The 60,948-nt window shown below is 48.0% G+C and overlaps 4 protein-coding genes across 9 annotated transcripts in view; 1 reads left to right on the top strand and 3 right to left on the bottom strand.

The window, feature by feature from the left end:
• The first annotated feature begins 617 nt into the window (after positions 1 to 617).
• RACGAP1 (Rac GTPase activating protein 1) lies at positions 618 to 29,799 on the top strand. Of its 5 annotated transcripts, XM_067010651.1 has the most exons (19): positions 648 to 777; positions 1,119 to 1,215; positions 1,378 to 1,493; positions 9,379 to 9,467; positions 15,307 to 15,509; positions 16,517 to 16,653; positions 17,607 to 17,676; positions 19,371 to 19,424; positions 20,083 to 20,163; positions 20,906 to 21,023; positions 21,508 to 21,638; positions 23,036 to 23,200; positions 24,416 to 24,511; positions 24,599 to 24,797; positions 26,277 to 26,382; positions 26,558 to 26,690; positions 26,805 to 26,940; positions 28,247 to 28,355; positions 28,662 to 29,799. In XM_067010651.1, the coding sequence occupies exons 4-19, from the start codon at positions 9,383 to 9,385 to the stop codon at positions 28,735 to 28,737; spliced, it is 1,899 nt and encodes a 632-aa protein (XP_066866752.1). In that variant the 5' UTR covers positions 648 to 777; positions 1,119 to 1,215; positions 1,378 to 1,493; positions 9,379 to 9,382; the 3' UTR covers positions 28,738 to 29,799. The 5 variants fall into 5 exon arrangements, with proteins under 5 accessions (XP_066866750.1, XP_066866753.1, XP_066866751.1 ...); XM_067010649.1 differs by lacking the exon at positions 1,119 to 1,215 and having other exon boundaries at positions 618 to 777; XM_067010652.1 differs by lacking the exons at positions 1,119 to 1,215; positions 1,378 to 1,493 and having other exon boundaries at positions 618 to 777.
• Positions 29,800 to 38,030: 8,231 nt separating this feature from the next.
• On the bottom strand, positions 38,031 to 41,746 carry AQP6 (aquaporin 6). The gene is made up of 4 exons (XM_067009258.1): positions 41,354 to 41,746; positions 40,399 to 40,557; positions 40,057 to 40,137; positions 38,031 to 39,393 (listed from the first exon to the last, which is right to left on the bottom strand). The coding sequence occupies exons 1-4, from the start codon at positions 41,744 to 41,746 to the stop codon at positions 39,181 to 39,183; spliced, it is 846 nt and encodes a 281-aa protein (XP_066865359.1). The 3' UTR covers positions 38,031 to 39,180.
• Positions 41,747 to 47,662: 5,916 nt separating this feature from the next.
• AQP5 (aquaporin 5) lies at positions 47,663 to 52,526 on the bottom strand. 2 transcript variants are annotated; one of them, XR_010835806.1, is made up of 5 exons: positions 52,036 to 52,517; positions 50,766 to 50,930; positions 50,317 to 50,400; positions 48,991 to 49,299; positions 47,663 to 48,572 (listed from the first exon to the last, which is right to left on the bottom strand). XR_010835806.1 is itself a non-coding variant. In XM_059082851.2 (4 exons), the coding sequence occupies exons 1-4, from the start codon at positions 52,396 to 52,398 to the stop codon at positions 49,114 to 49,116; spliced, it is 798 nt and encodes a 265-aa protein (XP_058938834.1). In that variant the 5' UTR covers positions 52,399 to 52,526; the 3' UTR covers positions 48,596 to 49,113. The 2 variants fall into 2 exon arrangements, 1 of the variants encoding a protein (XP_058938834.1); XM_059082851.2 differs by lacking the exon at positions 47,663 to 48,572 and having other exon boundaries at positions 48,596 to 49,299; positions 52,036 to 52,526.
• Positions 52,527 to 59,753: 7,227 nt separating this feature from the next.
• The window catches only part of AQP2 (aquaporin 2), a 5,269-nt gene continuing 4,074 nt past the window's right edge, over positions 59,754 to 60,948 (bottom strand). Inside the window, exons 3-4 of the mRNA XM_059082836.2 lie at positions 60,586 to 60,666; positions 59,754 to 59,963 (exon numbers count right to left, since the gene is read on the bottom strand). Of these exons, the coding sequence (XP_058938819.1) occupies positions 59,754 to 59,963; positions 60,586 to 60,666 (291 nt within the window). The remainder of the gene's footprint in view (positions 59,964 to 60,585; positions 60,667 to 60,948) is intronic.

The raw sequence follows: 60,948 nt of genomic DNA, 5'->3' as shown, positions 1-60,948 counted from the left end.
GATTAAAAGAAAGTATGAAAGCCCCGTGTTAGTACAATGCCAAGTTCTAAATGAACGTTTATTAAATGAAATCATGATGCTTTCATTTTATATTTATTTTTGTTTTCCCGATGTGTAGCTACTGGAAAGCAGATATCATGTCATCTTTATTTTTCCAGTTCCTAGGAGAGTCTTTGTTACAAATTTGGTGCACTTAATAAATGTGTGTTAAATGAAAACCTGGAATGCAGGAATGAATGAAGGCAGTGTACAGCTCAGCATATATGGTTGTAAATGACTGCTGTTCTATCACCTTCCGGAATTCTTCCTATTCAATCGAGAGATGAGACACTGTTCAGTTAACAGTTTACAAAAGTCCTATTTCCCAGTCTGAAGAAAACAGTAAGGCCAAGAATAATTTGCACTCAAGAAGTATCACTTGCCCTTAGTCAACATGGTATCGTGAATGGCTTCAGGAAAGGGCTCACGGAGTGGGGGGGGGGGGGGGTGAGGGGGAAACAAGAACAAAAAACAAAAAACGGTTGACCTTAGTCAAGATGGCTGCCTTTGGCTTCGCTCTATCAGAACGCGCATGCCCAGCCATGTCCCCGCCCCTTCCCCGTGGCCCTGACGTGTGCGTCACAACGTAGGGAGACCGCGCGGGAGGAATAAATTTCTCTGTGATTGGTTGGTGCCGGATTTCAAACACGAGCTGGCGGCGAGGGGCTTTTCTGCCGTTGGGTGAGGCGCGGAGGGAAGTGGAAGGCCGCCCAGGTGGGGCCCGGGGGACCCGGCCAGGTGGGTGCTGGGAGTTGCGAGAAAAGGTGGGGCTGGCGCTGGGTTTGTGGTGGGAGGCAGGCGTCGGCGGTTGTGAGCCGTGGCCCCCTCGTGGGTCGTGGTGGAGGCCGGCACCTACAGCCCCTCCTTTGAAGACTCTCCATGGGTTGGGGGCGCGGGCGGCCTGAGGGAGCGGTGGCTGGAAAGTGGGTGGCTTCTTTCTTGGCGCCGTGTTTTGTGGAAAGCCGGGGGCGTCTTTTTGAGATGGTGACTTGAACAGGGCAGGAGCCACCCCAAAGAAGTGGCTCTCACTTAAAGACAGAGTTAGGGAGTGGGTGGGCTAACACCCCCTTTCTCCACAGAGGAACAAGACTTTTTCGAAGGGAAAAGCCCTGGTATTTGAGAGGCCGGCGCGGCTCCGAGTGGAGCCCCTCTCCCTAGTGGGCTGTGTGTGTCTAGGTAGGCAATGACATCTTGCCCTTCCCGTCCTAAATCCCAGCCTTAGTAATAACGAGGCCTTTTCACATACATCCCTCTTCAGGATTTCATTCCTCGGCAGAGGGTGTGCATAGGAACGTGAGGTGGGTGGTTAGATAAGCTTTTTTTTTTTTTTTTTTAAAGAAACGTCATCATACTCTTCAATGTGGAAGGTGAACTTTTCAAGTTATTGAAAGTGTTTAGAGAAGACGCTTTTCCTATAGCTTAATCATTCAGCAGATACTTATTAAGTGCAAAATGTAAGTACAAGACAATCTTGCTTGGCTTTAAAGGAGCTTGCAGTTTATTTGGGTTAATAGAACTTAGAGAAAGGTAACACGTCGTGTTACCTTTATCAGGCCTTTACGCTGTTGAGAATACTGTACATTAGTACAACCCTTTTTAGAAAATATTTTGGCACTGTTTATCAAGAGTCATAAGAGGTTTTTACCCTCTGACTTGGTAATCCCAGTCTTGGAAATCCATTTTAAGGCACACGGCCACCTGAAGAAAAACACTGTCCTCGTTGATGTTCAATTTATTTATTCGATGAATATTTAGTAATCATTTGCCAAGTGTCAGGCACTGTTCTAGGCACCAGGGGCTCAGCGATGAACAAACAAAAATCTCTGCCTTCTTGGAACTTAAACTATTGGGGAGACAGACAATAAACAAAATAAGTAAGTTAATATATAAGTATGTTAGGTGGAGATGAGTGCTTTTGAGCAAAATAAAGCAGAGAAGTGTTGGGGGGAAAGATGCAATTTAAAATAGTGTGGTTAAGAATGAGACAATGACTTTAAAAAATTGAAGTGTAGTTGATTTACAATGTTGTATTAGTTTCTGGTGTACAGCAAAGTGATTCAGTTATATATTTATATATATATATATATATATAGTTTTTCATACTCTTCTCAATTATAGTTTACTGAATCTAGTTCCCTGTGCTATACAGTAGAACCTTGTTGTTTTATCTATTTTATATATAGTAGTTTGATTCTACTAATCCCAAACTCATAATTTATCCCACCCCCTTTCCCCCTTGGTAACCATAAGTTTGTTTTCGGTGTCTAAGTCTGTTTCTGTTTTGTAAATAAGTTCATTTGTGCCATATTTTAGATTCCACATATAAATTATATCATATGGTATTTGTCTTTTCTCTTTCTGACTTACTTCACTTATTATAATCTCTAGGTACATCCATGTTGCTGCAGATGGCATTGTTTCATTCTTTTTTATGGCTGAGTAGTATTCTATTTGTATGTGTGTATATATATACATACCACATCTTTATCCATTCATCTGTCAATGGAAATTTAGGTTGTTTCCATGTCTTGGCTATTGTAAATAGTGCTGCTGTGAACATTGGGATGCATGTATCTTTTTAATTCATAGTTTTCTCCACATATATGCCCAGGAGTGGGATTGCAGGATCATTTGGTAGCTCTATTTTTAGTTTTTTAAGGAACCTCCATACTGTTTTCCATAGTGGCTGCACCAATTTACATTCCCGCCAACAGTGTAGGAGGGGTCCCTTTTCTCCACAGCCTCTCTAGCATTTGTTATTTGCAGACTTTTTAATGATGGCCATTCTGACTTGTGTGAGGTGGTACCTCATTGTAGTTTTGATGTGCATTTCTCTAATAATTAGCGATGTTGAGCATCTTTCCATGTGCCTATTGGCCATCTGTAAGAGGCAATGACATTTGAATAAATACCTGAAGGAAGTGAGGGAGTGACCATGTGAGAGGTTCTAAGTAGATGTAACAGAAAAACGAAATTACCTAAATGTACAAGGAAGAGAACAGTTAAATAAATGTTCATGAACTTTTTGTAACTTAATGGAAACATGTTTTAAAAAAACTAAAACACAAAATTATGTATAAATCTATGATTGCAATTCGATGAAATATGAGTGCATAATGGGCAAAGATTAGGTAAGGAGGTGCATATAGTTGTTTAGGGTGGTGAGGTTTTAGTTTCACCATTAAAAAACTTTTTTTTTTTTTTAATTTTTGGCCGCACCTTGCAGCATGCGGGGATCATAGTTCTCCTGCCAGGGATCGAACCCTCACCCTTTGCAGTAGAAGCCCCGAATCTTAACCACTGGACCACCAGGGATGTCCTTTTTCTATTTATTTATTTTTTTTGAACATAGAAAATTAACAGTATAGTGGGAAGCTACTAAGATCTTTCTAAGATCTCTGTGGGATCTTAGTTCCCCCACCAGGGAGCGAACCGGGCCCCTGACAGTGAAAGTGCAGAGCCCTAACCATTGGACTGCCGGGGAATTCCCTCCCATTCCTTACTTTAATCTTCATTCATGTTGGACTGAGGATGTTCTGTTTACTCTTTCTGCAATTGACTTGCTCATGAGAACATTCAGTTTCAAGATACTGCTTCTGCCTGCCAGTTGAATAGAGGCTTTGATATGGTGAAGCAGAAGCTGGACATTTGGGAAAAAGAATTATTCCGAAATGCTTTCATTTGAAAGAATCTTATAGTATCGAGACAGTCTTAGGGAATGTTTCTTCTTGGCAGCAGAGAACAGAGAACCTGTATTGTTGATTTCTTGGGACTCTCCAGATTTAGTAATGTTTGTGAGAATGTTTTTCATTAAAATTCTTCCCTGAAAAACGTACTGCTTTGTGTGACAGTATTTAACACCCTCGATGCATCTAAAACCTGATGTATAGGTCTCTTAATAATGTTGTTTGTAAGGGGAGGAAGAAGAGGCTAGAGACTTTTCCCAGGATACTCTGCAGTAAGATCTGTAATATAGTCTGTTATTCTGAAGGATGATATCTTGGCTGGGTGATTGAAATTAAATTGGGGACTCAAAGCAATCACATCAAGCTGAGACTCTTTCCTGGTGATGCCAAATTGCTCCCTTAGGGACACTCACAGATTGGGAATCTGTAACACAGTGACTACTCCACCTCTGGGGCTTCTCATCAATAACAGCTGAGATTCTCTAGCACCTTTTTGTTTAAAGCACTCAACAAACTGATTTCCTTGCTACACGCAAGGATCATTTCAGCTTTCCCGAAAGGCAGCCGCCTCTGTAGTGAAAAAGTGACATCTGTTTTACAGCTGCAAAGCTATGTACTGCAATATGACTTTGTTTTTGTTTCCTTTCACATTAGTGTATCTCCTAGCTATGAGCTAAATAATAAAGGGGGGGGGGATAAAGAAGTATTCATGAGGTTAAAAATGTGACCCAGCAGGAAAATTAAGGCCATTTTCAATTGACATTGAATAGGATGAGTAAATTTTAGCTTTTCAAGCTACAATTTGGCTGAGATGTCAGAGTTAGTACGGATACAGAAAGATATTTTTGGCATCTAAAAATAATTCCTGAGAGTCACTTCTGTAGCACGTTAATAAAAATACATGGTCCCTTAGCATATAAAGAGAAGAGGATTATATTTTCTAGTGCTGTTTTTGGATTGCCCAAAGTAAATCTATGTTAGAGGAAAAATTAACTCTTCTCAGATGCTATGAGCCTCATGTAGAAGAGCTTGTTTAAGAGCCTAGACCAGGTCAAGTTTTGCTATCTCCTCCCTTCTTTTTGATCTGGGTTCCAGCTGTGATTTGGTAATCACTGTTCTAGGATGTAAATAACAACAATCAGACCAAAACAAAAGCAAAAAATTTATACCCACTATAATACCCTATATTCTTTTTTTCAATTAATTAATTAATTAATTTTGGCTGTGTTGGCTCTTCGTTGCTGTGCACAGGCTTTCTCTAGTTGTGAGCGGGGGCTACTCTTCATTGTGGTGCACAGGCATCTCATTGCGATGGCTTCTCTTTGTTGCGGAGCACGGGCTCTAGGTGCGCGGGCTTCAGTAGCTGTGGCACGCGGGCTCAGTAGTTGTGGCGTGCGGGTTCTAGAGCGCAGGCTTCAGTAGTTGTGACGCACAGGCTTAGTTGCTCTGCGGCATGTGGGATCTTCCTGGACCAGGGCTCGAACCCATGTCCCCTGCATTGACAGGCAGATTCTTAACCACTGCGCCACCAGGGAAGTCCAATACCCTATATTCTTATAATGAGGTTCAATTTATATGGTATAAAACTTTTACCTACATTAATTTGTAATATTCTGTGAGGTAAATAGGACAAGTATTATCGTTCCCATTTATAGATGTTTCTCAGAAGTTAAGTGACTTATGCAAAGTTATACAACGGGTAAATAGAAGAACTAAAATTTTATCCTAGGGCTTCTGCCCCCTCACCTTTCTTTTAACTGTTCTGTTTTCATCTATATTAAACATTGTTGTTCAGGTACAATGGAAATTCTTTTGACAGTAGAATCATGGGGGGGGGAGGCTTGTGTGTGTGTGTTCTCTGACTTCTATTTATCAAGTATTCTTTAAAAATACTGAGTCTTTGTGCAATACAGCGGTGCCAAATGTAAGGTTTCTCCTCTCAAATCTACAGTTTAGCTGGGACATAGGATAGAAACATGATAAACTTAAATTAGAGTATAAGGTGTCTGAGTGCCAATTGAGCAAAGTAGTTGGGGAAAGACTGGGGCCAGGGAGGCCAGTTGAAATGAGTGTTAATGACCTGCAAGTGATGACGGGCTGGGTATAACACACATGAGAGAAGAATCCACGGAGTTTGGTGATTATACTTGTAGGAAAGGGAATAACTTAAGGTGACTCTGAGGTTTGGAACTGAGTGACTGGGAGAATGATAAAAATAAGGAAATCAAAGTTGGGTGTCGGCAGGAGAGGGAGTAAGGTAGGTCATTGGGTAGAGTAGTTGATGACGTGTGGGGGAAGGATAGAATGATGTCTCAAAATCGAGCTTAACATCCAGGGCATCCAAAACAAATTGAGAGTTACAAGATTGACTTAGGAGAGAGCTGAGGGCTGGAGAGAGAAATGGATGAGTTGTCTGTAGAGGTGTAATGACTAAAGTGGAATAGTTTGATATGTTTACTCAAACAGCTATCTCCTAGGTACTAGGCATCACGATAGGAGAACAATGTAGATTGAGGTAGTTCTATGAGATAATAGTTACTATGGTGAGATGTCCACAGTTAGGTACTCTGTGTCTATAGTCTTTTCAGGAATCAGGTTGTGTTTTCAAGAAAGTACCTCCCCACAGCACTTACTCTAGGGAGTGGTATGCACAAAGAAAATAGGAAAGAAGAATAGAGGAACTTGAGAAAATGAGGGATTTCTCTTAAAGGAGACAAGGAATCAGGTTGTATTGTCATTTAAGACATAAAAACCCTCTTAATTTGTGTGTGTGTGTGTGTGTGTGTGTGTGTGTGTTTAAGGGTAGTGCCATTTATTTATATATATATGTATATATTTTGGCTGTGTTGGGTCTCTGTTGCTGTGTGTAGACCCCCCAGCTTCCGTGAGCCGGGGCCACTTCTGCTGCTGTGCGCGGGCTTCTCATTGCGGTGGCTTCTCCTGTTGCAGAGCACGGGCTCCAGACGCATGCGGGCCTCAGCAGCTGTGGCTTGCGGGCTCCAGAGCGCAGGCTCAGCAGTCGTGGCGCACAGGCTTAGCTGCTCTGCGGCACATGGGATCTTCTTGGACTAGGGCTCGAACCCGTGTCCCCTGCATTGGCAGGCGGGTTCTCAACCACTGCGCCATCAGGGAAGTCCCTTCTTTCTTTTTTTTTAAATAACCAGTTTTCAGTACCCTAGTTGCACTGTCACATTTTCCTTTTCTGCATTCCTGGACAGTTAGAAGTTTTCCTATGTACTGAGCTCTCTGTCTTATAGTCTCAGAATATACAGATGAATGCAGAGATGATAGAAACCAATAATACCCCATATTGAAACTGATCACTGGGGGGACTTGCCTGGTGGCTCAGTGGTTAAGAATCTGCCTGCCACTGCAGGGGGCACGGGTTTGAGCCCTGGTCCGGGAAGATCCCACGTGCCACAGAGCAATTAAGCCCGTGCGCCACAGCTACTGAGCCTGCACTCTAGAGCCTGAGAGCCACAACTACTGAGCCCATGCGCCACAACTACTGAATCCCACGTGCCTAGAGCCCTGCTCCACAACAAGAGAAGCCACCACAATAAGAAGCCTGCGCACCACATGAAGAGTAGCCCCCACTGGCCACAACTAGAGAAAAAGCCCACACGCAGCAGCAAAGACCCAACACAGCCAAAAAAAATAAAAATAAAAAAATTGATTACTGGGAATTCCCTGGTGGTCCAGTGGTTAGGACACCGTGCTTCCACTGCAGGGGGCTCGGGTTCAATCCCTGGTTGGGGAACTAAGATGCTGCATGCAGCGAGGTGAGGCCCCCCAAAAATATGCTGGATGCAATAAATGTTTAAAAAAAAAACAAAAGCAAAACTGATCACTGTCTTTCATTTTTATTGGGAGCCAAAGGAAATCATCATTTGAATAGGCTACTGAATGCTCTGCCCGTTTTCTGTCCTGTAGCACTTAGAAGTATTTGCCTTTTTTGTCATATTGTTAAAACCCATGGGCATCTCCATGACTTCCACATCTCTTCCTACCAGTTTTAATGCTATTCTTTTAGTTTTGTTCTTAGTTTAGAGGAAGAGCTTTGTAATAAATTTGTTGGTCTGGTTGCTTAGCAGCTTGCCTTGATTATGTAGCTTGGAACAGATACATTGCCATTTGAAAATCTTGGTTTCCAGCCCTGATTCATGTATATATTGCATCCAAGCTTGGAATTGAAAGCTTTTTTGCTATTAGAGCAACCATCATACAAGTACAAATGAATAAATCTGTAGCATTTAATAGAAAACATTTATGTTTATATATTCCTTTTTCCTTTGTGTTTTTTCTGCCCTTTCTTGCCCTCATAGCTTATGTTCCAATCTTATAAACATTGTAAAATCACTAAACCTTAGTAAAAGAGTTCTTAAAACTTTATTTAGATGCATGCAAAAATGGCCTGGACTAGAATGTTGAAGGGGTGATTAGGAGAAACATAAGGAGAATCCTTTAATGGTGTTTCTGAGGACATTCAATTTTCAAATGAAATTTGATTTTTAAATTTCATTTCCTTGATAATTTTCATAAAATCCCACTGATTTCTTTCTTTCTTGAAGATCTTAGTTCCTCAAAGTGTTCCCAGTTAATGTGTATTTGGAATAGAACTGCCTGTAAGGACACCATTTTTAATGTAATATCAGCAAGTCTTTGCGGGGGGAAATATGAAGCCTGAAATTCACTATTACAGAACACAGTAGCAAATGATTTTTCCTTTGCCCTTCTAACTGTGAAGGTGGTGTATTGTCTCCTTGATGCCAGAATATGGTACAACATAATCCTTTGCCTATACTTAGTATAAATTTATTAGACATAGTCCCTGCACACAGTCCAGCAGAAAGCCCTGCATTACAGAAATAATTCTTAAGCTGCTGAGCTGGCAATTTCCCCACTTAATCACTTGTGTGACGTCATTTATGCTGTTGGTAGGAAATGTGCTGACCATGTCCTGCGTTTTAAAAGACAGTTGCAACAGGGGTACTAGCTAAAGATGAAATTAAAAATAAACCTTTTAAGTTACATTGAAGGTCTCCAAAGTGCAGCAGGATTAAAGTGGCAAAAATGTTATATTGATAGGCTTGACTGAGTAGTTGGTCACCTAGTAATCAACTGACATACTTGTCCCTAATTGCTTCTCAGCTCCAGAGTGATTGAAGAGTGGAGGAAAAAAAGTAGGCAGGGGCTTCCCTGGTGGCGGAGTGGTTGAGAATCCACCTGCCGATGCAGGGGACACGGGTTCCTGCCCGGGTCTGGGAAGATCCCACATGCCGCGGAGCGGCTGAGCCCGTGAGCCATGGCAGCTGAGCCTGTGCGTCCGGAGCCTGTGCTCCTCAACGGGAGAGGCCACAACAGTGAGAGGCCCGCGTACCACAAAAAAAAAAAAAAGAAGTAGGCAGGAAGGGGTGTTATATTCAGGGGACTGAAATGCGATTGTAATTTTCAAATGAGTCTTAAACATTCCAACTTTGTTTTTATAATCAGGATTACACAAAACATCAGTTGTTAGCTCGAGATTCTCATAGTGGTAGCTACACATGGAAGAGTCCAGATGTTAGTCACTGATCACTGTACTGGATTGCTCCTGAATCTTTTGTCTTGGGGAGATGGCAGGACCCCTAATGTATATTTGATTTCTTGGCAGAAAGATGGATACTATGATGCTGAATATGCGGAATCTGTTTGAGCAGCTTGTACGCCGGATGGAGATTCTCAGTGAAGGAAATGAAGTCCGTAAGTCATTCTGAGCTGGCCTGTGTGAAGAGAAAAAACAGATTTCAGATTTGGGTTTTCTGCAAAGCCAAAGTGTATTCCAATCCTAAAATTGTTTTTCATTTGAGTTATCTAAAAAGAAAATGATGGTCACTTATCTATGGTCAAAGCTTAATGGACACTCATTCTAAATGGTCACTTATTTTTCTGTAGTTGTTTTTAAATGGGTTTTACCCGGACTTTTTTCATTATCAAGGTTCTCTTTTCACTGAATAGTTGGCATTAGTCGTCAGTTTCATTTTCTTATCACGAACTGGGCAAAATCTACTGAATTTCTAAGGATGTTGCCTTTTTTCTTTAGAGTAGTAGTTGTCTACATTTTTTATCCTGGGTTTTCCCTGTGTTCTATAAAACATTTTCAATTGAAAAGGAGAAAAATGACAGTTTCTTTTTGAAGGAGGGACAGTTCATCTGCTTTCACCTACCTATTTGATGCTTAGTAATAAAGAGTTGAGGTTGGGTGGAGAGCTGGGAAGAAAAAGGAGGTGGTGACATAGTAGTCTTCTGGGAAGTAGATTAGTGAGAAAGAAAGGTGGGGCTGATAGCACTGACCTAAGTGATGTAAGGGAATTTTTCTTTACCAGCTTTTCTTTGTGTTACCATGCTCTCCTATTTCAGGTTTTCATGTATACCTAATTTAGCGGGTATTGCTGTTAAGTCAGTCTCATTGGTACAAAAGTAATGCAAGAACTGTGTCTTAAACTTAAAAGAAAAAAACAATCTCCATAGTACTTAGTATGGTGTCTTGCTTGTGCCATTCAATATTTTTTTAAATTTGATTCATGTTTTTGATAGCTCTCATCTACTTACAGGCCTTTCAAAACAGTATTCTATTTTCTCTCTCTAATAGCTGTTGCATGACCCTATCATCTGGTACCAACTCAGTAACCATGATGGCATACTAATTAGGCTTCTCTTTGAGGTCACATCATCTCAGAAGATGGATTGCTTTGGAGTCTAGTAGGGAGGAGTATTGAATAAGAGATCTTAAAATTCAGGTTCACTCGGCAAATAATGGCTTTATGGAAAAAAGTAGAGTTTGAGTTGAGCCTTAGATTAGGTATAGGGTAGGATCCCAACAGACAGACATGAAAGAGGGCATTTAGGGTCAGGGAGCCACCTGAGTGGAGACAAGAGGGTGTGGAGTGTGAGGGGAATAAGAGTAAGGGGAAGTGGTTTAATCAGAGCGGTGCTTTTGGAAGGTTACCCTGGCAGATGTGGAGGCTGCGTCAGACGTGGAGGCTGGGAGGTTGATTAGGACATGGTTGCCATAGCTCAGGAAAGGCAATGGGGAGCCCCCACTGGAGTGGTGATTGTGAAGGTGGAAATAAGGAGAAATGGGTGAAAGAGATTGTGATAAGATCTCTAGGAGGAGGCAGCTGACAGTATTAGGTGGCAGAGGGAGGAACCTGAGGTTTGGAGTCTCAGTAACTGGCTTTTAACTGTTATTTCTGTGTCTGTTTCTCCATCTGTAAAAAAAGGAATTTTGCCATGAGGATTTCGAGATAAATGAGATACTAGTTGTGAAAATACCTTTTGAAATAATTATGCCCCCCCAAATACAAGATATTTATTTTTACAGGAACCTTTATTTTATAAGCAAATTTCTATCTTCCCTTGATTTCTGTTATAAAATAGAGGTACGTTGGTTTTTTTTTTTTTTTAATTTTTATTTATTTATTTTTGGCTGCATTGGGTCTTCGTTGCTGCGTGCGGCCTTTCTCTAGTTGTGGCGAGCGGGGGCTACTCTTCGTTGTGGTGTGCGGACTTCTCATTGTGGTGGCTTCTCTTTGTTGCAGAGCACGGGCTCTAGGCATGCGGGCTTCAGTAGTTGTAGCACACGGGCTCAGTAGTTGGGGCTCGCAGGCTCTAGAGAGCAGGCTCAGTAGTTGTGGAGCATGGGCTTCGTTGCTCTGCGGCATGTGAGAAATTCCCGGACCAGGGCTTGAACCCGTGTCCCCTGCATTGGCCGGCGGATTCTTTTTTTTTTTTTTTTTTTTTTTTGCGGTACATGGGCCTCTCACTGTTGTGGCCTCTCCCGTTACGGAGCACAGGCTCCAGACGCACAGGTGCAGCTGCCATGGCTCACGGGTCCAGCCGCTCCGTGGCGTGTGGGATCTTCCCGGACCGGGGCACGCACCCGTGTCCCCTGGCCGGCGGATTCTTAACCACTGTGCCACCAGGGAAGCCCAGAGGTACGTTTTGTCCCCTCTCCAAATCCCTAACTTGGAATGTTGGCTTTTTTTTTTTTTTTAATTTGGCTCTGCCAGGTCTTAGTTGTGGCATGTGGGCTCTTAGTTGCAGCATGTGAGATCTAGTTCCCTGACCAGGGATCGAACCCAGGCCCTCTGCATTGGGAGTGTGGAGTCTTGACCACTGGACCACCAGGGAAGTCCTGGAATGTTGGCTTTTGAGGAACTAAAGTGGCTTAGTGTTTTCTAGACTCTAGAATCTCCTTTTCTGCAACCACCCCAGTCTGTCCTCTTCTTAGATCCTAGGAATTCCTCCCATCCCTACGTGTCCCCTGACTCCTTACTCTTGCTTTTCATCATAATTACTTCATTCCTCTTTCTCCTTTTTGTATAGTTATAGTTTTTTTTTAAAGCTAAGTCTAAGGTTACCAAAAGATCAGAGTGAAAGTTAATATTCAAATAAAATGACTTTAATAGCCTAGATATTTTGTTTTCCCCAGTCTACATGATTTTTATCTTTTATTTTTATCATGAGACGCTGAACTTTTTTGACGTTGGTGTGTAAATTAGGAATAAATATAACTTAATATTTATCAGGTGCCTATTATGTGCCAACACCATACCAGGTTGGTGCTATGCTATATGCAGTAGGTGATACTAAAGTGTATGTGACATGGTGCCCGTTTTCAAGAAGATTAAGGTATTTAAGTTTCAGAGACAGGATTCTGTCTCATGAAACAGAAGATAATACAAGTATAAAAATATATGCTTTGGGGAAGTATAGAAGAATGGAGCAGACAAATTAGGAAAGGATTCATAGAGCAGTTGGGACTAGAAAAATAAGTACATAAAGAAGAGTGGGGAGTTCCCTGGTGGTCCAGTGGTTAAGACTCAGTGCTTTCCCTGCTGTGGTTCTGGTTCTGGGTTCAACCCCTGGTCAGGGAACTAAGGGAACTAAGATCCCATAAGCTGTGTGGCACAGCCACCCCCCCCCCAAAAAAAAAAGAAGAGTAGGTAGGGCATTCCATTTGGAGAGCATAGCTTGATCCTAAGTAAGAAGACAGAAATGAACACAGGTCTTTCCTGGGGCAGGGACAAATTGGTTTAGCTAGAAAGAGGGTATTAGGTAGTGATGGGAAGTTTGATCAGACTGGATGCCTGGAGTTTAAATTTGATCTGAACAGCAATTTTGTTCAGTCATTCATTGAACATTTAAGTGCCTTACTATGTGCTGGGTAGAGTGTAAGGCCCTGGGGATAAAAAAAGAGAAGAGACACAGGGTCCTTGCCCTTAAGAAGCTTAGAAGGTAGTGAGAAAGACAAGGAAGAGCCTATACAAAGGCCCTAGCAGGAGTGAGCTGAAAAAAACAGGATTTCTAGAGCTGCTTTAATCTCTTTGCTGAACTATGAACCAAGTCCTGATTTTTTTTTAATGGATCTAAGATTATTCTTAATTTGTGTTAAGGAAATTTCCCTTCTGCTTTTCGATAGATGTATTTTGTAATTTAATATACATATAACTTTTTTAAAGAGATAATTTGAATTTAATAAACCTTTTGAATGTATACTTCATGACAGGGGCTAGTAGCAAAATTGAATTGTGATTCACACACTGACCAAAAAAATGCCATTTGTGTTTATTGATCTCCAACATCAAAGTTTTTCTTGGTCTATGGTAGGAAGTGCCTTTTTGACCCATGCTAGCACAATTAGTTCATAACAGAATTGTACATAAAAGTAATATCTTAGTCATGTATGCAAATGCTCTGGTTTTGGTCTAACAAACTAAACTAGTAATTTAACTATTTGTACTATTAAAATAGGAACTCCTTCCTTGAAATGAACTGATAGTTTATTTGGTTTCAGTTCTGTTATCCAATTCCGTTAGACCTGTAACGTATGCCAATTAATGATGAATGGGAATTAAAACCCCAATTTAATAAGACTTTTCAAGGAGTATCCTAAGGAACAAGCAAGCCAGCAAAATTAGGTCAAATGAAAATCTTTTCATTCTCAAAATTGTTTTTCATTTTAGTAAATATTTGAGTGTGTAGGTAACACTATATTTAGAAACATTTAATTGACCACAGTGTGGAGCTAGAAAGTTTTTAGACTGTGTAGTTGAAAAGTGTGTTTCCTGTTCTTTATTCTTTAAAATGGAAGTATCACATACATCGAAAGGTACACAAATAAGTGCATTGCTTGGTGAATCGTGAGAGTAAACATGGCTAAGAACCAGCTCTTGTTTATAATTTTTTCTTATGAATCTGTAATTTTGAAATAGTTAAATTTGCAAAGGGATATGTTGTTTGTTTTCTTTTTGTTTAAGTTAAGGAGAAAAAAACCCTTAGTAATGTGTTCCAAACTGTTAACTAAACCAGTATATCATTTAAAACTATTTGAATTTTGTAATAATATATTTTATTTTTTGAGATCCTTGATATTTGCATTGTCTAAGATAACTAGGTCATAATATCCTGTTTTGCTAAAATCGATTGTTTACTAAAAACCTGTTTCCCTTTGTGTCAGACTTGGTTTCTCTAGATTGAATTGTTATCCTAATTTATAAGTTTGAAATTTAGTCAAATTATTAAAATTGCTTTAAAAAAGCACTATATTATTTCTATGCTCTCAGGTTAAATTCAAATGGGAAAAGTGCCCTTACTACCTGAGAATCTGCTAGCTTTGTGTGAAGTTGGCCTAGTTTCAGCCATAAACTGGGTTAGTTTAACCTGCAGCAGATGTACACCTTGGAAAGTTCCTCCATGATGCTGGTGGAGTGAAGCTTAGAGGTAGATTGAAGTTAACTAGAATAGTAAGGCATTATAGAATAGTCTTTGCCAGTAGCAGGTGATAAGAACGGATGCCACCAGGGTTATCATGCTTTGAGGTGCTGCCTTAGAAGGGATGCTTTCTTTGCAGACATTTGAAAAGAGTCCACGTTCCTCTATCAGTGACTCACCCAAAGCCAGTATGATCTTCTCTTCCTCTGTCTTTCCAACTGGAATGTTTACATACCCTTCAGGGCTGTGTTAAACAGCAAAAGCAAATTGGCTCTTTACTTTCAAATCAGTATTTGTATAATTATATAGCTGAATGCAATTGTAGGCCTAGACATCTGTAATATTAATCTATATCTACTGGAGCATATTACAGCAGTTACATTTGAATTTGCTGTTTAACGCCTCTCTGGCGCAGCAATGCGTGACTCTAAAGGAGGCTGTTTTTGTTTTATAGCTGTAACTGTCCTGGTGGGTGACAGCTGCCCCAAAGGTATCCCCTTTGATTGCCTTCTGTTCAGGAGCTTTCACTGTTAGTGTTACATCTGGAGCCAGGTGACTAATGACTTACTTATTCCATGGCAGATGCCACTGACTAAGCCAAAAGTAACTGGCCTATTGAAATAGGAATTGCTACCCACAAAGCTCTCATCCAGAGTGATGAACATATATCCAGGATCTACTCCTGGTTATTTTCAGATGGATTTGCCCATAGTTCAGCTGGTCCCTTAATTATGCATTTGGAGTAAAACTAACCAGAGGACTCATTTATTAGAGCATTTATACTCTGTTTGGTGCTTGAATTATTAAAGTTTCCCCCTTTTCTTAGAATTTATCCAGTTGGCAAAGGACTTTGAAGATTTCCGTAAAAAGTGGCAGAGAACAGATCACGAGCTGGGCAAATGCAAGGATCTTTTGATGAAAGTGGAGACTGAGCGTAGTGCTCTGGATGTTAAGCTGAAGCATGCACGCAATCAGGTGGATGTAGAGATCAAACGGAGACAGCGAGCTGAGGCTGACTGTGAAAAGCTGGTGTGTATTGTTTTTTATGCTAGAACTGTGACAGTGGGGATGGGGTAAGATCAATGGATAATGTTTCCACTTGCCCAGATATACCCAGTTTCTTCTTCTACATTAAAGAACTAAAAGCAGTTTGTCTATGATTGGAGCTGAAATTGCAGCCAAGGAATCCTATTCTTCATAGGCTGAAATTTAAATTAAAAAAATTTTTTCTCCTTTAGACCTGAAACTTTTACTTAAATGAGAATTTAAAGAATTAAAATTAGGGGGAAAGGCAGAGAAATCATAGCATATTTGATCTGTCTCACTGTTGATTAGGAGTGCTACCTAGAACATCCTCATATAAGATATCAATAGCTAGTACTTGTCATTGATATAGGCAGGACAACTCTTAAGTCTTTCCTTCATCACTGCTCTTAATTTAGGGTAAAGGGATAGATGTACTCAACCAATGTGAACACTAGAACATAGAGCACTATCATTCTGATGTACCAGGGTGGGTCATGGTACAAAGGCAAGCCTTTGCTGGGAGGGACTAATTCATCTTGCTACAGTGTTAGATGCCTCAGTAAGCTCAAATTGTCTGGTTGCAGTGCATCACAACTTTATATCCATTTTAATGCATTTTGCTCCACCATTTAGAAAGGTGGGTGGCTGCTTTGAGCTGTAGAAGAAGCCAATAATTGTCCTAATTAGATGACACTAAAGTGTTTTTACTATGTGAAATCTGTTTTGGGACTCTCATTTTGCAGTACTGTCTTCTCTTGGGTTAGCGGTTTGATCCAAAAGTCCTGTAGCAGAAACCCCACTATTCTAGATGGGGTTCATTTTACCAGTCAGAAATCAGAGACAAAACCTGGGCTTGATGTGAATTAATATGCTATTGGTGTAGCAGCCTTCCTGAAGGCTCATTTGCATAATGCTGTATTTTAATGTCTTCTGGTCTGCCTGTCCCATAAATTTGAGGTGAGGCTTTCTCCCCTGGTTAGTTGGGGTGTTTACTCTGCTTTGGTCTGTAGGAAAGGCAGATTCAGCTGATTCGAGAGATGCTCATGTGTGACACATCTGGCAGCATTCAACTAAGTGAGGAGCAAAGATCAGCTCTGGCTTTTCTCAACAGAGGCCAACCATCCAGCGGCAATGCTGGGAACAAAAGGTGGGGGAACTGCATCTGTTGTTACCTGATCATAAGCAACACAGCTGTCATAAGTTCTTGTTATCTAAACTCTTAGATATACTGCTTCTGGAATGTGTGCTGAATAAAGCAGAAAAAGACTTTGGAGGAAGGGTGTGTGGGAAATAAAGGCACAGAGGCCTCCCTGTTTATTTTATTTTTTAATTTTTCCTTAGGATGTTTCATCATGGGTAAAATTTGATGTTGATGCTGAATTGCACATCAATAACTAATCTTGCACATTGCTAAGAAACCTAAAGGTGGAAGTGGCAGTTCAGCAATACTTCCAGTGTTTACTCTCTATAGAGCTCTCCTAGTTCTTCTGGTTTAGAAGGGCCTTCTGTGAGCCCAGAGCAGACAATAATTTGGGTTCCACTGCATCGCTATTTAGAACAGTCTCAACCAGGCTTTCAATTTAACACCCCCAATACAATACGTAGGGAAAGGTCAGCACTCTTTTAGAGCTATTTATTTTGTTGCCTGGTTGTTTTATGGGGAATCTTTATAACTAAGAAGATGTGCAGGCTTAATTTCTTAAAAAGCTGATGCTGGGTAATACTCTCTCTTTTAGAAAGCAACCACAATTGGGATCAAATTAAACTTCACTCTCTGCCTTGTGAATTTTTAGTAGCCTGTAGTACAGACTCAGCAGGGAATAGCACCCATACCCCTGACTGTAACTTTCAACTTCTGTTATAAGGCCTTAGGTGAAATAGTAACTGTGCTGCATGTGTGCTCCTGCACACACACACATAGTCCCCCATGAAAACCATAAAAAGCAACCCACCACAGCTAGGGTTTGAGCTTGTAGTTATCTCCACAGGGAAGATGCTACTGTGAAATTGCTGATGTTACCTGACAAGTGTGACTTGTTCTGGTGTTGGTGGATTTTACTTCCCAGTCTTGTTTCTAACACTACTGTTTCACTCATTTAGACTGTCAACCATTGATGAATCTGGTTCCATTTTATCGGATATCAGCTTTGACAAGACTGATGAATCGCTGGTAATGAACACTTGATTTCTGAGAGTTATCTATTTTTCTTAACCCTGCTCCCTCAGGAATCTCTCTCCTGTCCTCTCTTCTAAAATTCCCTTATTACTATTTTATTAGTTGATATGTTATAGATACTGACTAGCATTTAAAAATATAAATATAAGCTGTAAGAGACTGGCTTATATATTTAATTTTTGGAAGTGGGAATATAGAATTTAGGATTTGGCATGAGGTTAAATTTATTTAACAGATCTGTGAGCTGCCTGTATTAATTGATTACTACATCTTGACTTATTAAAACCCCAGCTAGCAAAAATAATAATAATTAGCAAGACTCTATCCAGCCAGGGTTTATTTGCTGCTCTTGGGGAGAATAGACTTGTGCCTTATTTTTAAATTAAATTGGTTCTTGAGGAAAACTTAGACATACTTCACAATTAGAAGGAAACCAGTGCCCTGAAACTTCAGCCAGAAGACTGATGAAAGTTTCCAGGCACTAGATAATGCTTTGATGAACAGTGGTTCACCTGTCTAAGCTCTTTGTTACCCTGCTTTTGTGGGGCAGAACCCTTCTTGTAACTTATGGTGGTGTTTCTCCAGAAAAGGTCATCTCCTGATATTTCAATCTTTGATGTTCCAGAGACCTGTAGTTTATTGGTTTAGGTGTCTCTCCTATTTTACTGGCTGAAAGCTAGCAAACAAAACAATAAATCAGGAGGTTATTAGTAGTTGGTTTTCTGATGATAGCAAAATAAATGACAACCACTTGTTACATAGGCAGGGTTTTATGTCCAAATTGTCAGAGTTTGACTAGGGAAATAATTGCCATTTTGTAGATATTAGTATTAGGTATCACCTTTTTAAAATAAGGAGTGACATAGTTTGGGATATGTAATAAAACTAGAATATACTACTAGCTGATTTTAGAGCTAGACCTATGATGTGATATCTGTTGTAACTGAAGCTGAATCAAACAACCAGTAACTAAACTACTTGACCATAAATTAGGTTAAATTTATTTAGCTAAGCTATATACGACTGTTTTTGGATTTTGTGTTTTCAGGGATTATCAGGACCAGGAGGTCATAGGTAGCTACTAAAAATGAATGCAAATGGTTAAAATGAGTGAAGTGAAACTAGACCACAGTGAAAGACAAATAATTCTTCAGTGTCCACATGAATGTCTTTTTTAGGGCCCGAGGAGATGAATGTCTTTTTTAGGGCCCAAGGAGGAGGGATGATTGAGAGATGTAAAACCTAAACTAGAACTTTTAAAGTGGCTACATTGTACAGAACATCTGATTAGATGATAGCAATCCCTTAAGAGTAAGGCTCACATCTAATGCCAGCAGTATAGTGCCCAACATTCTGTGTAAGTTCTAAAACTAATTACAAAAATAATCAGAAATAAAGGACAGGGCACCGAAGATAATCACGACAGAAGTTGATTCTTTAACCTTTTCTTGCCTCTGTGGTATTGATTCCTGATTCTATTATAATAGCTTCAATTTTGGAAAGAAAGCATGTTAACTTAATACAGCTCTATAGCGATAACATTTGAGACCCTCCCTTTCTGTCTCCCCAAATTGTGAGTTAGGTACTCTGACTCAAGAGGCCTTTAAAATTCTCTGTAAATTTATTTGTAGAGGGTTTAGGGGAGGACTAACCAAAGAAAGAAATTAATACAGTGTAATTGTCAACAGGATTGGGATTCTTCTTTGGTAAAGACTTTTAAACTGAAGAAGAGAGAAAAGAGGGTATGTATGATTTTGTTTAGTTTGGGGGGTTTTTTGTGTTTGTTTGTTTTTACAAAGTAACAATAAAAGAGTTTTCTCCAGAAATGTTGCCATTGTACTGCGTTCCTGACATGTTGCTCTAGCTGTTGTTAAACACAGATTACAAGACAATCCATGTTGTGGGGGCAGTAATTGATGTTCCTTGATGTTCTAACTCAGGGCAGGATCCCGTCCTGTTTCACTTCTGGGCTGCTCTCAGTTCATTCATGGAGAGTAAAAGGATATATTTAAGTTTGTTTGAGTTGTCATATGAATTTTTATGCAGGACTTTTGTGCTCTAATATAAGCTTCAGATGAAATATGTGTATGATGGGATATACAGAGATCTATCTTTGTGCTTGCTTAGGGTCCTTAATATGTTTGCAAAGACTTACTGTCCTTAGATAGGATTACACTCTACTTTTACTGGTGCTGTCATCTAAATTTTTCCAAAGCTTGCTTGTTTCTTCTAGGGCACTGAGGGCATTTTTGTGTAGGCAGTGAGAGAGTGCACATTGTTATTTCCTGCAGTCCTGCTACCTAGGACTTGCATCCAACTTATCCAATGGAATAATTTTATATTTTGTGCTTCAGATCTTCTATTTGGCACTAAAGTTCTTGGTTTTTGCCCCATCTCTAGCGCTCTAGTAGCCGACAGTTCATTGATGGTCCCCCCGGACCTGTAAAGAAAACTCGTTCCATTGGCTCCACAGCAGACCAGGTAAGAATAGCCAGGCCAGGGCCTCCCTGGTGGCACAGTGGTTAAGAATCTCCCAGTGGTTAAGAACCCTGGGACATAGGTTCGAACCCTAGTCTGGGAAGATCCCACGTGTCGTAGAGCAGCTAAGCTCGTGTGCCACAACTACTGAGCCTATGCTCTAGAGCCCGCAAGCCACAACTGCTGAGCCCAAGTGCCACAACTAGTGAAGCCCATGCACCTAGAGCCCTTGCTTCGCAACAAGAGAAGCTACCGCACTGAGAAGCCCACGTACTGCGACAAAGAGTAGCCCCCGCTCACCACAACTAGATAAAGCTTGTGCACAGCAACAAAGACCTAGCGTAGCCATAAATAAATAAATAAAAGAATAGCCAGGCCTAGAGAATTGTGGTCTTGAACACATCAAAGTTTAGTGACCCCAAGCATTAAAAATCCCAAGTCCAACATTGCAGTGTTATTTTGAGAGAGATGTTCCGTGAAAGTTTTTCCGTGTAATAGGATCCTTATCATCCATATGAATAGAGTAGTAAACAATCATCAGCTTTATGTTTGGTTCTTAGTTGCTTGTATGTATGTTCCTGTGACCTGTATTTCTGTTTGAAAGTATGAGATTTCAACTTTAAGAGTGTTTGGGTCTGGGGGCTTAAGTCCTGACCGAGACTCAGGAATTTTTTAACTATTCCAGAACACCTATAGTAGAGGGGAAATTAGATTTATCCTTCCCTCATTGCAACCTGTGTTTCAGGGAAATGAATCCATAGTTGCAAAAACTACAGTGACTGTTCCCAATGATGGCGGGCCCATTGAAGCTGTGTCCACTATTGAGACTGTGCCATATTGGACCAGGAGCCGAAGGAAAACAGGTCCGCTGGGTTTGTGGCTGAATTGCCTGTGTATAACAGCTGGTAAAATCTGGGGAGAATTGGTTTCTTAGAACCCTCATGAGGCAGGGGTTGGATATTTTGGGTAGTTTTTTACTGCTGCTTACTGAGGGCCAGAGCACTGTTTGTGTCATGCCCTGCCTCTGGCTTGCTAGCCTGGCCTACACCACTATAGAACTCGTTTCTCTGGAAACAGTTTTTTGCATAGCCATTGTATTCACTTCGATTATTGTTACAGATTACTGGTTATCTACCAGTTATATTAAAATTGGGGTTAAAATCCAGAAGGGGGAATTCCCTGGTGGTCCAGTGTTTAGGACTCTGCGTTTTCTGCCGAGGGCCCAGGTTCAATCCCTGGTCGGGGAGCTGAGATGCCACAAGCCATGCAGCGCAACAAAAAGAAAAAAAAAAAATCAGAAGGAACAAAATACCTAAGACACAAAGCTTAGAGTTGCCTGCTTTCTAGGTACTCTACAGCCTTGGAACAGTGACTCCACCTTGAGCAGCAGGCAGCCGGAGCCCAAAACCGACACAGATGGCTCCAACACTCCACAAAGCAATGGAGGGATGCGCCTGCATGACTTTGTCTCTAAGACGGTAAATCTGGGATTGCTGCTGCTCTTGGGCACATCTATCTTTTTAATTGTGGGAGTAATATTTACTAGCAACAAATTTAAATACTTTAGTGTTGTAAAGTTAAATGTCGAATTTCCTTCTTCCTCCTTATCCCACTTTCCAGGGTTACAGAGGGTGTGTATCTTTCCGTTCTGTGAGTAATATTAAATTAAAAGAAAGCAACTTTTCAGAAGCAGTTGTTTGTGCTTTTTAGTGATGTGTATTTACATTTCATGCTTGAACATGGCATGTTTTAACTTTGTCCCACTTGATATACTCATAAAAATCCAAGCAAACTGACTGAGGCTCAGAGGAATTAACTGACTTGTTTGAGCCACAGGATAGTAAGTAGCAAAGTTAACATGGGGGTTTTCTGACTCCTTGCCAACAAATTCTTTCCACTGCTGTACAGTGATCCCTTGCAGCTGGATGCCCTTATGCAAGTTACCTTAGCCTCCTTTTGCTTCTGTTTCCTTATCTTAAAAAAAACAAATACCGTATGCTAACACATATATACGGAATCCAAGAAAAAAAATGTCATGAAGAGATTAGTGATAGGACGGGAATAAAACACAGATCTACTAGAGCATGGACTTGAGGATATGGGGAGGGGGAAGGGTAAGATGTGACGAAGTGAGAGAGTGGCAGGGACATATATGCACTACCAAATGTAAATTAGATAGCTAGTGGGAAGCTGCCGCATAGCACAGGGAGAACACCTCTGTGCTTTGTGACCACCTAGAGGGGTGGGATAGGGAGGATGGGAGGGAGGGTGACGCAAGAGGGAAGAGATATGGGAACATATGTATATGTATAACTGATTCACTTTGTTGTAAAGGAGAAACTAACACACTATTGTAAAAACAGTTATACTCCAATAAAGATGTTAAAAATAAATAAATAAATAAAATAAAATAAATGGCTGTGATACCAAAATCTGATAAAGAGTACACAAAAGAGAAATCTATAGGTTAATCTCCTTTTGGATATAATATAAAATTAAAATACAATATTAACAATAGGAACTAGAACTACATTACAAATGATATGCCAAAGTTAAGAGGAATTATGCCAGGTATATAAGAATAATTCAGTAATAGAAAACTTATTCATATAGTTGACTATATTAATAACTCAGAGGAGAAAAGCCGTATGTGTCTTAATTGATATTGAAAAGGATTTTGTAAAATCCAGCATCATTCCTTAATAAAAATTTTTAAAGAATGAAAAAAAAAACCTATAGGATTATTGTGAGAATTACACAAATAAATATGTGTAAAGGGATGAGGAAGTTGTTTGGCACATGCTAATGGCTTAATAAACATCGGTTGATATGATGATAATTTTCTAATTCATACCACTTCCTGTTTCATCCTCAGGTTATTAAACCCGAATCTTGTGTACCATGTGGAAAGCGAATAAAATTTGGCAAGCTGTCTCTGAAGTGTCGAGACTGTCGTGTGGTCTCTCATCCAGAATGTCGGGACCGCTGTCCACTTCCTTGCATTCCTACCCTGATAGGGACACCTGTCAAGATCGGAGAAGTATGTATGACCTGTGGGAGCCATCATTGTGTTATGGCTTCTTTAGTTTTTAAAAGCTTAAGGTCATTTTAAAAAAAAATTAATGATGCCACATATATTATTTTTTCCCACAAATAATGAATAGAAATTGTAAAGTGTTAACCTGCAGCAGAATCCTCTTTGGGTTTGTCTGTCTGTTTAGTAACCTTTCTAAACCAAATTCCTCTTCCTTTTCCTCCCCTCCCTTCCCCTTTCTTTCTCCCTCCCTTTCCTTGTTTTCATCCTTTTTTCCTTCCCCCTTCCCTCCCCCCTTCGTTTCCTCCTCCTCCTCCTCCTCCTCCCCCTCCCCATCCCATCCAATTTTGTAAAATTTCAAACATATACAAAAGTAGAGAGATTAGTATAACTAACCCTAGTTCCTATCACTTAACTTCCACGATCACTAATTCGTGTCCAGTCTTGATTTATTAATACCCCCATCTCCTCCTCCTCACCCTGTTCAGTGAACTATTTTGAAGCAAATCCAAGCTATCATGTAATTTCATCTTTGAATATTCTTTCTCTTATGTTAGAGATATTCCATACTATGCTCTTAAGATTAGATTATTTCTGAAGTTTGATTCATTAAGAAATGCTTGTTATAAGCAACATTAGCAAGATTCAAAACAAAATGGCTATGCTGCTCCCCAGCCTCCAGCAAATCAGAGGTTACTTTTCTTTAATCTTAAGAGTTCTTATCCATGCATGTAATTTTTTACAAATTTTCTGTATTCTAATATAGACCCATGGAGTTCTCTCTTACAGATAGATTTGTGTCATGATCAACTGTGAGTTAGTTGTGTTAAATAATTTTTCTTACTAAGAATAATTACAGTATAGAAAAGGTTTTCTTTTTTAGAGTAATAAATTAGTTTATATTATACTCCATACCTGTGATCTCATTATTGCTTGCTTTCTGATGCCCTTGACTATAAGAGGAGCAGGGGCAGAGTTGTAGCTAGTGGTCTTTTATTACTTATTCATGCAAGAGTGTGGTATATGTGACCATAAATCAGTCCTGGTGTGGAGGTAGGAAAATAATTGAGTCTTTGTTTTAACACATGCTTTGGGAAGAGGAATTTAAAAGTAAACATGATGTCCCAGCCTGAATATTAGTCTGGGGATGGCTCTTTCCATTGGTCTTCATCTGCTGGTCTAAGTGGTGTAAATACTCATTTTAAACTCTCCTTTTTTCAGGGAATGCTGGCAGATTATGTGTCCCAGACTTCTCCAATGATCCCTTCAATTGTTGTCCACTGTGTAAATGAGATTGAGCAGAGAGGGCTGACCGAGGTAAGAGTCCACCCTTGGAGAGGGTGAATTTGTTACTTGTGTCAGTAATTAAGAGGTTTTTAACTGAAAGTGTCATCTTGATAATAGACAGGCCTGTATCGGATCTCAGGCTGTGACCGGACAATAAAAGAGCTGAAAGAGAAATTCCTCAGAGTGAAAACTGTACCCCTCCTCAGCAAAGTGGATGACATCCATGCTATCTGTAGCCTCCTGAAAGACTTCCTTCGAAACCTCAAGGAACCCCTTCTGACCTTTCGGCTAAACAAGACCTTTATGGAAGCAGCAGGTAAGGGCAGATCTTAATACTTAAATGTGAGCCTTCCCTGGTAGTCCACTGGTTAGGATTCCGCACTCCCAATTCAGGGGGCCTGGGTTCGATCCCTGGTCAGGGAACTAGATCCCACATGCTGCAACTAAAAGATTCCGCATGCTGCAACAAAGATCCTGCACCCAGCAGCTGCAGCTTAGACCCTGGTACAGCCAAATAAATTTAAAAAACCCTTAAATGTGAGTCCCATGGGGGCAGGAATTTTTGACTTTTCTGTTTCCTGTTTTATCCCCTGCCTGGTACAGTGCCTGAAACATAGCAGATGCTCAAATACTTTGATGGATGAATAACTATATCCATGTTCCCTATGCCTATCCTCTTCCTGTCTAAACTGTATAGGGTCCTAACAGGTTTTTTTGTTGTTGCTTTGTGTTGTTTTTGGGGTCAAGTTTTAGGTTGTCCTTTTGAACTTGGAGCCATCTTTGATTTTTTTTACCTCACGCCCAACATCTAATCCATTGGCAAATCATGTCAACAAAGGCCCTGTAAATATATCTTAAATTTAAAATGTGTCACTCCTATTATTATCTTGACCTCTCTTACCCTGGAGTGATGTAAGAACCTACTGGTTTTCCTGTTTCTACAGTATAATCTTCACACAGAAGCTAGAGTGGTCCTTTTAAAATTTAAGTTAAGTAATGTCCCTTCTGTCCTCAGTATTCTCCAAAGTCTTCCCAAAAGTCTCAGAATAAAATCCACAGTCCTTAACAGGCCCCAAAGACCCCACATGATTTGGGTCCTGACAACATCATTTCTTTCAACACCCTTCCCCTCCTTTCTTCTTTTATAGTTACACTGGAATTCTTGCAGTTCTTAGAACATAACCAAGCTTACTCCCATTGAGGCCATCATGTTTGTTGTCTCAGCCTGGAGTGATTTGCTCCTTTATTTCCTTTCGGGTTTCTTTTTGGATAGCTTGTCCTCAGAAACACCTTTCCTGACCACCTTGTCATAAAGAATAACTACCATTACTTTCTAGTTTCTTGCCTGCCTTACTGTTTATTATATGTATCACTGCCTGATAGGTATTTGCTTTTTGACTGACTCCTCCGGTAGGATGAGGCAAGGTCTTTTGTTTAGTTCTGCTTGATCCTGAGCACTTAGAACAGTGCCTGGCACATAGTAGGCTCTTAACATGTTTCGTGAACGAATACCTTCTTAATAATTGTAGTCCCTCCACTTGTATGTCTGCATTCCTGGAAACGTGAGTTTCCAGCTGCTTTCCATAACTGCAAGAGCTGGTTTTTTAAGAGTTCTGATTTCTAATATTGAGCTGTTGGCCAGTATCCTGCTTGTTAATGAAACTAGAGTCTGATGCAGTCATGAACCTAATCAGAAGTTTCAGAAGCTTACTGTATAGATGAGACTTTGTGATCAATAACTTGGAAGCCCGCTGTCAAAGGAAAGAAGTCTAGGCCTCTTTCTTTTCATTTATAGAAATCACAGATGAGGACAACAGCATAGCTGCCATGTACCAGGCTGTTGGTGAACTGCCCCAGGCCAACAGAGACACGTTAGCTTTCCTCATGATTCACTTGCAGAGGTGAGTAGAGCAGAAATTTGTCTCTGGGAGTCAGGGAATTTTGCCAAGGGGAAGAGAATGGGGTTGGGTGTTAGGGAGGGAATGTGAGGGGTGAATTGTTTTCCTATAGATCTTATATTTTGGTCTGCTTTTAAGCAGAGGCACAAGTCTTCTAATTTAATGCTCTTTTACTTAGAGTGGCTCAGAGCCCAAGCACTAAAATGGATGTTGCCAATCTGGCTAAAGTCTTTGGCCCTACAATAGTTGCCCATGCTGTGCCCAATCCAGATCCAGTGATAATGTTACAGGACATCAAGCGTCAACCCAAGGTAAGCAAGCATGTATGTCTATATACATGAACTTATGTAACAGAACAGGAGAGAATGGTGAGAGGTACAAGCCCTGAGCATTGGAAGTTTGCTAACATATTTGGTGGCGTTTAGGTGGTAGAGCGCCTGCTTTCACTACCCCTGGAATACTGGAGTCAGTTCATGATGGTGGAACAAGAGAACATTGACCCCATGCATGTCATCGAAAACTCAAATGCCTTTTCAACACCACAGACCCCAGATGTTAAAGGTAAGGCAAGGCCTAAGGTGTGCCTTTTAAAGGGCCTGACTCCCTCTCTGGTTTTTGGTCGGGTGCCCTCTCCTTGCCTTTGCTAGAGCTGTTTGAAATGTATATTCTTCAGTAAAATTAAAATAATTTTGAGAATTCGAACATTAAAGAAAAATTTATACAGTTCCATCCTAATTTTTTTCACTTTTCCATATTCTTCTTTCTTTACCCATATGGATATATTTTTTTAATATAGATAGAATAATGTAGATATAATTATTTCTTATTTTACTTAGCATTTTGTGAGAACTTTCTCTGTTACTATATGATCTTATTTATCATTTTTATGGTTGTAAACTAGAATTTGCTTAAATATTCTATTAGATATTGATGTTGTTTTTCAGCTTTTCATAATTACATATAGTGATGCCATCAACATTATATACCTTTTTTTTTTCCTAATGATAAATTCCCAGGAGTGGGAATTACTGAATTAAAGGTTTTAAACATTTTTGTTTCTTGGTATGTTTTACCAACTTGATTTCTTTCTTTCTTTCTTTAATATAGATTTTTAAAACTTATTTATTTACTTATTTATTTAACTTATGACTGCATTGGGTCTTCATTGCTGCGCGTGGGCTTCCTTTAGTTGTGGCAAGTGTGGGCTACTCTTCGTGGCGGTGCACGGGCTTCTCATTGCGATGGGTTTTCTTGTTGGGGACCACGGGCTCTAGGTGCATGGGCTTCAGTAGTTGTGGCTCGCGGGCTTAGTTGCTCCATGGTATGTGGAATCTTCCTGGACCAGGGCTTGAACCCGTGTCCCCTGCATTGGCCGGCGGATTCTTAACCACCATGCCACCAGGAAAGACCCAACTTGATTTTTTTAAAGGCTTTTGCTAGTTTGTACTGCCACCAAAAATATATGAGGCTGGTTTCATTCCAACTTCACTAGCTTCGGAGACCTATTCTTTCATTATTGCAAGTTCCTTTTTAAGGGAGCATATTGTTTTTTCTAGTATAAGAAAAAATCAAATAGATGTTAGATTTGTGAAGTTTGGAGTTTGAGAATGGCTTAACTCAGAAAATGAATGTGAGAATGGCTTAACCCAGAAAATGAATGTCAGCTACTCATTGAGCAGTTGCCTGCATAGTTCAAAAAATATACTGATGTGTTATAAAATGATGACAAAAATGACCTCTGGGACTTTGCTAGGTCTCTAACCTTAGCTCTTAAGTGTTTCACAGGATATTCAGCTTAATACTGGCTGCCTGCAAGAGTGCTTTCTTTTTTCCTTCCTTTAAAAATATGTCTTACCTTTGATTGAAGTGAGTTTACTGGGGCCTGTGACCACTCCGGAGCATCAGCTCCTCAAGACTCCTTCATCCAGCTCCCTGTCACAGAGAGTCCGCTCCACCCTCACCAAGAACACTCCCAGGTATGCAAAATTGGCCTGCTCAGGAAATAAAAAATGACCGCTTCCTTAGACTTCTTTCCCATCATGCTGAAGCTTACTGAAAGAAAAATTGAATTAGATCTTAGCTAGCAGCTTGACTTTAAAAGCCCCTTTTTAAAAAGGGTCTGAAGGTCTTTATTGTTTCCTGTCCCTCATCTCAGGTGACAAAGAATAGCTTACAGAGTAGTTGTGGAGGGTTTCCTACTTTAATTATGTCAAATAATGTTATAGTTGTTTATTTATCATTTTTTATAGAATACTTTTCCAGTTCATTCTCTTTTTCTTTAGATTTGGGAGCAAAAGCAAGTCTGCCACCAACCTAGGACGACAAGGCAACTTTTTTGCTTCTCCAATGCTCAAGTGAAGTCACGTCTCCTGTTACTTGCCAGCATTTACTGACTGCAAGGAAAGGCACACCTGTACTCTCTGCTCTGCAGCCTCCTTTACTCATTACTACTTTTAGCATTCTCTAGGCTTTTAATCAAGTTTAATTGTGCATGGGGGTTTTATGAAAACTATATATATCTCCTTCTCCTCAAGTAATGTAATATCAACACCTTGTGCTGTCATTGGGAGCTTTTAGATGGGCGATCTTTACAGGGCTAGAAGTGGAGTATGAAATTCGTTGTGATTCTTTTGGAGCCTGGGGGTATGTCCCTTTGGCTTAAAGCCAAATTCTCTCATGTAATGACCTTTCTTTGGTGTAGTTTCCATGAGACAGTGGTAGAAGCCCTACCTCTTTGGTAAGACTGACTTGTCTCAGGGTGGGGAGTGGGAGGGCAGGGTAAAGAGAGGTTTTGACAGAAGATTTAGGATGGCTCCTTCGAGAACTTGGAAATTCCCCTTCCCCATTATGAACTGAGCTATAACACGGAGCCTTCATAGAAATGGGGTACGGTGAGGACTGAACTAATAATGGGAGTGTGCTTAGCTTTATTTGGATTGATTAGGTTTAATAGTGTTAAGTGGCACAACCTTGTAAAAGTTATACTACAATTTATATTTATTTCTAATGGGCCTCTGGCTGGACTTTGGGTTTGGTTGGGGTCAAAGCCAGTTTGTTTTTAAGTTGAATTCATTCTGATGCTTGACACCCCCCACCCCCTTGTCCATTTGGAAGCCCTGCTTCTAAAAGTCAGTGTACCATCTGTTTGGCACCCAACTAACAATTAAGAGTAGGCTATAAGGGAGGATTGTCAATATTTTGAGTGGCAAGAAAAGCCACAGTCATTTTGTCTTTGCACTTTGGATACTGAAATCTTCCTGTGTAACATAGCTACATCTAGATAAATATGAGCTTTTCCTTCTGTTAAAATTATTTCCAATGTCTATCAAAATGCTTTCTTTTATAGAATGTTTCTGACCCTTAGTGGCCTGTAAAACATGTATTTGGAATAATATTTGGAAAAAAGTAAATAGTTTTTTCAAAATGAATGTGAGGTTGGTTTTCTTGCCCTGGAAGGTAACCTTAAATTCCTTTTTTTTTTTTTTTTTTTGCGGTACGCGGGCCTCTCACTGTTGTGGCCTCTCCCGTTGCGGAGCACAGGCTCCAGACGCGCAGGCTCAGTGGCCATGGCTCACGGGCCCAGCCGCTCTGCGGCATGTGGGATCTTCCCGGACCGGGGCATGAACCCGTGTCCCCTGCATCCACAGGCGGATTCTCAACCACTGCGCCACCAGGGAAGCCCAAATTCCTTTTTTTAAGGAAATATTTTTCCTCAAAGTGTCCTGAGTCTGTCATTCATTTCTCCCCTCCCCCATCACTACCTTCTCCCAACTTCACCACCACCAGGAGTTTGTTTCTTCGTTTCAGTCTCTTTCATTGTCCAAATTGAAGTCCTAGATTTTTCCTGACTCTTACCCTCTTGTTTGAAGAAACGACTTTAACAAAAACCAAACTTTTTAAACAAGTCTTTAGGGACCAGAATTGTGCAGAAAAACAACAACAGCAGCAACAACCCAAACGATTCTGTCTGGCTCACTGCCTGGAACATCCTTCGCTGCTGGAAGTGACTCTGGAGTGAGCTGGGATGATTAACTGAGGGCACCTGCACTTGGAACTCAGAAGCTGGTGAACAGGATGTATCTGAGATTGAACGTAAACAGTGGCAGGCTTAATAGAGGAGAGAGGAGGCAACCTACTGGCTTTTTTCTCAGGAGGTGGCAGCTCACACAGCAGGGCCCATTTGCCTCAGCAAATTGACAGAAGATGGGTCCTGTCTCCCCTTACCCCCCTTTACACACACACACACAGGCCTGTTATGTATTGTTGTTTTTTTTAACTTTGTCCTAGATGCCATCATCTTTCTTATGTCTCTGCAAGCCTAGTGTTGGCCTGGCTCCATATTTGCTGTTCTGTGGTATCTCCCCAAGGTACATTTTAAGTCACTAATGTAGAGGAAGTAAATGGATTGTATAATGTGAGTGAAGGCAAGATGATGCTATGCAGGAACTGATGGCCCATTAATGAAAAAGGAAATGGTCCTGTGTGTCAAATGTTGGCAGCCAGTTGCTCAGTTTTTGGGCTAGGCCAAGAGACCTTAGCCATGAAAATAATTCTGATATCGACAGAGGGAAATATGTACCAACCTTCAACTTCTTTAACAGTACTTCATGTGGAACAGCTTGAATTTCGAGGGCTTTCTTAATTAAATTGTGCTCCCTTGATGTGAGATCTATGGAAGGGACTTCGGAGTGGGTGTCACCCCACCTCCTGCTCCTAACCATTTCTGATGCCGCCTGTTACTCTCTTTAATGCAGTTTAGCTTTATTACCCCACTTGCTAATAGCTGGAATATTCACATCTTTAAATCCATTCACCTCCATCAATCTATGTAAGTCTCCTAAGTTTGATGCTTATTTAACTGGGCAAGCATTACATGGTTTGATTTAGCAGCAACAATTTGTGTTTATTATTGGTATTTAACGACTTTTTTCTTAAGAAGGTGAATTCGTTGCTTGCAGAAATAGAGGGCAAGAAGGCATCATGCGTTTCCATCAGAGGACTGTAAAAGATGCTCAATTGATTTACTGTGGGGGAAAAAGTCATTTTTGGCTGTGAACTGACGCTGTGGCATTGAAAGGGGTCTTGAGTTCCTAAATTCATGCTTAAGTTATCAGGCAGCACAAAGTGACAAGGAGTGCTGCGTGAGTGCAGTGAGCAGAGATCCCAGGCTTGCTGTTTTTGTTTTATAGGGCTTCTCTGCCCACCTCACGCTTCAGGTAGGTAGACAGACGTACACACATGCATATACATATGGTATATGGTTTCCTATTGGAAAGCATTTGGGAGACCAACTGCTGTGCCTGGAATACTGACCAGTTTGCTTCATCATGCATCACCTTTTCTTAGATTCTCAGCAGGAGCGGGGAAGGGAGCTGTTGTGGCGTCCAGATCTGAGAAGCAAGGGTGGCAGGCACAGAGTTCAGTGTTCAAGTCAGCACAGCTCACACAGTAGGTTCTCGATCAATGTGCTTTGATGGTAATCTCAGTCGTGACTCAGGCTTCAGCCACTGGTGCGAAAAGCTTTTAAGCATGCAGAGTCAGGGCATGTTAGTCATTGTGCTTTTAGTATAAACGGGGTTTGGAGAGTGGCCACTTAACCTAAGAATTTAGTAATTTAAAAAACTCTGCTCCCTGTAGCTGGTATATTTTGTAAATAAGTGAAGGTCCCAGGCCAAGAGGTCCTTAACTCGTGTAATGTATTAGACTCTCATTTTCAGAGTCTGTATTTGTTGATGGTTTCTGTTCACGAAGTCAGGCTGAAGACAGCTTGACGTCACCAAGAATAACCTTGCAGTGTGTGGGAGCCTTGTCCTCTGCAGTCGTGTGGGATGGGAAAGGAGGCCACTTTTCAGGGACACAGAGTTGGAAGCAGGAATTTTTTCCTCTTGTATACCTTCTCCCTCTGTAACTTGCCAGGCTTCATTTAGTTGCACTGTTTTTATACAGCATTACTCTCGCATCTCACATGGCTGGACACCATCTGTGTGTTAGGCTTAGACACATGTAAATGGATATTTAGACTTCTCATAAAGCACTTGCCAGTTAATATCCTCTCTGGTCATCAATGAAGATGGAATTAAGAACTGATTCCCCACAAAGCCTCTAGGAAATATGGTGATTTACAGTATACTGGTTGCTTCCATTTATCATCTTATTTGACCTCAGCACACCCATGTGTGGTGGGTGGGATAGGTGGTATGATCCCAACTGATGAAAAATTCAGAAAGGCCATTTGGCTCAAATTCTCATAAACTATAGTTGGGATTAGAACCTGGAGATTACAGCTCCTGCTCTGGAAGTCAGCTGTGGTGCTTGCTACTTCAGACTTCCTCAGCTTTGTGGGGCCTGTTAATATATTATTAGGTATGTAAATAATTCCACGCAGGGCTGTATGTGGATGTGGCTGTGTGCTCTCAACAGGTAACCCAGAAAGAGCAGGAAGGCCCAGGCTGCTGGGAAAAGCATTGGGATAGGAGAATGTCTTAACGTTGGGTTGTTGTCTAGTAGGATGGAGGACCTGGGCTTGGTGGTCCGGAGCTGAGCTCTGTGTGGAAGGTGGAGAATGAGCTGGTGGAGGAGGAGCTTAAGGTTGCTCCTGGTGGGAGTCTGTTTTCAGACCACCCATGAGCATTTTGTGTGCTCTGAAGCTTCAAGCCAAGAACAGGCAAGTCTCCGAGCGAAGGCCATCAGCCTGCTTTTAGAGACGTGTCAGCGGATTAGCTTATTGGCTTTCCCCCTGAGTGGCATTAGCTCTCACCCCGTCTCATGTTCACCATCTGGCTTTGAGTAAGAAGTCTTCAAGTGATCTCTCTTCAGCAGCCCGCTGTGTGCCAGGGCTTTCTGAGGGCTGTTGAGCTTTCTCCCTCATTAACCCCAGGGCCCAGTGCTCTCTGAGAAGTGGAAGCCTGTCTGTTGTGTCCACATGTATACACACCTGGGATCCAAACAATACTTGAGACCTCAGAGAAAAAATCAGTTCAAGGGAGAATGACTGTGTGGTTAGTGGCCTAAAGTCTTGTCCGAACTGACCAGTGGGTCTGTCCTTAGGTGAGTTTTAAAAATGGAGTCGTTCTTACTACAGAGAAAGCTCTTTCTGCCTGTGAGATGATACCGTTGGTCCAGGTTTTAGTAGAGTGAACACTACAAAGGGGCTGGGATTTTTCCTCCTTATTGGAAAGCAAAGCCTGTGGGTGGAGGTGCTTAACTGAGACACCTCCCCTCCTTCCGGGGAGCTGGCTGCTCTCTCCTCCTAGGTTAATATATACATTGACTGGGGCTAAATGCCTGATGCTTCTGGACAGAGTCCAGCCCCTCACAGAGCAGCCGCACTGTCGAGATACAGCTACTGGCATTAAAGGGCTAAGCCCTTTCCAGCTGCTTTGCTTTAATGGGAACTGCCTCCAGTCGGCAGCTTAACGGTGCTGTTTTAGCCCGATTAGGAGGAAATAACTAATCTCGGCATCGTCTCAGGACACTGGCCTGGAGGCTCAGGGGAAGGTAACCCGGTAGGGTGGGAAGTGGTTGGATAAACGGTGTTGAAGTGCTAAGTGATGATATAAAAAATGGCGGTCCCAGCTTCGGCAGGGTTTGTGTTTTGTTTTGCCTCTGTGAGAAAAGTGGGGTTCTCTTCAGTGGACTCCCTGGTGCTGAAGGAGAAGAGATGGTCGCTGTGAGGGGCAGCCTGGGTATTCAAAAGCTGGAATAGCAACAGATGCGCAGAGGAGTTGAGAGCAAACAAGGGCAATGGTGTCCATCCCCTTTAGAGGAAGAAGACTTGAGACCCTCCAATGTGGTCCACCCTTGGGCCTTCCATTCCCAAATCAGACTTAAAGAGCCAAGATTTGAAGGAGAAATGATCATTTCCTTGATTGTAAAATGCACTGTAAAATACAATTTAATATCTGAGTATTGAGATGACTTATAATCAGTGGCATATAATGCAGTGCTTTTCTTTCCTAGTGGCTTGTACAATAGCGGTGCATCTTATTATCAACATTATTTGGGTTGGAAATGTTAGCTGTTCTTGGGAGATAGGCTGTTGGCTAGACCAGATGTGGAGGTGAGGGAAGCTGCTACTTAGCTGTGATCAGAGAAGGGTTTAAATGGGGAGTTTCCCCAGGTCTGAGGGAAGCTACAGTGTAGGAAAAGCAAGACTCAACCCCAGGGCGCTTGGCATGAAGAAGCAGACAATTTGTAGGAGAGGCTCAAAATCTGTCCCAATCATGACCCCCAGAGCCCTCACGTGTGACCCCTGAATTGAGGAAGGGGCAAAAGAAGCCATTGTGAATCAGTGAGGCTATGACCAAAATAATAGCACCTTCTGGTGGAGTTCTGAAATCACAGTATAGTACTGAAACATTCAGGGTTCTTTAACACAGAGGTGTTAGATAATCTGTGCAAACCTTTGGCTCACCACATCCAGAATACCAGAGGTCTTTCCTCACTAGAAACTGGAAGGCCATGGTAGGGCACCAACAAAAAAGGGGACAGATGGTCAAGTTAAGGAACCTGTTGCCTGGAGATGAGATTAAAAATACAATTTTGCTTAAGAAAGTCTTCCTGCTTGGGTAGAGAGAGGTGTTCAAATAACTATGAAGTGATGTGTTCAGTGCCAGGACGGAGGTGGGTGCAGAGTGTTGTGGGAACTCAGAGGAGGGAGGAGCTGGAGGCTTCAGAGAGCCTCAGAGGTGATGACATGAAAGCGGGGTCTCAGCATGAACCGGGCAGCTCGAGAGGCCCGGAAGCATAATTGGGGCTGGGGAAGCACCTCTAGGCTGGTGCTCCATAACCGGACACTGTCTTAGACTGCTGTCCTCGTCTCTCCTCTGACCCGGGGCTGGGCCCTGGCCTGGCTGGGCCTTGTTCCATCTGCCCACGGGGGTGCAGGGGGAGTTATTGGTCCCTGCCTCTGTCTCTGGCCTCCTCCATCCCCAGCTCTGAGAAAAACTGTCCCTTTCTCTGACTTAGAGCTCTGAAAAATTTTCATCCTCCCCTTTCCTGCCCATTAACTGCAGCCTATTAATTAGAGTCTTTGGGCTCCCAACTTTCATAAACCCCCTTCACTTACTGTGCCTCCCCTCTGCAGCTTTTACTAAATATGTGACTGCTCCTCAGTGTAGCTGCTCCCCCCTGAGAAGTGATTACATGTCTGTGCAGACCCCCTGCCCCAGCTGCCCAAGTGGCGACTGCTTGGCCGGATGCTTTATCTTGATTAGCCCTGAGTTCTCCCCTCCCACCGTGCCTCCTTCTCTCTCTCTCCTTTACTCAAGCTAAGCCTAGGGTACGGGGAGGAAGTGATCCCTTCTTTAGTAATAGCCTGGCCGTGTTAAAAACTGCAGGAGAAACAGCTGAGCTCATTGGCAGAGGGCATGGCAATCTACCATGATGATGGTGAAAACCACCACTGATTGAGAGCTGTGTGCCAGGCGCAGTGCTGAACACACGCGCGCCATAAGGTTCTTCCAGACGCTTATGAACAGACCCTGTTTTCCAGAGGAGGAAAGTGAGGCTCAGGATCCTGAAGTGACTTGCTTAAGTTCATGCAGCTGTAAGTGCCTGAGCCTGTATTAACTCTTTCAACCCTCTCAACCCCTATTCTATCCTTACATGGTCTTTTTTAAGAAAAACCTTGGTGCACAGAATTCCTTCAGGTCAAAGTGATTTTCTCTGGAAAGTGAAGGTCTCCGGATCGTCGTGCTCCTCTTCTCCTCTCAGTCCATGGAGCCCGAATGTGTCCCGGAGCCTGGCCCCTCCGTGGAGCCGCCTCCACTGTGCAGCGTGGTCCCAGATTAGACCTGTCCTCTTTACACCCGGAGGAGGCAGTGGCGGGGGGTGGCGGGGGGTGGGGGGAGCGGAGAGGAGCTTCCTGCCAGCCAATGGGGATGCGACAGCCATGGCTCTGTGCTCCCATCATCTGCTCCTGCTAAGACAATCATCAACATAAAAGGCTAATTGTATTAATCACCAAGGCGCCCGCCCCGGGCCCCCCTCCCTTTCGGGAGAATTATGAATTGCAATTGCAGATGGCTCCGCTGATTGAAGGCAGCGCTCAGCGGGGAGAAGGGCCAGATCAGATTACACACCATTAATTAAAAACATCCCCTGACAAAAGGGAGGAAGGGAGCGCACACCAAGGGTCTGCCTGGTTGGGTCTCTGCCCTCCCCAGGCTCCCGCCCCCCATCCAGGCTCAGGGGTTGTGCCTGTGAAGCGAAGCCCCTGGCTGGCACCGCTGAGATCTGGCCCCCACCCCACCGAAGGCCAACCCTTCCCACATCCAAGCAGATGGCTGGCTGTCCTATTAAAGGGCTCCAGAGAAGGAGAAGCTAACCTTTGGTTACTCATTCCTGTGTCTAACTTCGGATACTCTTCAGATTCTAACCTAATTCCTCACCTCTCATGAAGCTTGTCTCCTCTTGCTCTAGTCTGTTATGACAGAAAACAGCTTTAAAGAACTATTTGTGAAAATTGCCCCCAGCTTTCTCTTCAGGCAATCGCCCTTACCTTGTTGTCCCGGAAGTCCCTGGGACAGAGGTTGCCCAGTGTCCTCTGGTGTAGGGGCGGTGGCTCAAGTATGGCTGTGCACCCTCTTTCCAGCTCCCCTGACCTGCGAGCATAGGCTTCTCAGCTTCTGTCATCTTGGCTCATTTAGAGCTATGACTCCTGATTTCTCCTCTTGATCAATTACCACCTCCCCTCCCCAGCCGCCCAGCCTCATTCATTCATTCATCAAACTTTTATTGAGCACCCACTGCGTGCTTGGCTCTGGGGATGTGGAGGTGATTTGTCTAGGAGCTTAAGAGCCTACTGCAGGAGCTCCACCCACCCTGCCCTCTTCAACCTCCTAGTTCCTGCTTCCTTCCTTCCTCTGGCTGCAGTTTGTATAAGCCCCCCTGGAGCTCTATTCTGGAAAATTCTAAGCTGGGAGCTGGGGAGACCTTTGGGAGCTGTGGTACAGAGCTGGGTGACCTTTAGCAAGTCAATCACACACACACACACACACACACACACACACACACACACACACACACGCGCGCGCGCGCGCGCGCGCGCACGGCGCATGCCCATCTGTCCCTGCTCATAAAAGGGCACAGGAAGCCCTGGGCTCTGAGAGATCATGAAGATGGATGAGTGGGGCCCAGCTTGGAGAGATGTGAGTAGTACTCTGCACTGATGATATTACAGAACACGGCTGCTGTGGCCACGAGCATTTAGGACTCAGCCACTGCACTGTCACAGGCTGGGCCCTGTCCTTGGGAGACTTTGGCAGCCCCTCCCCTATCTCCAGCCCCTTTGGAGACATTGTGGAAAAGGACCTATCTTTTTTGTGCATTTGGCTGCTCTATCGCAGGGTACCATAGTGACGGGCACGACAGAGATGAGAAGAACTGACTTTTATTGGCCTGTATCTTCATTCCAGGGTCCCTCCCCAGCCTGACTCCTGTTCCCCCAATCACCCCCCACACACACTCACAAAGCTCCCAGGTCAGTAGGCCCAGGAGAGAAGAAGGCAGGGCCCTTGGTAAGTAAAGCAGATGAAAAGAAAAGCCTACTCTCTTTTCCCTCCCTCTCAGTCATCTCCCTCTCCCTTCTTGCCTCCTTCCTCCCATTACCAACAGCAATTGTATTCAAGCCCAATAATTACAGTAACAGCAACAATAATCATCATTTATTGGGTTTGTTTTTCTAGCATTTTAACCTCCAAAAACATTTTCCAACCTCTTGTTTGTTTTAACATCAATCTCTGGGGGAGATTTTACAGCTGAGGAAGCTGAGGTCCAGACAGGACCCCAAATCACAGGCAGAGTAGATTTACCGCAGCTTGTAAATATTAACAAACAAGGTGAGACTCAGCTAATACTTCAGAGGCACTGAATTGCAAATCTTGGTTTCCTGGGTCATTCCTGAGTTCCTACCATCCTTGGGACATATTCAACAGCTTTGGGGGGATCCCGGCAGAGCTGAGAATGAGGCTGGAGACGGCTTCTTCAGGCCCAGGTCAGGGACCGAGTGCTGGGATAGGATATTTCCCCTCTCAGGATTGCTCTTGTGAATGGGGCTGTGGAGTGGAAGGCAGGAGAACACCTGGGGAGAAAAGCCTGTCTGGCCTGAACCTCCCTTGCCTATATCATGCCCCTCTGCTGGCTGGAGAAAAGGTTCCTCTCTGTGTCAGCTCTTCCCAAGGGAGGGGCTCTCTGCTGAGCATTTGGAGGAGAAAGGAATGAAGATCTATTGGGATGGCAACCTCTGGCCTCAGGAAGCCCCCCGTCTGAGGGGGGAGCCACAGCCCCCGACCTCATCCAAGAGCAGAGACATCCCTCTGAGGAGTGCAGAGGCTGTCCCAGGGCCTGATTCTTCTGGGAAGTCTGGCCCCTCCTCCCCAAGGGTGGGGTGAGAAGTTGGGATTCCCAGAGGTCCCCATAGCCCTCAGTCTCTAAGCAGAGTGTCTGTCTGAGCTCAAATTCCCTTTTCTCCAAGACATGGGGACCTGGAAGCCCAGGACCCCCACTGGGGTCCAGACAGATGAGAGACGGGGAGAGCGATCATGAATTCCTCCTGCCTCGCTCTGCCCTGTCCCATTAAAAGAGGTAGGAGGAGGAAACTGAGCAGATTTGCTTCCCAGATTCCATCTAGAAATGTAATGCCAGGGATCCGCCCCCCCACCCTGTTAGGACAAGAGGCCAAGCCTCCCTACCCGACCTCGCAAGCCCCCTGCCCCCCAGGAAAACCTGAAGTCTGGTTACACAAAGCATGCTGCCCACGTTCAGGGCTCTTTTCAGAAGTTTGAGGGCAGGGGCCAGGGTCTATGCCACCTGACACACATTCTCCATTTCAGTGTCCTCTGAACTGGACTGGGATTCTTTCTTCTGGGGCTCCACCCCTTCTACCTCCTCCACCTCCGCAGTGCCTGTGAGGATGGCAAGTCGCTGGGCCAGGGTCTTGGTGTCAGGGAACAGGATAAAGTTGTAGATCAGTGAAGCCAGGACAGCCCCCGTGAGGGGTCCCACCCAGAAGATCTGAGGAGGCAGAAGTGGGTACCCTGCTTGTGAGCCGTCAGGACCATAGGGTGGTTTTGGGACCCCCACCTGCTTCCCAGTGTTGACTTGGTCTCCCAGGAACCCTGGAGCCATCCACAAGGTGGCAAATTTGAGAAGCACAAGTCCTGACCTCCCACTCTGAGTCCCCGCAGGTGAAGGGACCTTGCCTCCCACGGGGCTGGGCCAGGCTCCCCGCCACCCCCGCCTCTCTCTTCTCGCCTTCCCCATTCCAGCCCAGAACCCTGGCTAGTGCTGTTCCTGTCCCTGCTGGTGTGTGTGTGTGTGTGTGTGTGTGTGTGTGTGTCTATTTCTGTTTGTCTTTTTCTTTATCCAAGTTTGGAAATTGGTCCAGCTGGAAGGAGTGAATAAGGAAACAGCCAGGACTTGAGGCCTGGGCCAAGGCTGCAGCTCCTGCCCTGGCTCATTTCTGGCCAGTCCACTGAGTACCCCGGACTTTTTGAAGCTGGAAAGAAAGGATACTGGCCCCGGTCTTCTGAGCTTCGGGAAACCTCCACTGGGGGTCAAGATGGTCTGTAGCAGGGGGACTTGTCTCCCCAAGTGTCTGTGGTCCTCCTGCTGGTGAGAGTCCCTATTGCCACTGGGGCCCTCTCCCTTCCCCTGGCTGCCAGCAGAGGGTCTCACCCAGTGGACTGCGAACTTCCCGACGATGACGGCAGAACCGAAGGAGCGGGCTGGGTTCATGGAGCAGCCGGTGAAGTAGATCTGGGGAGCGAGTGCAGGTCAGGGTGTGAGGAAGCTGAAGGCAGGCCTGGGAGAGGACAGTGCCCTCCACCACGGCTCAGAGTCCCAGCCCCAGACTTGGCCTCTGCAGCACCCTGTCCAGGGCCTGGAGTGCGGGGCACAGCCTTGGCCCCAAGACACCAGGGCTCAGGGAAGGACACTTCCTCGCCTTCAGGGCCCCTGCAGCCTCCCCAGGGAGGGGCCAGTGGGTACACGGGCCCGGGGTCCCCCTTTGCCCCTTACCCCGATGAGGTGTCCCACTGCCACAGAGGCTCCAATCGTGGCAGCTGGGGAGCCAGTAGTCTGTCTGCTGTCGGTGGAAGCAAAAACGCAGAGCACAAGCTGCAGGGTCAGGACTAGCTCCACTGCCACCGCCTGGCCCGTGGAGACGCTGCTCCGGACCTGTGCAAAGGGGTTACACTGGAGCCAGCGGGCTCTGCCCGGGGCTGGTGACCCCTTGGGCCTCATTTCCTCACTGTAAGGGGTGAGACGCCTCACCACCGCCAGTCCCAGGACTTAAGGAGCTAATGGGCTGATGAGAACTGTGTGGTGGGGTTCAGGTGAGCCCCAGACACTTGCTCCCTGCAGACGCGAGTGGCATCCCTCCCACTACACGGCTCGGTTGGGGCCAGTGGTTCAGGGGGAGGCGGGGGCTCAGGACTGGTGGGAGCAGGGAGGCTGGGGAAGCTAAGATGCATGATGCACGTCTGCAAGCTGCCTGGGAGGGGCCGTGGGTAGGAGTGGAAGGTGGGGGGGACTCAGGGAAGTAAGTGGAACACAGATGATTAGAGGAATCTGGGGGAGTGAGACAGGCCTCAGGGTGCTGGGGAGGGAGGAACATGGCACAACAGAGGAGTGGGGGACGTGGGGTGGACCCGGGGAGGTAAAGTGCGTGCAGGGTCCCCTGCCGCTACCCACAGCTCCACCTCTCCCCACCTACCCCCACCCTTAAATGCCTGGTCCTCTTCTGACTCCTGTCCCTTAGTGTGGCTTCTTCCTGCTCCCCCTGTTCCTTGCACCACAATCCCATTCCTGCTCTCCCTGCACTAAGGCCACAGTCATTCCCATGGGTCCCAGGTCCCAGCCCAGAGCAGGTGTGGGGCACATGCTCTGTTACCTCCCTGTCCCCTCTCCTCCAGCCTGGCCCTCCCCCCTTTCCACCTGTATGGACCTGCCCCCTCCCCCTCCCTGCACCTACCACGTTGACCCCAAAGGTGTCTCGGATGTCCCCAGGCGTGACCCCGTAAAGCAGAGCAGCCCCCGCTGTGGCCCCTGCCAGCTGGGCAGCCACGTAGGCCACAGCACGGGGCAGGGAGATTTGGGAGCCCACGAGGAAGGCCAGCGTCACAGCAGGGTTGACGTGGGCCCCACTAGCCTTCCAGGTGATCTGCACGATCACGGCCGTGGCCAGGTTGAAGGTGATGGCAATCTGCAGCATAGAGGGAAGCGCCAAGGGCCATCTCAGAGCCGAGCCCACACCAAAGAACACGTACAGCCCCGTGGCCAGGAACTCGGCAAACAGAGCCTTGCTGATGGTCGTCCAGAGCCGGCACACCAGCATCTTGGCCAAGCCGCGCCTGCCTGACTCCATTGTGTCTGGGTCCTGGTGCCTTTGCTCCCGGAGCCTCTGTTTCTCTTCCCTCTGATCTCTTCTGCCTCCTCTGGTCTCCTGTCTCCTGGCTGCTCCGGGCCCAGCCTGCAGCTCTTCCACAGTGCTGCTGCCCCGAGGACTGTGTGGTCAGACTGGCAAGGGGCGGGCTGACAGGGTTATGTGTGTCTGGGTGGGTGGGAGTAGGGGTGGCATGACGGGTGGCTCTCACATGCCCGCTCCACCCTAAGCTCACCTGACGGCTGGAGGAGGGGGGCCCTCCCCGGGCACTGAGCTGGAACCTCCCAGGAGTTTTCCAAGCTGGACAGGCCTAACTCTGCTGCGGGCAGACGCCCAGCCTTGGGGGCCGCAGGTGCCAGAGTAGCGCGGGCCATGGGATTCCAGGACGCTCCCATCCCCGATGTCAGCTCAGACAGAGCAAGACCACTCAGATCCCCAGGTCCAAGGCCTGCTTCAGAGGGCCCTGCGCGCGCTCCGCAGCACCTGTTCTCCCGGCCCCCTTTGCCTGCAGGCTCGGCCTCCAAGTGGGCTCACGCTATTCTGAGCCCCATAAACCCAGATGTGAATGAAGCTCTGTCCTCCATTCCCACCTAAAACCCCACTCACTGAAAGCTGATGTGAACGGAGTCAGCTTTACTGAGGATGTGGCCCTGTGTGGGTGCAGGGGGGCAGATGGAGGGGGTGTTTATTCCACAGCTGATCAGTGACACCGTGGCAATGGGCACCTCTGCTGCCCGCCAGCCAGGAGTTTCCGCTGGCCCTTCACCCACTTCGGCCTCTTTCTGCCTCCCCTCCCCCAACTCAGCCCTTCCCCTTACTTCGCTGCTCTCCTCCTTCTCAGGGGCCAAAACAGTCCCTTTCACGCCACACAGCGTAGCTTACCATTTTTGTGGCTATGCTGGCCCTAAGGTTACCCACGCCCTAGGCTCTGCCCTTTAACCCCCAGCAATATACCAAGGTATTTTCTCAAATAAAAGTGTTCCTTCCCTTAGAAGAACCTGCCGAGCTGTTAAAATAATACACTCTTCACCTGTTCACCACATCTGGGTGCCCTGACCTCACCCCCCGCCATATCTCCCTGCCCAGTGGTTGTCCCCTGGTGTCCTCAGGCTCCCCAAATGCCATCTGTCTCACATCGAGATCCTCATCTCTCCCTGTGACCCCAAAAGCATCCCTCCTGTTGTCCCCAGCTCAGCTGGTGGCACCTGGGAGGCCTCCTTGACGTCACCCTCCCACCTCTATCCAGCGAAGGCAGCAAGTCCTACTGATACTGAATCCTAAATATTTCTTGACTGTGCCCTCTTCCTGCCACCCCTGCTGCCCTGCAGCCTTTAACCATTCTGTCTTCTCCCTTGCTCCACTCCAATCAATTATCCACACTGCAGCCCGAGTGATCTTTCTAAAATGCAAATCTGATCCTGCTGCTTCCTGCTAAAATCACTTTAAAGCCTCCTGTCCCCTCTGTGAGCTCTGTGCCTGGCCTACAAGGTCCTCTGGGATCCTGCTCCTCCTACCTCACCTCACTTTTTGCCTTGTCCTTTACCCTCTGGCCTCACCAAACAAATGGCCAATGGTTCTAGAACACTCCATGCTGGTCTCCCCTTGGGGGATGCTCTCTCCTCTCCCTGGAAAGCCCATCCCACATCCTTTCTTGGGTGAGTCCTATCCCTAAGGCTCAGCTTTGATGTCACCTCCCCCTTTCCTGGGTGAGGGGGCAGGAACCAAGTTTTGTTCATCCCTACATGTAACGTCTTGCACAGGGATTTGCTCACTGCTGCAGTAAGGTCCTCAATAAATATTTGTTGAATGAATGAATGAGTGAAAAAAAAGCTTCTTGGCCTCCTGGAGGCAGGTGACTTTCATGTCTGCTTCATTTCATCTGGCTCTCCTTATACCTCTCCTCACCTGGGACTGACTGGGTCTTCTGAAATCTTCAAGTGAAACATCCCAACTCTGACCACAGGGTCTGTCCATCCACCCTCCCCCATTTCAGTCCAGTCACATTCCTCCCCCAAAGTCTCCCCCAGCCCCTTTCTGTTCATCCAGCCATCCTGGCTTGACTCTACCTTCTCCAGCCAGATCCCCTGGCATCTCACCTCAGTGCCCTCTGTCCCAGCTCCCTGTTCTCTGCACCCCGCACCCCCCCCCACCGTGTCCCTCCATCCTCTTTCTTCTCCACACCCCTCTGCCCCCATCTGCCCTGCTGAGCCCTGCTGGAGAAACTCACCCAGCCGTGAAGACTGCCGCCATGACAAGTCCATGGTCTCTGGCCTCAGTAGGGGTCACAGCTCTGTTCAGCAATCCTTACACCACACCGTCGCCAGGCGGCTCTCTCCCCATTCTTCTAAGCCCTACCTCAAACCTTCCATACTCTCTTCAAGTACCCTACCTTGCTCTGGCTTTCCTCCAGCAGATCTACTTGCCTCCTGTCCTACCTAGAAAGTGAAACCAGCTGGCAAGACTTCTTCCCATCCCTCCACCCCACCCTCCCCCCAGCCGCAAACTCACCTACAGCTGCCCCATGCCCTCACCAGCTTCCCTTTGGCCCTGAAGAAGAGGCAGCCCTCACCCTGTGTCTGCGTCAGGGGGCCCCTCCTTGTGTTCTTGGCTCCCTTTGAGCAACTGGGGCCCTCTCTTGGCCATTCCCAGCCTCATCTACGATTTTCACTTCTCCCTCTCCCGGCTGCTTCTTTATAATGTGCCTGGGTAATCACGGAGTAGTGGAGAGACCATGGGTTTGGAATGCCAAAGTCTCTTTCAAGACTTAGCTCAAGTTCAATTCCTCTATGAAGCCTGCCCTAATTTTCGCCTCCAGGAGAGTCAGGGCAAGCTTTGTAGAGAAGCTGGGCTTGGGCAAAGCCAGTGGCTACTTCTGGCTTTGACCTCCTCGGTGCCTCCACTGTTCCAGTGCAGACTCCCAGGCTTGCCTGGCATGAAGGAGTCTTACAAGAAATGCTCAAGATTGAAGGAACGTGGTGTGAGGGACATTCCTCTCTGGCCCTGGGGTTGGGGGTGGGGTGAGGGTGGGGGGAATTCCCTGGCTGTCCCAGGGAATCTCACGGGCATCTGTCTCCTTCCCTCCCCTCAGACAGGATCATACAGGACCTGGGGACAGACACCTGGCAGTCCCTACATCTTACCTAGCCTCAGTTTCTGCACCTGTACACAGGCACCAAACAGCAGTAATGCCTGTCTGTTGAGAACCTTTGATAAGACAAGAAAGTGAAAGCATTTGAACACTGCCACATATTCTGTACCCCTGACCAGTGCTTAACTCCTGTGACCTCAGCTTTCCCACTTTGAAAGTGGAGATGTTGGGAATTCCATGGTGGTCCAGTGGTTAGGATTCTGAGCTTTCACTGTCAGGAGCCCAGGTTCGATCCCTGGTTGGGGAACTAAGATCCTGCAAGCCACGTGGTATGGCCAAAAAAAAAAAAAAAGTGGAGATGATAATTCCCGCCTCCCTAGGAGAGCATCCCCCAGTCAGAAAATGTTGGTTTTTAGGACTGTCACCTCCCTTCCCACTCCAGCGAGACAACTGTGAGGGCTGTGCTGGGGTGGGAAGGGTCCAGGACAAGCAGCACCTGAGGCTCCTGCTCTGGGCCCTGGAGATTGAGAGCCTTAAGTGTAGTGGCAGCCCTGGTCTCTAGCTGGCCTAGAGCAGAACCTCCTGGGGCCCTGCCTGGCCTGGAACAAGGTCCTTCACCCCCTGAGGACAGGTGGACATTGGCTAGGACTTGCTCCAGCTCCAGCCAGCATGTCCCTGGACCCAGCCAGTCCTGGGCCCTAGTAGCACGCTTTTGAGTCCACTCTTGCTCCAAGAGCTTTTGTCAAGCCTCACGCCTGTCAGGTGGCTGTGTGCTCTTAACCTCTCAGAGGCCTGTCTCTGGGCTCCCCAGACTAGCGGGGTGGGCGTCTCTGTGGGGAGACATGTGTGCGGTGTGTGCGTGGGCACGAGGGGCAACGTGAGATCTGATTGAGGTTCTCTCTCAGGGCTTGGGGAGGATGGGGGAGCAAGAAGGAGGGGAAGGAGGGAACTGGAAGAGATGAGAAGAGACAATAAAAACATGACAGGAAGGGAAAGATTCAAGGTAGTTTCCCTTGTATCCCCTCACCCATCCCCACAAAATGGTGGAAAGAGGAAGCTGAGGCTCAGAGGAGGGCTGACAGAGCCGACCCTCCCGGCAACCCCTCCTCCTGTCCATCCATCTAGACAGCAAACCCTCTGTCTGTTCTCTGCATGACCCCTAGTCCTTCTCCATCTTTCCATCATGTCACCATGTCCACCTTCCTACCTGGTGAAACTGGCAGCGCCTGGGCAGAGGAGGAGGGGAAGGGGAGGAAGCCTCCTACAGGAGAATCAAAGCTCTTTTGGGTTCTGTCTTCACGTGGAGCAGAGGGTCACAGGGATGCCTGAGCACGTGTGTGCTTGGATATGACACACACGTATACCTCGCTGAGAACACGTGGAGCCAGGCAGCTGGGTCCGGTCCCGAGCGGCCCTGTGACAAGGAATGTGGGACGGGAGATGTGGCTCTGCACACACGCGGAGTGAGCGGTCTATGCCGAAAGACGGAGCCCGCTGGGTACAACCGAAGATCCTTGTGGAGCGGCGCTAGCGTGTGCGGGCTAGTGCGTGCGCAGGTCTTTGTGAGCCCCGGACTCGAGCGGCGAGGGGAGGATCCGACACCAGGGAGCGCAGCGCCCTCTGCTGGCCAAACTGCCCGGCCCGCGGCACCTAGTCAGCCCCATGGCCTAGGCGGACCCTCGCCCTCGGACTGGCCAGTACCATCCTCGGACTGGGTGCCTCGCCCATCCCTGAGGGCCCACCGTTCACCCCGTCATGCTCCCCGTGGGGCCCGTCGGAGAAAGGAACCAAGTTGCTGGGCTGGATGGAGAGGCCTGCCTCCCAGACACCGCTGTGCCTCACTTGAGTCTTGCGTGGAAGTCTTGCGAGGAGGTCTGATATTCTCGTCCACAACCGCCGGAGGAGGAAGCTGAGGCTCAGATTGGGGTTGAGAGAGCCGACCCTCCCAGCAACCCCTCCTCCTGCCCACCCATCTAGACAGCCAACTCTCTGTCTATTCTTGGCCTTGACCCCTAGTCCTCCTCCATCTCTCCATCCTGTTACCTTGTCCATTTTCCTACCAGGTGAAACTGGCAGCCCCTGGGCGGGCGGAGGAATCCCCTCTCTTCTGTACCCACTCCCAGACAGTGGGGTGGGGGTGGGGGGCTGGGGGAAGCCGCTTCCTGGTGGCCCAGGGGACCCAGGACTGAAAGACTCCCCAGGGCCCCCTCTCCTCCACGCCGCATCTGGCCCAGACCCGGGACTCGGGGAAGAGGAAGCGCGGCAGCGGTGGATTCGGTGGACGAGGTCCCCCCCTGCTGGTCGGAGCTGGCACTTGCGCCGGGCTCTTGGGTTGGGGCAGGGGTGGAGGCAGCGGGTCGGAGACCGCTCCTTTACCGGGGCTTCACACACACTGCCATTTGGTGTTTGCAAGCCGCCAGGCAGGCAGGGCAGGCTGCCGGCTGCCGCTACCATTTACATATATTAGACTCAAGTTTGGAGGAGGGCTGGGGAGTCTGCGCCTCCTCACCCCCAGCCCCTGGGACTGACCCTGGCCAGCCACTATCTATAGCTTCTCCCATTGCTTCTCAGTCCATCTCCTGGCCCTGCTGGGCCCTCCTCTTCTGAGGCAAAATTGAAAACCACGGGAGAGAGGTTCCCACACCAGGGAGAAGCGCGAGCTCAGGTGTAAACACTCTCGGGAGAGCAGAGGCCCAGAACTGCGGTGTGGCTGGGGTCCCAGCTGTGGACGTGCTGGTTTTTCTTCACACTAGCAAATCGAGCCCTCGATCTGAGGTGCCCCGCCCTGTTTGCACAAGTGTTTCCCTTTTATCCATTGTTTCATTTTATCCTCATAACAATCCATGAAATGGATACAGTATCCCCATTTTACAGATGAGGTCATTAAAACTCAGACAGCTTGTGTTATCCAAAGTTGCACAACCAGGTTTGAACTCAAAGCCAGAGTAACTCTGATGAGGAGTTGTGTCCTGAGCTGTTGTGTTGCCCCTTTTGCCACAGAGAGCAGCCCAGTCCCAGGAATCTCCCTCCCTCCCTTCATCTGACCCCACAACGACCCTGTGAGGAAAGCATTTTTCATCCTCACTTTATAGCTTAAGAGATGGGAGGCTTAGTGAGTTTAAGGGGGTTTCCTAAGGAGTGTCAGTGGCAAGGGGACAAGGGCAGGTAAGGGCAGAGCTGCAGGCCCAGAGGGGAAGACAGTGGGAACCATGGCTGGTAGAGGCTGGGCTTCTGGTAGGGGTGGGGGCAGGGGCTTCTCCCTCTGAGCACAGGCACCCAACATGGCACATTTTTGGCACACCGAGGGGCAGAGGGGGAGTCCGGGACTGGGTCTCCTGCCCAATGACAGACCTTGCTGGTCACCCCCTCGGCATCTCAAGGGACTGCCGGCCGGTTCACTTCTGCCTAGCACCCCCGGCACCGGTGCCAGGCCCTCCTCAAGTGGCAGACACTTGACATAGCTGAGAAGGGAGGGCCAAGCAGGCAGGCAACTGGGTGAGGACCCCTCCTTCTCTGCTCCCACTGACCCCTCCTGACCTCTAGCTCTGTTGCTACATTTGGTCTCTTTCTCTCCCTCCTCCCAACCCCGTCTCTGACTCTCTAAGCCTCCCCTGGCCCCAGCTTCCCCGTCTTTCCACAGAGGGTTGTGGAGACTGTGGAAGAGGCTGTGGGATGATGAGGAGGAGAGGTGATGAGCCAGAGTATCCTGACGTGAGGCTTCTGGAGAGAGACGAGGCCGAACATGAATGTCAGTGGTTTATTGGGAAGCCTCCACCTCTAACACCAGCAGCCCTACCCCATGCATCCTTGAGCAGAAATAAATAAGGCGGCATGTAATGAACCAGTTTGCCTCCCTCCTAAAGAGCTCTGGGGAGGGTCAGCCTCTGCTGTCCCAGGGGCTGGGATCCCCCTGGCTCTTGAGGAGGGGCTGGGGAGAGGGAGGGGACACAGACTGCCAGCCACCCCTTCCTGGCCTGGCCTGGGGCAGCCTGCAAGCTTAGCACTGTGTTCACAATCCCTGAGGTCTGACCTCGCTGCAGCAGTCTGCCCTGCGCCAGAGAGACCCCTTCCCCACCAGACCTCAGCCCCTGGCCCCCACCCCCCCACCCCCCCACCCCTCCCCACTCCCCACTCTAACCATTCAGCCTGGGGCGCAGCCCGGAGGACCCAGCTGCGGGGGAAGGAAGCTCTGCTGTCCTAAATTTCTCTTCTCTCCCCCTGCGGTTCAGGGGCTGAGAGGCTGGCCCCTGCATGATGCTGGTCACTGGGCAGTCAGCTCCATGGTCTCCTTCCGCTCCTCTCGCTGCTCCTCCCCATCCTCCTCGGGCTCATACGTGCCCTTGATGATGGCCACACGCTCACTCAGGCTCAGGGAGTTGGAGGAGAACAGGTAGAAGTAGAGGATAGCAGCCAAGGCAGCCCCCACGATGGGCCCCACCCAGAACACCTGGTGGAGACAGAGCAGTCAATGGGCTGAGCCCCAGGCCTCAGAGACCAAGACCTCCCCGTCCGGAGGACAGACCCATGGGCCTCTCAGAGGAGACAGACAGACAGACTTCCAGACCTCCCGAAGGAAAGACTTCTCCCCACTTCAGGGGCAGATATACTGACACCTCCCTCCCCAATGACAGGGACATGGACCACAGACACCCAGATCCTCAGAGGAGACAGACATCTCCAGAGGGACAGGGCCCCGCCAACCCCACCCTAAAGAGAGACAAAGGAACCTTCAGAGGGAACAGACATGGAGATCCTCGGAGAGATGAACAGAACGCCTCTCCCTTCCACACAGGGATAGAGACAGACTCTGGAGAGCTCTCAAAGGAGATGACAGACAGATTGTCCAGAGGGACAGACCCACAGGAAGGAAGACTCTCCCCATTCCCCCAACAGGGACAGATAAATAAAACATCAAAGAGGGCAGACACACGGACCTCCTGCTCCCCACCACCCAGAAAGATGGAAGCAAAATCCTCAGAGAGCAACACTGGAGTACAGATCCTTTTCCCTTCCCTAGAGGGACAGACAAACATAGAGAGTCCCTCCCCTCAAACCAGGGTCCCCGGCCTAAAAAAATCTACCCCCAGGGCTTCCCTGGTGGCGCAGTGGTTGAGAATCCGCCTGCCGATGCAGGGGTCACGGGTTCGTGCCCTGGTCCGGGAAGATCCCACATGCTGCGGAGCAACTAAGCCCATGAGCCATGGCCGCTAGGCCTGCGCGTCCGGAGCCTGTGCTCCGCAACGGGAGAGGCCACAGCAGTGAGAGGCCCGCGTACCGCAAAAAAAAAAAAAAAAAAAAAAAATCTACCCCCGCCCCTGTCCTTGTTCTGGCTGCATCCCCTTCTCTCTCCAGCCACCCTCAAGCTCTAGGCCCCCATCATCCAGAAAGTCCTGTTAGCTGTCAGCTGCTAAGGCTGGGTTTCTAGGCCCTCATTGCCAGGGAGCCAGGGGAGGTCCAGACTCACCCAGTGCGAGGGGCTGAACTGCTTCATGATCACTGCGGGGCCAAGAGAGCGGGCCGGGTTCATGGAGCAGCCGGTGAAGTAGATCTGGACAGAGAGGGAGGTGGTGAGCAGGGCAGCGTGCTTGTCTAATCCCACGCGGCTCAGACTCTCCCCGGGTCCCCCAGCAGTTCAGGGGCTCAGCCAGGTCTCCAACTGTCTCCCAGTTCCTAGGCTGGTGACCTCTCCCTCCACAGGTTCCTACGGACCCCTCCCCACCTCTCTGTCCTGCGCTTGGGCTTGGCTTCCTGCCCCCATCCCAACTCCCACTCACTTCCATCTTTCCTCAGAGAAGGTTTGAGGGGATCAAGTCTGGGCCAGAGTAGAGCAGTTCCTCTCCAGGCCTTAACTGCCAGGCTCATCGGTCCAGAAGGTACTCCCCATTATTTGCCCCAAGGGGCAGCACTGCTCACCCCCACTAGGTGGCCCAGTGTGACGGACAAGCCAATAGACAGGGCTGGGGAGCCCACAGGGCTGGTGCGGCGGGAGTCGGTGGAGGAGAAGATACAGAGAGCCAGCTGGAAGGTCAGAATCATTTCCACCGCAACGGCCTGGCCTGGAGTTGTGTTGTTGTTGAGCTGCAAGGGAAGGGTGTGTTAGGGACCCTGCCTTCTTCTGGCTCTATGGCCAGGGACTTGGGGGGATGGGCTTTTGGTCTCCAGGGACATCTAGAGCCTGAGCACCTGGAAGCCAAGCCCTGCCACATCAGGGAGGTCATCTGCTGTCATCTGCTGAAGAGACTGCATACTTCGCGGTGAGCACAAAGCTTGGAGCGCAAAGCTGTGGCTAAAGGGCAAGTGTGAGGGGAGCTCTTCCTGGACACAGGCCTGTCACTCGTTCTGCCCAGTCCCCAATCCCCACAAGCTGGCATTTACCCTCCCTCCTATGGGCAGCTGCCCAGTTTGCTTATGGCACCCCCCAAGCCCGCCTCCCGCCTGTGCCTGACCCGCTGCCAGTTCCAACCTCAAACCCGTCTCTCTGGTGGGGCTGACTCACCGCTTGACAATGGCCGAGAAAATCCTCCTCTGTGTTTGATTAATGAACCCAGTTTGCATGGGACATGTGGGCTGAATCTGGGGCTGCGTGAGGTGGGGGGCAGCAGGGGGCCAGGAGCACGAACCAATACTCATCAGAGACTGTATGCACTGGCACCACGTTAGGGAGTACACAAGCACGGTTTCTAAACGTAACTCCCTGACTCCTGCTGTTACGGAGGAGTCCCTGCTGTTACGGCCATTCCCACGTAGTGTGAGTGAGAAAAACGAGACCTGGAGAGGCCAGGGTCACCGAAGACAGCATCACAACCCACCTCTCTCTGATGGTTCCATGAGACCACTCCACTGAGGAGCACACAGGAGCAATGAGGTGCCCAAGAGGACAGAAGAGCTCAGAGGCAAGACAGGAGAAGAGACAGAAGTTTTGGGTAAGAAAATAGGGGCAGTAGGCAGGCACCAGGAGAGAGGCCAGGATGGGGCGGCATGAGGGGGTCAGGCAGAGGAGGTGAATGTGGGCTGAGGGGCACACACGGAGATTCCCCTTCCCGGCCTTAGGAGGCTGTGACCTTCCTGGCAGAGGTGTGCACTGGACCACTCTGTGGCACCCATTCTGGAGACGGGGTTTGGGGGCCAGGTCCAGAGCCCACCACAGGGTCCCTGCCCCACAACCAGCCCCGTGGGCACTCACCGCGTTGACGGCCAGATTGCCTCGGGCATCGCTCGGTGCCACCCCATAGAGGATGCCAGCCCCGGCAATGGCGCCCACCAGCTGGGCCACCATGTAGAAAGCTGCCCGGAACAGGGAGATCTGGTTGCCCAGCAGGAGGGCCAGCGTGATGGCAGGGTTCATGTGGCCACCGCTCACGGGCCCCAGGGCCTGGGCCATGGTGCCTATGGCCAGGCCAAAGGCCAGCGAGATCTGCAGGACGGTGGGCAGCGCCGACGGCCACTTGAGGGCCGAGCCGAGGCCGAAGAAGACGAGGATGAGGGTGGCCAGGAACTCTGCGAACACCGCCTTGAGAAAGGCCGCGGAGCACACCTCCTTCTTCATGGTCTCGAGGCAGCAGCCCCCTCAGGGGTCGCACGTCGGGGCGGCGGCACAGCGGGCCGTTGGGGACTGGCTCCCGGGCGCCGAGCGCTCTCCGGCGCCCGCGGCGTGGCTCGCCTCCTGGCGCGGGCCCTGCGGGGCGCGCTATATACACGGCAGACGCCCCGCGGCGGGGCGGGCGGGAGGGCGGGGGCAGTGGGCGGCTCACGCACGCGGCGGCCAGCACTGCGCGCTGGGAGGGAACTTCAAGGCCGCCGCGGTCTCGCCGCTGACCCCGGCCCCGCGCTCCCCTCCCCCCAGCCCGGGCAGCAGCCCGCCCGTTAGGGCCGCGTGACCCGGCTGGCGGTGTAGACCCGTCGGGCTGCCTGGGACCCGCGCATGGTGCGCTTCGGGCGGCTCCCGTGCTCTACTCCGCGCTGCGGGCGACTTTGCCGGGTCCGGGATCTCCCGTTCTACTGACCTCCGGCCGTCTGCCTCCGCTGGCCCTTTATCTCCGGCCGTGGTCTTCCCCTTTTCTCCTCTTCGGGCGCTGGCTCCAGCTCCTCCTTTTCCTCCTGCGACCTGGGCATCCTGACCCGGCTTCGCGCCCGGCAAGGTTGGAATGATGCGCTTCCCTGAGGACAGCGCCGCCGCCACCCAGCTCCCTACCGGCCGGTGGCAGGGGCGGGCGGCGGGCAGGGCCTTGCGGGGCGATCCGGCCATCGTGGGCCTCTCCTCCACTTTGCCCGGCAGGCCTCCGGGGTTGGAGAGGGGGAGTTTTGAGATAAGTGGGCACCGTGCCAGCCTGCCCCGGACTCAGCCATCCTATCTACTCTATTTCACCTTTCCTCATCTCTTTTACTCTCTCTGACTTTGTCTCTACATCCTTTTCCATGTCTGTCTCTCTTACATATGGTCTTTTTTAGTTCCCCCAAAGTCAAATCCTCCTACCCCTGGACTCGGTGACACTTCCTTCCAGTCCCGTTCCTCGCCCCCGCCCCGCCCCTTCCCTCTGAGCTCCCAGATGCTTTCCACCCACCTCCCACCTTTCCCTCTTCTCACCCCCAGGTTAGGCATGTGGGGAATGAGGCTGGAGGGCCCTCGAGGGCTTGGAAAAGGGGCAAGGACCCACAGCCAGGATTCCAGGAGTGGAGATGCACTAAAGACCCCACCACCACTACCATGACATGTCGTTGGGAAGCACTCAGCACAGTGCTTGGCACAGAGTAAGGCTCAATAAAGTTCCCTCAAGTTGTGACTGTAATGTTAAAACCCTCCTGAGGGCTCTGTGTGGAGCAAAGTGAGAGGGTGCAGCAGAGGGAGAGAACAGGTGCCCCTCTGTCAGGGAGCTGAAGGGAGGGGCGTGGAGGGAAGCCAAGGACCTGGAGGAGCGGGATGTGGGCTCTGTGGCAGCTAAGATGCCAAAGAAAACAGGGAAGGAAGAAAACTCGCTATTGTTCCTGCTCTGCCCCGGTTTCCTGCTGGAGCAGCTCCTCCCCCAGGTCTCTCCTCTTAAGGCAGGAGGCCCATCTGTCCCTTCTGCCATGGGTCCTGGGGCGCTGCCCCTGGCAGAGCATGGCAGCTGTATTCAGGATCTTCATCTGGGCTTAGGGCTCAGGGCTCTGCGGGCCTTGTTCACACTGGTACAGACTGGAACGATGACCCGACCCTCATGACCCCAGGGGCCTTTGGGGACTAAGCCCTTTCACTGCTGAACTTGCCTCCAGTCTGCCCCCTTCCACCTTCTTTTTCATCCTCTCTCTTCAGGCACTGTTGTGAATCCACACGTGGAGTGGGAAGGACTCAGCAGTGTCACCAGGGGAAGGAAGCTCCTACTTGAGGATTTGAGACCAATCCTTTACAGCTAACAAACGGCTTTGGCCTCCACTGTGTGATTAAATTCCGAGCTACCTGTGAGGAAGATCAGACTGAAAGGTTCTGCCTTGCCCAGGGTCACGCATGACCTGAGATGGGACCCATGGCGTCGTCAGAAGTGGCCTGGCGTGGCTGAAGAAGGAGACCCTATCTGTCCAGATTGCTCAAGTGGGGGCAGCTGGTTACGTCTCCTAGGCCTGTGCTTAAGGCCCTTCCGCCTCTCTCTAACCATCAGGGTCACTCTGTCCCCAGGTTGTCACAAGAGCGCCTATATGCTGGAATTATCTTTTCCCTGAGCACTTGGACCCTTCCCTGCCACAGACTCAGAGGAATGCTTCCCCGGGACCACTCTGGGCTGGGAGACGGATCTCCCCATGTGTGGCACAGAAAGTTAGAATCTCTCAGGGGGAACCCCTTCTTCCTCTCCTGATATTGGGCCCCCTTGGTTCTTTGGGAACAGTTTCTGGCTGAGGGTAGAAATGGTAGGTAATTGGCAGCAGGTGATGCTGCCAGGACTCCACATATTCCCAGGTTTGGGGAAGGGTCATTCATTCATTCCACAAAGACTTATTGAGCACTTACTATGTACCAGGCACTGTTCTAGGCACTGGGGATATAGCCATGAGCCAGCAGACAATGTCTCTGCGTTGTGGAGCTAATATTCTAGTGAAAGGAGACAGACAATAAACAATGGACATATTGAAATTATATAGTACAATAGAATGTGGTTAAGTGCTATGGAAAAATAGAATATGTCATGGGAAACTGGTTCTTTGCATTTTAAATGGTTGTCATGTGGGTCTTATTGAGAATGTGACATCTGAGCAAAGACTTGAAGAGTGAAGCCGAATCTGGCCTCGGTACCCCAACGTCAAATTAAATCTCAGAGACAAGAGTTTTGGGTGAAGTAGAAAAGAATAGCTCTATTGTTTTGCCAGGTAAAGGGGGACACAGTAGGCTAATACCCTCAAAACGGTATGTTCCACCCCGGGGCTGGGGGGGCCTGTGAGAAGTCTTATAGTCCAGGGGCAGGGTTGCTGATAAGGATCAGGGTGCATGCAGGGACCGCATTCCTTCAATCCAGAGATCATCTGGTGTCAGGTTATGATGGGTGAACTGTGACCTTCTCTGGAATGAAGAGTGCTTCATCACATCTTCCATTTGGTGAGTTTAGTTCTTCAGAAGAGCTCAAAGATAGCATTATGTATATATCCCTTGAGGGGGAACCAGGACCCTGCCCCCAAGGCTGTACTACTGTTTCTTGACCGCTCCTTCCTTGTCTCCATATCCCCTCCCTTCCCTGATGAGCGACTGTTTGAACCTGCCCTTTGGAACTCAGAGAAGGGGACACAGAAAGGCTTTTGTGCCCAGGAGCCCCACAGGGTCCTGCTTGGTTTCAAGAGGGGAGGGAAAGAACCGTGCACATATCTGGGGAAGAACCTTCCAGGCAGAGGGGGAGCAGCCCGTGTTGCTGAGTCAGAAGAAAGGGAGGGCAGAGAGTGGTAGCAATGGGCAGACCTTGTGTGTCACCCTAAGGACCGCAGGCTTCGCCCGAAAGAGTGAGCGAGTCATTGCTCGGGGACTAGCATGGGCTGACAGAGTTTTAGCAGGACGCTTCTGTTGCTGTGTAGAGAAGAGATGGGAGGGGCAGGAATGGAAGCGGGGAGATGGTGGCCTGGCCCTGAGTGCGGGTGCTGAAGGTGAGAGCGATGGGATCTGGGTCCCTCGGAGGTAGAACTGACAGGGTTCCCTGGTGGAGTCAGGGCCGGGTGTGAGGAGGAGGAGTCAAAGATGACTCAAGCCTTTTGGCCTGAGCAGTTGGAAAGATGCAGTTGCCATCAGCTGGGATGGGGAGGACTGTGGTAGAAGCAGGTTTGGGGAGACGAACCAGTTTTGGACATGTTGAGTGTTAGGCATTGTCCTAGACCCTAGGGTCCCTGCCCTGACTTCCCAACCTGGTGCCACAGCCAACACAGGGGCACCGAAAGGGGCTGTCCTTCGCTCTCTCTGGAGGACACACAGCCGGCCCATGTCCTGGTGGCCTCCCTGTGGTGCCACCTGGGTGACAGAGCCCAGCATGCCCATTTTGGCCAGGCTGACAGCGGGAATTGGCCACCAGAGTTCTCCTAGCTGAGCTTATTCAGCACTGAAATAAGTGCTGCACCATCCCTGGCAGCAGCTCTGGGAAGCTCATGACATGCCACAGAGCCCAGTCTGTCTTCTGGCACCTTGGACGGCACGGACGGTTTCTAAGTTGTGAAAGAAACAGCATTTATTGACAAATGAGCATTTATTGAGTGTTTACTGTGTGTGGAAAGAAGATAGAGAGGAGGGTGCCATCCAAGAACCAGAAGGAGCCCTGCCCCCAACGGGCTCACAGTCTAGCTGGGAGGCACTGCCTAGATACAGAATCACAGCTTAAAAGATACAAAACAATATGGAAGCAACACGTGCAGGTGCAAAGTCATCTGGCACAAAGTGGGAGCGCGGAGGTGGAGGCAGCTGGGACCCAGTGGTCAGCCAGAATCTGCCCTCAGCTCAGAATCTTCTCAGTCTCCAGCTTGGGGACCTGAAGGTCTGTTCATCTGCCTCCATGCTTCCCTGCCTCTGTCTGGTTTGGCGTGTGTTTGACATCCACCCTCCTCCAGACTGGGTGCTCTTCAAGGGCAGAAACCAGCTCGTGTCTTTGTCATTTTCTCCCTCCCTGGCCACGGCCCTCCCCAAGGCCCCATGTCTACCACAAGGCAGCAGGCTGGGCTGGACAGGCTGGGTTGTGTGCGCTGGTTTCTGCCAGGGGCTCCCAGGAGGGGCCTAGGATTGGCCTCAGCACAGACCTCGTCTCCTCTGACTTCTGAGTGGAAAGATCATGAGATTTTACATAAGAAGGCCTGAGTTCAAGTCTTAGCTCTATATACAGCTGTGTAACTTTAGACCAGTCTTTTAGCCTCAGCCTAAAATGGGAAGGACAGTATTTGCTCGCCCTATCTCAAGGGGTTGGGAGATAATTACAGGAGATGATAAGGGAGTGCTTTGGAAAAAGTAAAACCCAGCATGGCTGCTGGCTTCTGTCCTTCCCTAATCTGCCTGAAGTTTTAGGAGGATTAGATGAGCTAACGCAGGTAAAGCACCCAGCACAGAAATTGGGACACAAGAGATGCTTAATGGGTGTCAGTTCCCCTCCACCCCCATCACTTGAATCCTGCTTTGACCTCTGACCTCAGTGACCCCAAACTGGGCAATTGGGGCTGGAAGTGGTGGGGATCTCACATTTAGTTTGGGGGGGGGAGATGCAATCTTGGAAGAAGAACAGACAAGAGAGAAATTCTTGGCAACTTCTAGAGGGATCTGTTGGGGACAGGTGAGGTGAGGATGAAATACCTGAGACACATCCAGGCTTGGCTCACAGCTCAATGCCTTGCTGCCTTTGACCTTCCAGAGCAAGGACAGTCAGCTGCCAGGAGTACAGACCCAGAAGTCACTTTGGTCTCTGACTCAACCCCTCCCCCGGTAGTGAGGCTAAGCGACTGTCATCAGCTGTCGGGGATTGGGAGAATCATCTCGATAGCACCTATGACCTCCTAACCCTAAGGGAGGTTTGGTCAAGGAAGACAGAAGAGACCATAGAGGAGGTAGTGGGCATAATTACAGAGATGTGTTCCTCATACACAGTCAGTCTCTGAAGGGAGTGGAGGGCGCAAAGGGGCTGGAAACTGGTGCACAGTGGTGCTTGGTGCAGTGTGGGACAGACACAGATAAAAGCCTTGCAAACATGGAGGCAACAGAGCATGGAGAAGGGGGCTCAAGGTGTGATTCTTAGCTTAGCTATGCAGCAGGCTGGAGAGGGAGGGTAGAATGGATGGTCTGGGTGGTGGGGAGAGGGGAGGGGAGAACAGCCAGTGTGTGCTCAGGGTTGGGAGAGGTTAAGGGGCTGGACCAGATGCGGCCAGCCCCAATCCCATCTCCTGCCCGCACCTCGGGGCCCCAGGGCTCTCCTTTGCTTTGACCACCAACTAAAGGAGATTAAAGGAGGCCAAAGGTCAGGCCCCTTCTGCATTCTCCCCCCAGGAATCAGACATAATGAAATGATCCCAATAATGCATGATAATGGTATGAGGAATACAGTTCACACAGCATCTTTACATGCATCATCTCACTGAATCCTAGTTAATCTCATGTGAGAACCATTGCATTGGCCTGGAAATTTAGAAGCCCAGCTCTAGACACAGTCCTGCCTCTGCCTGGACAAGTCATCTCCCTTCTTTGGTCCTGCAGAGCACTAGGTGCTCTCTGCACAGTAATGTCCTGTGGTGGGAGCCAGCAGGGAGGGAGCACCGGGGCTGGGGGGTGGAGGGAGAGAGGGGAAGAAGAGCCGCTGCCTGGGGAGGGGGGCTCGCGTTGGGATGGGTGATGGAGGCGTGTTGCCTGGTGCCTGTGGTTGTGTGCCTGAGTGCCTTGCCCAGCCAGCCATAGGTGTGTGCTGGGCGAGAAGACTCACTTGTGAAACTGAGTGTCTTCTTTCAACAAGTGTCCAGTTGCAAATCTCCCCCTCTCCCAAGACAAAGGCCAGGGGCCTACAAAGGCCTTTTGTTTTCTCTACCACGGTGGGAGGCTAATCTCTGAGTCTGGAGCCCCCCCCTCCCCCCGGAGATGGCATTGCACGCATGTACACTTGTGAGGCAGGCACACACACACATGCCTGCTTCCTCCCTGGGTGAGGTCCCCTCTTAGGGTAGGAAGGAGGTCCTTGGCCACTCCCCCCCCCTCCCACCCCACGGCCGGAGGCCATTCCTGGAGCTGTTCTCTGGTTGATACCTCACTACCTCTAGCAACGGGTCCTGGCAAGTCTTAGGACCCTGTGCTGCCGCTTGGGGAAATTTTCCAGAAGGGGCAGGGTAGGGGTTGGATGTCAGTGCCTCCCTTCAGTTCTCTCAAAGTGGCCTCCATACCCTCTTCCCTTCTCCTGGGAAGCACACTTAGAGCTCCTGGGGATGAATGGCCGGAAGGACTCATCCACTGCAGAGGAAGTGGATTTATTGCAGGTGGGTCGGGGAGGGGTCAAGAGGGGAGTAAGAGGTGGCCAGCCATTGCACACTTGCATCACCACAGGCACACCTGCTTACACTCAGGAGCATGCACAACCCTGCACCTGGGGACAGAGAGGCACTGGGGGAGGAACGCGCAAAACCTGATGCCCCATTCCCAGACCCCGTCCCCCGCAGCCCACCCAGTACACTGCGCAGGCTCTCCAGAACCTTCCTCTGCCCTTCCTCCCCAGCTCGGTGCCCAAGTCCCCAGCTCCCTGCAAGGCGTCACGGGGTCGACTACTCGCTGCCCCGCAGCCTCAAGGCAAGGGATCTGCCACGCTCACCGCTAGCCCCGCCCGGGCCTCGGCACGTCCTGGAAGCAGCTACTCTGCACTGGGGGCCGGCTTTGCACCTGGGGAGAGGGGCTCCGGCGGGGGTGGCGGGCGCTTCCCCGAGCTCCGCCGAGCCCGGCCCAGGCGCTCAGGCCTTGCTGCCCCGAGGCAGGCTCTGCGGCGAGTGCAGCTCCACCGACTGCCGCCGCCGCACCTCGCGCTCCTCCCAGTCAGTGTCGGGCTCCAGCCCCTTCAGCACGGCCAGGCGCTCCGACAGGCTCTTGGCGGGCGGGAACAGGATGTAGTTGTAGAGGAGGGAGGCCAGGATGGCGCCGACCAAGGGTCCGATCCAGAAGACCTGGGGGCGAGCGAGAGGGCGGCTCGCGGGAGTGTTCCTCTCCCCCTTCCCGTTGAAAGGGGGCCTCACGCGGTGAATGTAATCAAACGCGTATCCATATCAATGACTAGTGAGCAATTGGGAAGACTTGTTAATTGGGGCTAATGGTGCGAATTGGAGCCGACTGCCCGGGTGAACTTGGACAAGTTACTTACCCTCTCTGTGTCTGTTTCCTCACTATAATAAGACGTAATTTCTGGAGTTCTTGTGAAAAACTAAATGAGTCAATATTTTCAAGGCACTTAGAAGAAGTCCTGGCACATACTAAGTACTAGATAAGTGCTAAATTATAGAAATGTGTTACGTAGTATAAATATTATCATTTATCGAGTTCTAAGGCACTGCGTCATCTGTTTTACACCAGTTACCTCACTTAATCTTTACAAAAAGCCAAAGCAACAACTGCTCTTGTCCTCATTTACAGATGTGGAAACAGAGTCTTTGGCGTCAGACCTGAAGGGTGGACCCAAGACTCCACGGGGCCCCAAGAGAGGACTGTGGAGGGTTTGCTGATTCCACCCCAAGCTCTTCCAGCCAGATGGGTTTCTGGGGGAGGGGAAGGCAGGGAGGTTTCAGCCATTACCCAGTGGTTGTCAAACTTTCCGGTGACCACAGCTGGAGCCAGAGAGCGGGCAGGATTCATGGAGCAGCCAGTGTAATGGATCTGCATGGGAGGCAGGGGTCAGGGAGGGGGGGGAGGTGAGGAAAGGTGGGGGGAAGTCTCTGTGCCCCTCTCCAGTGCTTGACCTCAGCCTAAAGGGAAACCATGTGATGGACAATTGAGTTCATGTTATATTTACAGGGCTCGCTATTCATTTGAAGCTGGAGTGATATCTGTCCCTTTGTGGTATATGGGAGTCAAACCCTCTAGGATGTGTCCATGTGTCTTTCCCTCTTGGGAGTTCTGTGTGTCTGTCCCTCTGGGGTCTTTGTGGCTCTCACTTTT

The sequence above is a fragment of the Kogia breviceps genome, chromosome 12 (assembly GCF_026419965.1).
Source record: "Kogia breviceps isolate mKogBre1 chromosome 12, mKogBre1 haplotype 1, whole genome shotgun sequence".
In the NCBI taxonomy this organism is placed as follows: domain Eukaryota; kingdom Metazoa; phylum Chordata; class Mammalia; order Artiodactyla; family Physeteridae; genus Kogia; species Kogia breviceps.
The sequence above is the reverse complement of the archived record's forward strand: the minus strand, read 5'-3'. Positions and strand labels throughout refer to the sequence as shown.

Bases quoted from the DNA above. Each gene is read 5' to 3' on its own strand.
- RACGAP1 (XM_067010652.1), top strand. From the start codon at position 9,383: ATGGATACTATGATGCTGAATATGCGGAATCTGTTTGAGCAGCTTGTA. The intron at 23,201-24,415 runs GTATGTATGACC...TCCTTTTTTCAG, and splicing joins CACCTGTCAAGATCGGAGAA to GGAATGCTGGCAGATTATGT. The intron at 26,383-26,557 runs GTGAGTAGAGCA...TCTTTTACTTAG, and splicing joins CTCATGATTCACTTGCAGAG to AGTGGCTCAGAGCCCAAGCA.
- AQP6 (XM_067009258.1), bottom strand. From the start codon at position 41,746: ATGGAGTCAGGCAGGCGCGGCTTGGCCAAGATGCTGGTGTGCCGGCTC. The intron at 40,558-41,353 runs GTAGGTGCAGGG...CCCTTTGCACAG, and splicing joins ACACCTTTGGGGTCAACGTG to GTCCGGAGCAGCGTCTCCAC. The intron at 39,394-40,056 runs GTGAGACCCTCT...CTGCCTCCTCAG, and splicing joins GGAAGTTCGCAGTCCACTGG to ATCTTCTGGGTGGGACCCCT.
- AQP5 (XM_059082851.2), bottom strand. From the start codon at position 52,398: ATGAAGAAGGAGGTGTGCTCCGCGGCCTTTCTCAAGGCGGTGTTCGCA. The intron at 50,931-52,035 runs GTGAGTGCCCAC...CTTCCCTTGCAG, and splicing joins GCAATCTGGCCGTCAACGCG to CTCAACAACAACACAACTCC. The intron at 49,300-50,316 runs GTGAGTCTGGAC...TGTCTCCACCAG, and splicing joins AGTTCAGCCCCTCGCACTGG to GTGTTCTGGGTGGGGCCCAT.